This window comes from Wyeomyia smithii, chromosome 3 (genome assembly GCF_029784165.1).
Source record: "Wyeomyia smithii strain HCP4-BCI-WySm-NY-G18 chromosome 3, ASM2978416v1, whole genome shotgun sequence".
Taxonomy (NCBI): domain Eukaryota; kingdom Metazoa; phylum Arthropoda; class Insecta; order Diptera; family Culicidae; genus Wyeomyia; species Wyeomyia smithii.
The window spans coordinates 272,451,643-272,523,731 of NC_073696.1; the positions used below are offsets into that span (position 1 = coordinate 272,451,643).

Sequence of the window (72,089 nt, forward strand, 5' to 3'; positions counted from 1 at the left end):
ATAAGCTCTCTTTATAGCCAATAAGTTAGCAATTAAGTTAGTTGTAAGTTTACTTCCCCTTTTCTGACAAGTAGGTTTAAATCCCTACGAATGATAAGTCCTAATTGCGAAAGCAAACAAATCCTAACAATTAAAATTACAAATTTCTAACAGTGTTGAGAAGTCACCATTTGTGATTGGACACACATACTCATTATTTACTAATATTTATCATAAATACTTAAGCTACTAACAAATCCCCCCTTAAAAAAAAAAAAAATCTCTCAAGTGTGTATTTATTGAGTCTCAATGGCTTTCCAACAGTAAGTTAAACTTAATCTTAACGTATAGTAAAGTCAATCAATGGAATTTTGTTAATCATATTTTTTTAAAGTTGTATGATCCATGCATTTTCATTAGAGTCAAAATGTGGAACCATATTTGACTTTTATATTTCAACCGGTTGGATCGATTGAACCTACAAAATGGTGCCGGTTTTTAACTCTATTTTCTTCATCCAACTCACTCACCAATACAACAATAGATTATTATCTGTCAAATTTGTTTTGCTTGCATTTATTTTGTCGCTGGGACGCGCGAAATGCGGACAGCTGTTGTTTACTAAAAGTTCGGAAAAGCGACTTTTAAATCTCTCCTACACAATGGAACGCGAAACGTTGAAACCGAAAGATATCATCATGCTCACAGCTACCGCATACCAACTGTTGGAGTCATCTTCTTCGTCCGATTCGGATTCAGGGCTGGAAGAGCTGGCTTTGATGATGTGTGAACAGAAAATCCTGCGAAAAAGGCGACGGCGTAAGAAGAGCTATGGAGGGTTTATTGATAAATACACAGAGCAGAAGGTAGGTTAGCTGTAGTATCGTGGGACTCATTTGATTCATTAGTCACTACTGTTGTTTAGTTTCGTGAAGAATTCCATGTCAGTAAAAAAACTGCGGTAACGATAATAACGCATTTCAAAGCATCCAAGTACAGCCACGTGAACATGGGTCCCGGACGGAGAACTATACCGCCGAAACAACAGATGCTTGCATTTTTGTGGTAACTGTTCATTCAAACTGTGCCAATACAAATATGATATAAAAACATCTGATTCATGTTTCCTCTCACTATTTTCAGGTTTTGTGCAAACAAAAGCTGCTACCGAGATGTTTACAATTTATTCCATTTATCTGGCGCGTCGTTTTTCAAATGTTTGACGAATGTTTTGAACTTTTTCCATGATTTTTCGAAAACAGTGATAAAGTTCCCCGCATCGGAAACCTCACTAGCTCATAATGCTGCTGACTTCGAAAAGGTTGTTTATAAAAGCAATAATATTTTAGTGTTTTCATGCGGTGTTTTGGTCTTGCAGATAGCAGGAATTGATAAAGTACTAGGTTGCATTAATGCATCCTACTTTCGTGTTTGCCAGTCTGTAAATAAGGACGCTCAGGGTAATAATCTTCTAATACCAGTTCAGGGGGTTTGCGACTCGAAAGGACGGTTTATGGATGTTAGCGTCGGATCACCAAGCCGCATCTCTAAATCCAAAGTTTTTGCACTGTCGCCACTTAGCGAGCAGTTGGCCGAGATTTGCAAAGGAGAATATCATTTGCTGGGAGATGACGCTTATCCGCTGCAGGAACACTTAATAACACCTTACCCGAACCACGGTGATATGACCACCGAGCAGAAGGCTTTTAATCAAGCACACAATCAAACCCGAACTACGATCGATCGTGCCTTTGCCACTATTAACCAACGCTTTAACAAATTGGCAAAAATACAGTTTCGTCGGACGGAACGGATGTGTAAATTTATTGTGGCATGTTGCACTTTACACAACCTGTGCATCGATCATAATGATGAGTGGGAACTGGACGAAAAAGAACTGCACAAACATCGTATCAAATTAGCGGAGGAAAAGTCGGGAAGGCGAAGAACACTCGATAATGAGTCTCATAGTATTGGAGCAGCGAAACGAAATGCTATTTTCAGGGACCCATTAGAGGGCAAGTGAAATTTAAAAGTTGAACCATAACAATAATTTGAATGTTCGGCAGTTTTAATTCTTAAAATAGACGATCTTCCGATCATCAAAGCTTCACTTGATCGACTGAACTGGAAACTTTTTTTCCTAGTTTTTTTTTGTCAACTAAATTTGTTTTCTGTAAAATTGAAAACTTCCACTCCAATAGCAGTGCAAATTTGTACAAAAGAATTTCCAAGCACGAAGAGTGTGAATAATACCCAAATAAAAACGGGTCTACTACGAAAGGCTGAAACTCAAAAGGCTGAAACACGGAAGGCTGAAATCCGAAAGGCTGAAATCACGAAAGGCTGAAAGCTACATAAGGCTGAAAACACGAAAGGCTGAATCACGAAAAGCTGAAAAAGCATAAGGCTGAAATTCACAAAGTTCATTTCTAAAAAAACACTCGCGGCCTACGGCCGACTCGATTGTCCGAGATGTATGCTGTCCTTACTCGCTATCGCTCGTTCGGACTAAACTAGGGGATCACCCCTACGAGTCAGTAGACCTAGGAAAACGAACGCACCTATACAGAGGTGATTTCTGCGGGGGGGCTGCCCCCCGCAGTGGCCGGCGCTTCCGACGGCGGGTCGCCGGCGCACACTCGCGGCCTTTGGCCGTCTCGCCCTGAATCATCTAGGAAACGTGTACAAGAGTCAAGTATGTATAGATTCAAATGTTGCCGAAAATTGATTTTCCATTGCACAAACCAATTAATACTCAAACATTGAACTCCGTCACCTTATAAAGGTTTGTTATCCATGTGTCCGAATTTTTCAACGATTATGATTAAAGTTACAAAAGTTTCAGCCTTTCATGTTTCAGCCTTTCGTTCATTCAGCCTTTTGTGGTTTCAGCCTTTTGTGCATTCAGCCTTTCGTTATGAAACATACTTTTCAGCCTTTCGAGTTTCAGCCTTTCGGGTTTCAGCCTTTTGAGTTTCAGCCTTTCGTTACTAACCCATAAAAACATGATTTACTGCTTTTTTAAACGATTTAGCCTGTGTTAATAGTTATACAAATTATTAAAAGAACAATAGATATATTCAACAAAGCCTATTTGATTAGCTTTCTAAACTAGCGAAGCTTTTCCATTAAATTTATTGGATTCCATCTTGCGATTCAACTTTGGCGTTATTCACATTTTTAAACGTTCAAAAAGTTACTAAAATAATAGCAAATAACTTTCGGTTATTCGTTTATTTTTTTATGTAACTGTTTTATTAATTGTTTGGAACAAAGATTTTACTTTGTTGTCCAATACTGCGTGAAATTAGCATTTTATAATTGCACGTTGCTTCGAAAATTTGCGTTCAAATTAAAAGCAGCGTGATTGGCAATTTTTGAACAAATCCATCACAATTAAAGAAAGATTGAGCTCTTATTTTGAAACTGTGCTAATTCAATTGGCTACATTTTTTTTCTCGCTTACGTATATTTTTTCTATAGAGTGTTTGGTTTGACTGTACAGTTGAAGCGTAAACTAAAACTATTAGTGTTCAATCTATATTGTTTATATCGGATGTTTATACGTTAATTTTAATCTCTCTTATAAATTCGCCAAGCTGCTTAATACTATCAAATTTATTTTCAGTTAATATAGGTATTAGTTCGGTTCCATTCGTGAGTATTGGGTATTTTATTCGTGGTCTGTTGTGTTTAGTGCAATCATATAAAATGTTTTGTAGATTTTCTGGTTAATTATAAGATTCACAGTTCTCGTTTGTTATTAATCCCCATTTGAAAAGCCTATCTTTTGTAGCTAAGTGCCCTGAGGCTACCTTTTTATTTCAATTAGCTAAAATCCCAAAAACATCAACAGTTTTTTTGACAATCAAGGGGTATGTGATTTGTTCCTTGAAATCTGAAAACATTTACTTGATTTTGGTGTCTAACACAGCTTGGAATAAACGTGAAAATTTCGAAATCAACGTTTATTTCGAAACTCTTCTAAGTACCGTACTTTGACTTTGATCACTGTACCTCTTTTTGAAAATGTGGTAAAAAAGCGCTCGTAGTGCTTGGGACTTGCCGTAATCTTCACTGAATGCGTGGATATATGTTCGCATTGCTACTATTCATGCATTTCCTGCTATTTAAAGAGTGTTTTTCATGCCAAAATATTAATTGAAAATGAAGTGTATTTTTGGCGATTTTTGTTGCATACAAACAATCGGTTCAAGCAGACTCAAAACAACAAGTTGCAATACGTAAAGTTTTTTTATTTTGTTCCCAGATTAGTTCCTAAGATGAAAAAATATTAAAACAATACATTTTATTGTTATTTTTGCAAGTTTTTCCTCAAAGGCAATGTTGAGTCCCAATATTCTCCACAGCGTATTACATATTTCTTCTTAACAAAAACCCAAGCCGTGAAGTAACATGCAAATTTGGCCGATTTCATAAGTCATATTCCCCGTGGACTAGTTTTTGATGATTTTAGACCACCTTCTCTCTCAGTGGATAACAATTCATATATATTCTAAAAATTTTGTATGAATCTTGTACATTCGCCATTATAAACTGTTTACGTAGAATGTGAATGGCCCCCAAATTGCTTTCCATATTTATAAACTCGTTTAAGCCGTTTAAGGCTGTCCAATTTTGTGAAAGTAGCAAAGTGTTACATCAAACTCATCAAAACAATGAAGTGATCAAAGTCACCCCGGAATGATGATTGGTGTAAAATTTTTAGAGCATATTTAAAAACAGCAAAAATGTTTCTAAACTTCTGAAGTAGTGACTAAATCTTTTTCAATTCATGCTAGTACTTATTTAAAAAATATCGAATAATATTGTTTTCAGTATATTCTGAAAATATTTGAGATACAATCGAAAAAGTGATCAAAGTCACCCCAGTTTACGGTACTTTCAAAAGCGGTCTATTGTTCAGAGGTAACTCCACCAATGGAGTGAGCGAAGTCAAATTAAAATCAAAACAAAATAATGAAAAATCAGTTAATATCTATTCAAAAATTTGATTCAGGAAACCTTACCGAAATTCACATAATTACAATAATTAGTGTAAAGCTCAGAGATGCCAGATGTTTTTGAAAAATGCTGCAGCTGCTCGAAAAACCGGAAAAATCTGTTTGAAATCTGAGCAAATCTATCCGTGACTGGAAAAAATTTCGCTCGCGCAGGCAAAAATCTGCACACATTTTTAGAAAATCTTCAGAAATATATGGAGACTTTGAGAAAAATCTCCAGAAACTACGGAAAATCTGCAAATATCTGCGAATCAATAAAAATCTGTACACAGCCTCTAAAAATCTGAGTTTAAAAAACACGCTAAAACCCTTGAGAAGATGACGGACACGTACACCAGACTGAAGGCTGTAGCCGGACGAATTGGGCTGGCCATAAACGCATCGAAAACTAAGTACATGAGAGGAAGAGGTTCCAGAGAAGACAGTATAAATCTCCCGCCTCGAATTTATATTAGCGGTGATGAAATCGAGGCGGTAGACGAATTCGTGTACCTGGGCTCATTGTTGACAGCTGACAACAACACCAGCAGAGAAATTCGTCGAAGCATTATGGCAGGAAATCGTGCCTACTATAGATTCCGGAGGATGCTCTGCACGAATAAAATCCGCCGCCGCACGAAGTTAAACATCTACAAAACATTGATCAGACCAGTAGTCCTCTACGGCCACGAAACCTGGACGCCCTTGGGGTTTTCGAACGGAAGGTGCTGCGTACTATCTGTGGTGGAGTGCAGATGGAAGATGGATCATGGCGGAGGCGGATGAACCACGAGTTGCATCGACTGCTGGAGGAACCACTCATCGTACAAACGGAGAAAATCGGGAGACTACGGTGGGCTGGGCATGTCGTTAGGATGTCGGACGACAACGACCCGACTGGAACGAGGCGACGGGGCGCGCAACGAGTACGGCGAGCTCCAGCCATGGACCGAATTGGAGACGAATTCTTCGTACAGCAAGGGGCACTTCAGCCTAAGGCAATATGAGCTCCTACTTTTAAACAGTATATATAACAACTGGATATGATCTCTTATTTACCTAATATGAGCTCCTATTTTAATGTAACTTTTCCTTAATAAAAGGCGGAAGCCTGGCAAAACCTGGAATATCAGGGAATTTATATTTCGATTAGGAAAATGAGGGGACAACGTTTGCATTTAAAAAACCGACCGTTTTTTTATGGGTTTACCTTAGCACGCACTGACGAAACGATCCATGTAGCATCAATCATAATAACCCATGAGTCAACAGAAAAAAATTGACAGCTTTGTCAGTTGAACTCTAACCGTGATGGCGAAAACAGCAAAACTACTTCGTTTAGACGTGTGTGCGTTCAAAGAATGGAATTTCGTCGCGTCAAACACCGACATCGTGCGCCACTTCGTGGACACAGGATACGCCTGGTCCGATATCTACAACATCTTGGCTCTATTGGATAATAATCAGAGCATCGGATTTATTTACCAATCGGATTTATATACCAAGTACCTGTTACGCCGTTCATCAAGAAATAATATAAGGGCGATGACATGGTGTTCTGGCTCGATCTGGCGTCGGCCCACTACTCGAAGCGATTGTTGGAGGAGACCAAACAGTCCCAAGCCGCGGTGTGTCTTTTGCTGAACGTAAGAGTCATCTCCATTCCACTTGGCCTATGGCTGCAGTCTGCTTAGGTCGTTTTCCAGTTGATCGATCAACCTTGCCCGCTGTGCACCCCTCCGCCTCGTCCCTGACGGATTGGTCCCAAGAACCATTTTCCCCGGGCTGTCGTCCGACATCCTTAGATGCACATCCCACCGCAACCTGCCATTCTTAGCGGTGTGGACGATAGATGCCACAAGCAGCTTCTGTAATTCGTCATTCGCCTTCTGCACGTTCCGTTCTCCATCTGCAGTCCACTGAAGATGGTACGCAACACCTTCCGCTCGAAGACCGCAAGGGCGCGTTGGTCCTCCACAAGCACAGTCCATGTCTCATGCCAGTAGAGGACTACCGGTCTAATCAGCGTCTTGTTGATGGTTAACTTGGTGTGGCGACGAATTCAGCGTTCTCCGGAGACCAAAGTATGCACGATTTCCTGCCATAATGCGTCAATGAGTTTCTCTTCTGGTATCGTTGTCGGCTGTTACCAGTAAGCCCAGACACAGAAACTCATCGACCACCTCGATTTCATCACCACCAACTTGAACTCGTGGTGGAAGGTTAGCACTGTCTTCTCGTCAACCCCTTCCTTTCATGTACTTTGTCTTCGATGCTTTGGTGACCAGTCCAATCCGTTGGGCTTCAAACTTTAGTCCGATGTACGTATCCGCCATCTTTACAAAGGTCCGAGCCACAATATCGATATCGTCGGCGGAGCCAAACAGTTGAACCGACTTTTGGAATGTCGTGCCACTCGCGGTAATCTTCACTGTTCTAATGACACCTTCCAGGGCAATGTTAAACAGTAGACACGAGAGACCATCACCTTTCCTTAAACCTCTTCGGGTTTCGAAGGGACTGGAGAGTGCCCCTGATTCTCGACCTGCACACATCATCGTCGCTTTGACCAACCGCGTTAGTTTCTTCGGAAATCCGTATTCGTTCATAATTTGCCATAGCTGGCATCGATCGATTGTGTCGTATGCCGATTTGAAATCGATGAACAAGTGGTGTGTGGGCACGTTGTATTAGCGGCATATCTGCATAACCTGCCGAACCGCGAATATCTGATCCGTGGTGGAGCGGGCATTCATGAATCCCGCCTGGTAGTGCCCCACGAACTGCTCCACAAATGGTGATAGTCGACGGCAGAGTATTTGGAAGAGTACCTTGTAAGCGGCGTTGTGTTTGTCCGGTAATTGCAGCACTCCAGCTTGTCGCTCTTTTTGTAGATGGGGCACACAATACCCTCCATCCACTCCTCCGGTACTAGTTCTTCCTCCCACACCTTGACAATGACCCAGTGCACAGCTCTAACCAGTGTTTTTCCATCATATTTCAACAACTCGCTGGGAAGTTGGTCAACTTCAGCAGCTTTATTGTTTTTCAGCCGGCCAATCTCCTCCGCCACCTCGGGGGCTGGATTCCTGTCTGCTCGTGCACCAAGATCAGTTGCCATACCGTCCTCGCACTCTACTTGCGTTCAGATGCTCATCAAAGTGCTGCTTCCACCCTTCGATCACCTCACACTCGTCCGTTAGGAGGTGGTCGTCCAAGCTCCTGGACATATTAGCTCGCGGCATGTAGTCTTTACGAGAGCTGTTCAGCTTCTCGTAGAACTTCCGAGTGTCGTTAGCTCTTCCATCGCTTCGCGATTTCGGTCCTCGTGCTGGCGCTTCTTCCTTGTTGCAGCATTCTTGCCCGTGCACATAGGCGTAGCCAGGGGGGGTTGCCCCCCCCCCCTAATCGCTGGCATTGGTGCAGAATTTTTTTTCAATAACTCTAATAACGTTTGCGCTAAAAAATTGACGAAAACTACCAATTTTTCATGCGTTTACCTTTACACACACTGACGAAACTACGCATGCTGCATCAATCATATTGACCGATGACCGATGAGACAGACATCGTGCGGCAGTTCGTGGACACCGGATACGCCCGTTCCGGCATCTACAACATCTTGGCACTATTGGACAACAATCAGAGCATTGAAAGAAAGCCCAGTTCCGGACGGCCGACGACCCTGAGCGACAAGAAGTTCCAAAGAATGCTGAAGAGGAAGACCGAGGGAAAAGTGGCTACATCGCTGCGAGCGCTTGGCCATACATGTTAGGAAGCAGTCCCGTTCACTAGTCTCGGAGCTGCAAGCAATGACGCAGCGGCAGCGCCTGAATAAGATGGTCAAACAGATTTTCCCGGCAATTCATGGTGGTGATGGACGACGAGACCTGTCTCACTCTGGATGGCAACGACTGGTAGGGCACTTTGTATTTTACTTCCCACACGAAAGAAGTAAGCACTAAGGTGAAATTTCTTTTACACACCAAGATCCCCAAGACGGTGCTGCTGTGCTGTGGCAGCGTGAAGGGGATGTCAAAGCTGCTCTTCTTTTGCTCCGGACTGGCCGAGAACGGGGGAATTTATAGTACGAAGTACCTGCCGGAAGTAGCGTCGTTCACCAAAAAATACCATAAGGCCGAAGACACGGTTTTTTGGTCGGATCTGGAGACGGCTCACTATTCGAGGCGATCTATTGAGGAGATGGAACGGCTAAATGTCGATGTGGTTCCCAAGTTGGTGAACCCGCCCAACGTCCCCAAGTTGCGTTTCGTCGAAGATTTCTGGCAAGCCTGAAGCGTAAGATCTACTCCAACAATTTTGTCGCGAAATTTGAGGAGGAATTGATAAATAAAATGAAAAGAGAATTTAAAAACATGCCTAAACGCATGTTTTTATCCGCCATGGCGAACATTCCGGTTAACTGCCGAAATTCCGCACGCAAGATCGTAGATTTTTTTCTGCACGTTAGCTAGCATAATTACCTTCCACAGGAAATTAATCAAACCTAATTATCTGTCTTAGTTATTTTTTTACTACCATCCGAAAAAAATCCCTTTTTTTAACGCATACGTTAGCACGAAACGACATGTTTAGCCCATTGAAACATCTGTGTAAAATATCAGCCAGATCAAAAAAACTTGATTGAAAGGCTTGCCCTATGTTGCGTGGAATTGCACAGGTTTTTCAGTTGATCCACTAAGGACATTGCAGCGGCAAAAGTACCGGGCAAACCCACCTGCATCAACTAGCTTAGTATTGGAATCGAGCATTGACAATTTCTGACCTTAATTCTCTAATAACCTCACAGGAAACACGGTTCATGGAAGATAGTGCATTTGCCTACGCGTTGTCCTCGCTGCATCCTGCTAACGTAATACGCTTGTCGTTAGAAGATTTAAAGTGCAAAACCGGAGCTTTCGTATTTTTTTATGACGTTAATAGTTTTGTTGGAGAGGTGGAAGTCTGGTATCGACATTGCAGCATGAGTCATGCATGAGAGCAGACGGTAAGAATTAGGAAGAACGGCATCTTATAGACTTGCTTGCTGAAGCCCGTTCGTTCTTACCTGCGACTGAGAAAGCAATTAAAATTGAACTTGCTTCACCATGTAAAACAAGCACGATTGAGCTCTCGTTCAGCACATTACGTCGGGTGAAAACCTGGCTGAGGTCAACAATGGTTGAGTGCTCTCTGCTTGCTGAGTGTTCATCGGCAGATGGTTAACAACAATCGTAGAAAATTTACTGAATTAGCGCTGGAGCGATTTGCGGAGGATAAAAGGAAGATGTTTTTAGTTAACGACGTTGTTATTGTTATCTTTCTACGGTAGATTTAGTGAAAATTAAATTACAGTTTAGTTTAATTTAGTGTTAGTCTAGTCGAGTCTGGTCTACACTAACACAGCCAGTACTTGAAAACTTTTACCACTGACCAATAACGACGCCGGCCACGACCAAAAGGCGGTACTACTTGGGAAGGAAAGGGATGGTGATACTCGTTTTGTTTAGAGACCGCGGGTACCACTGCATCTCTACGAGTATTACAGGATAGGAATTGTTTTAATAAGGTACAGCTCTGGTAACTTTATGATAACTGATGCATATTACGCGAAATACAAATTTGAAAGTTCAGAAGCCTATTGCGCGATCAAAACCGTTATTTGTTGTAGTGAGATGGGGTGAGACAAATTCAGGATTTGCTATGGTGAGCAATGGGGAACGAGAACGTATGCTGAATCTGAATCCGTTGTTTGAATATATGTACTAGCAAACCGATGAATTTTTATCGGGTTAGTTTGATTTGTACTTTTAATAAGTTCTACCAACAACGCGATACAGATCTGCAGAAATCCACCTGCCGTACTGCCCTAATATTAAACATAATTATAGAAAAATACTAAGCTAGAAAAAGAACGCTCTCACCATCTACAATTCGATCCAGATCCTATTCAGTCAATCCTTATTTTGTGTCCTTAATCGATCATACTCATCTGTCGAGTATCACTCAGCTTGGATAAATTAAAGAGAAAAATTCTTAGGACATTCGTTGGCTCCTGTAGCGAAAACTTCTTCTTATGGCGGTTTCGATTACTTCCTTAGTTTTAAGAGGCATTTTAATCCGCTTGATCTTCATGCACTTTGACTAATACTGCGACCTGCGTGTTGACTAATATCGGCTGTTTCTTCAAATACGGAAGGCAACGTTGGCGGTTTTCGGTGAAAACTAACTTTATATAACACTGTTTCAACCAAAAACAATAAATTAAAATATTTAGCGAGAAAATTGTGACGCAGTAGAAAAATTGCGCCCGTCCGCGTTCGTGCTTTACTTCGATCTCCACAGTTTAGTTTATTTTAGTGTTAGTAAAAAAATTAAATTTTTTACTTCTAAAATTTTGAAGAACTTGCCCCCCCCCCCCTATTCGAAATTCTGGCTACGCCCATGCCCGTGCAGCATTCTTCTCCTCGACTAACTGTTTGCCTTTACCGTCAAACCAGTCATTTCTCTGATTTGGAGGCCTTGTACCTAGTAGATCTACAGCAGTGCTACCTATGGTGGATCGGATGCTTCTCCAGCCATCTTCAAGAGTGGCTGCGCTAATCTGCTCTTCCGTAGGCAACGCCGCCTTCAGCTACTGCGCGTATTCCTGTGCAACCCCGGCGTCCCGTAGTGGCTCAATATTCGGTCGCAGTGTTCGACTTCGGCGCGTGTTATACACCGTCGATAATTTTGAGCGCATGCACACAGCTACTAGGTAGTGTTCCGAATCCATAATTCGCACTGCGGTATGTGCGAACGTTGATAATGTCGGAGAAAAACCTGCCGTCGATTAGAACGTGGTCGATTTCATTCTCTGTCTGTTGGTTGGGTGATCTCCAGGTGGATTTGTGGATATCTTTGCGGGGGGAGCAGGTACTTCGGACAACCATACCGTGGGAGGCTGCAAAGTTTAAGCACCGATGGCTGTTATTATTAGACACGGCGTGCAGGCTTTCGACCCGATTACCGGTCTGTACATTGCCTCCCGTCGTATCTTAGCATTCATGGCCCCAATGACGACTTTTACGTCCCGTCGCGAGCAGATATCGTAGACCTGCTCCAGCTGCGCGTAGAACGCTGTCTTCCCGTCATCGGGTCTTCTCTCATGTGGGCAGTGCACGTTAATGATTCTGTAGTTGAAGAACCGGCGAGTTGTGTACGATGCACCTTTCTATTCCTGGTGCCGATAGGGTTGCTCGTGTCGTGTGCAACGGGGTTCTTTCCAAACAGCGCGTGCCATGCGTCTTCGCCATTCTCCATCGTCCATCTGAACTCCTGTCATCAATGACCGCAAAGACACGAAATAGTCGATCACCTCTAGCTCATCGCAATGTATTTCGTTTTCGACGCATTTATTCGCAGTCCGAATCGTCTGGCTTGGACTTTCAGTCGGGCGTAGGCTTCCTCCTCCGTCGCAAAGCTGAATTGACCTTGGGAAGTCGTGCCTTTCGTGACAGCTAACAACCCAAGAAACATTTTTTGGCTAAATAAGCGCTTCTTTAACTAATCTTTTTCAGCTGACGGCTGAACATAGGTCGAATAATGTATTTCTAAGTGTTTAATCAGCTTTTAATCAGTCGGTTTTGGAGAACTAAATCAGCTACCTGTTACATTCAGCTTCCTAAATAGCCGAACACGGGCTTAACAAGAAATAACTCAGCCATTTGAACAACTTTTATACATCCTGATCGATTCTGTAGAAGCGATTATTCATTCTTTGTAAAGCTTGTAGAAAAACTCTTTAACAGCCAACAGTAGCTGGCTTATAGTCTATATAAGTACTTATTCAGCTTTATTACAGCTATGATTCAAAATATATAATAGTCTTAATTAGACAATTTTTTTTTGCTTAGGCGATTCGAACACATCTAAATCTTTCGATGTTTTGCACGTTTGTGTGTATTTTTCATCACTTATTTTTATATTATTGTTAGTGAAAATTACCTTTTTAGTATCCAATTAATTTACTGCCAGTCTCGAATCTCGAACTCATGCTCATGAGGTTCATGGTAGAACGCGGTACCGATTCGTCTATCTTGACATACATGCATCAGTATCGATTTAACCCGTATATATATTTCCAGTTTAATTCATGAACAATTTTACATTGGCTGTACATAAACTGAATTGTAGCTGAACATGCGCTTCAGCATTTGTATCATATCCCTTGAACACGATAGAACACGTTCTGTCAAAGTGACTGTCCTCAGTAATTGGTCGATTTAGTACAAGGCACTGTAGAATTTTTATATTAGTGGGTACGGCTAGCCGTGCTGCAAAAACTATCATTATTTTTCGTTTGCACTGTTTGTTTCTGTTTACGAAGTGGATACACTAGCAATGAATTTTACAATTTCTACAATTAGGGATACAAATGCTAAAGCGCTTGTTCAGCTACAATTCAGTATATATACAACCAATGTAAAACTGTTTATGAAATGAACTGGAAATATATGTACGGGTTAAATCGATACCTATGCATGTATGTCAAGATAGACGAATCGGCAACGTGTTCTACCAGGAACCTCATGAGCATGAGTTCGAGATTCTAGAGTTTTTTTTTTGAGTTGGAATTGGAGAATTGGATACTAAAAAGGTAATTTTCACTAACAATAATAGAAAAATAAGCGATGAAAAATACACACCGAAGTGCAAAAAACGAAAGATTTAGATGTGTTCGAATCGCCTATACAATAAAAAGAATTGTTTAATTTAGACGATTAATATAATCGTAGCTGTAATAAAGCTAAAAAACCACTTTTTCAGAAAAACAGAATGTACAATTTTAGCCATGGAATTGTGTCATATAGGCGCTTATTTATACTATAAGCCAGCTGCTGTTGGCTGTAAAAGAGTTTTCCTACAAGCTGTACAAAGAATAAATAATCGCTTCTACAGAATCGATCAGCATGTATAAAAGTTGTTAAAATTGCTGAGTTATTTCTTATTAAGCCCGTGTTCGGCTAGCCGAATGTAACAGGTAGCTGATTTAGTTCTCCAAAACCGACTGATTAAAAGCTGATTAAACACTTAGAAATACATTATTCGACCTATGTTAAGCCGTCAGCTGAATAAGATTAGTTATAAAAGCGCTTATTTAGCCAAAAAATGTTACTTGGCAAGTATCAAGAAGCGTTTATTCAACCAGTTTGTTTTGTGTTTGATTAATGTTGTCTAATAGCTATTTTTTAAATCGAAATAGCGCTTAACCAGCCAACAATTAAATAATGGCGTGGAGTATTTCACAAGTTTTTTAAACCTGAATTTATTGCTTGTTCAGCTGATAAATCAACCTGAGCGTTGTGGCAATCCGTTTCACATGTATGCAGACTTTATTCAGCTATTTTAAAATTATTAGCTGTTTTATTCAGCCCAAATGTTTGTTGGGAAGAACGTCTATCACCTTGTCTTAACCCTCTGCGTGATTCAAAGGGACTCGAGAGTATTCTCGAAACCCGCACGTAGCACATGATGTTCTTGATCAATAGCGTCAGTTTATCGCTCCCTCTAGGGGGTAACACCCATGAGGAAAATTTTCATACGTGTCATACGTGGGTGTGAGAGTTAGCACGCTCGTTTTCAATTGCACTAAATCTACCCATTTTCGGAAAATTTATATAATTTTTGAGGGTTTCCATATATTTGATAATTTTTCTCACGGATGTCACCCTTTTGAAGGTGACACATATGAAAATTTTTTTCTGGGTGTCACCCCCTAGAGCAGCGGTTCTCAACCTTTTTTTTTGTCCGCGTACCCCTTGACGATATTTTCCATATCGATTGTACCACCTGGCTTGGAATGTTCCCGCAGAGTAAGAGAGAGTAGAGGTAGATCATGTTGTGGTAGTCTATTAAGGTTTTAAATTGAACTATGGTTTGTTTGATTGCTACAGTCATGTTTTAAGAGCAAGATTGAACAATAAATGAAGTATTATAAAGAAAATTTGCTTAGACCGCCATTACTGGATTTTCTTTCGCGTACCCCCTGAAGGCTTTCGAGTTCCCCCAGGTTGAGAACCGCTGCCCTAGAGGATGACAGCCGGGGTGGATATGTCCACGCTACGCCAGTGATCCGTGAGATTAATTATCGAGCTGCAACGCTCGAAAATTGTATAATTTTATCGAAAATGGGTAGATTTAGTGCAATTGAAAACGAGCGTGCTAACTCTCACAATTTTTGATAACAAGATAATTTCACTACAACCTAGTGGGGGTGACGCTACGCCGCGCAGCTATTAAAAGAAAGATTAACTAGTGGAATTAAATTTTATAAAATGTTACTGACGAGGAATATTTTTTGACTTATTTTTACATATTTTAAACTGAACTGATTTAACGCGTCTCAGGCCTTCGAAGGTTTCTTAACTTAATAGAGATAAAAAACTGAGAGACTTTTCATTAGCATTTTTGCATCAAACTTTAAGCTACAGAGAGCTTCAAATTTTTTTAAATACATTTCAAAATAATCATCTAGTTTTCACTGAATTTGTTTTTTCTTCGGTCGTATTTAATAAGGAAGTACGGTAGGTCTGGGATGCGTTCCAAATTTGTATGGGATCGCGTAAAAAAAATCGCGTTGAGTTGCAAATATAACGAAGGAAAGCGTTTTAAAATGTTTCAACCTCGTTTGAATATGATAGTGGTCAATCTAGAGGCCAAAATTCAACTTCTTAATTTTTTCAGTATTTACACCAAAAACTGTGTTTTGTTTTGAAAACGGATATATGATTACCTTTGTCCTTAAATGGAAAACGTGATTGAAATGAGGTCGATTTCTTGTTTAGTTTTTGAGTTATTAAGAAAAGCAACCCGCAAAAAAACGTGTAAAAAAGACCTTACTGTATTTTGTTCACGCTATGAAAGGGCTAAATCTGACAGTCCCTATAAGCATGAGAATAAATTGTTTACTCCAAAAGCACACCGCGAGTGCGATGAAGTCGAAATTTCTAAAAAAGTATTTCTCAACAAATTTATCAGAGCTTGGGAAAATTGAAAAAACTTTTCATGGCCTTACCAGTTTATGGAACATAGTTTGAGTTTACCTTAAAAAATGAGGCCTTCTAGGCGGCACAGTTTCATATCGAGTTTCACGTTAAATTCTCTACAACCTTTCCTCCGACGTCATTTCAAACGTTGTACATTACAAAAACCAAATGTTCACGGCAAACATCTGTTCTATACGAAACCAAAACGGATTTGTGACTGTTTTCCTAGATATAAAAAAAATAATTCGGACCTATTTCACACATATAAAATTTCAGTAACCTTGTGCCAGTTAAACCCCCTTTAGCGTACATATAAAAAAGCCATAAGCCGGCAGCGCTTCTCTAATTAGCGATTGGTTTTTATGACTGTTCACTAAACTTCCGGCACAGCAAATCACCGCAAATACTTTTTTCCCACACAACCAGCTGTCGCTTATCAAAGCTCTGTTTTTTGTTGTTGTTGCTTCCATGGCCAATTCGCGGTTCCGCGAAGTTTAGCCTTATTACACTTACTTATTATACACCCTATGTGTCCTTCGTGGTTATTTGGATCGGAAATAGTTGATGGCTGCATGCGGTAAATTAAGTTGATAAACACATGCCCAGCAATAACCCCTTTACCGCGAACAGATAAAGATATCAGCCGTATAATAAAGCGAAACAAACTGGAATTGGAATTGACACATTGATTTTTTTTCGACTTTATTGTGTTGATTAATCAGAACTGGGTCAATGCACAAAATAGTACTCCAAGTGTTTGCAAAGCCTCGTTTAAAAAGTTCGATCATGCAAAACTCTTATCAAAAAAGTTACATAGCCTAATACTTGACGCGATTACAGTTGCACGGCTCATGCATCGGCTTTACAGTCAGCGAAAATTCCGCTATCACAGGTTTGTCAATAGCGGTAGTTGGTTTTTCTGTTTTTTTTTATTCCGCAGGTAGATAGGAAAGTAGATGTTTTATAGTAGTGAAACCAAGGCAAAAAGTGCCTGTCATGGTTTGCGCATTGGTCTGCGATAATCTCGGTGCACTGATAAATGCTGGCCAGAATCTATTAACTATTGTTTGCTTGGTCCGGCTGTTTCCGGTGCTGGTGATTCTTTTGTCGTCAAATCTGTAACGAACTAAGTGAGACTCGTAGCAGCAAAATAAGCCGTGACTTGGTGGTTGCACTGGGGAAGGAGGATACTTAATTCAGTTTCAAAAATGAAAGATATGTTTTATCTGCTGTGAAAAAATGTTGATCTTATACAATCAATTTATTAGATCAGAAAAAAATGTTTTTTTTTTGTGTGGTTAGCACTTTCCCTAGTTCACTAGTGCTGTTAACCGCAGCACGGTAGCGCATGTATGCGTTATCACTTAAGTCTTATCATCAAGGCATGTTGCTGCTGTTTCTGCTACGGTAAAAGGGCTGAGCAAGAAATATTTAGCTGACTGTCGATTAGGTTGCAGCGGTTTAAAGCCCGAGAGAACGGAGAGAGAATGAAGAGTACATAGTATAAATAATTTCTGCTGCGCGAACAGAAGAGTTGCCATTTATGCTGAAAGTGGCGATCACTAGCAAAATAGCAATGTTTATAAAATCAAACTATGAGAAATGCTTACTATGAAGATGTGAGAGAAATAAGAAACATAATTGACTAATGGAATGCTAAATAGTTTCACAAAAATAGTAAATATCATGCATGTCCCAAAATACAGAGGTTATGACATTGCTGTCTGACATAAGCATTGTTTCTCGAAGCCATTTGCAATGATGATTTTGAACATCTTTGTATATTTCAAGAATGTGACCTATCTCTTGCAACATTGTTTTATTGTTAGACAAAATGAACGATCGATATATTTGGGTGTAGCTTTTTCGCATGAACTAGTAGAAAATTCTTTAACTGGTCGAAATAAAAACTCAAAGGAATTATCAGAAAGATTTAACTTAACTTCTGTGGTCATATAATATATAGATTAGAATTTTTCTTTGATTTCAAATGAAAATTGTACTAGAAGTAGAAGTTATGTATATAGTTTCGGAAGTTATCCAAATTCTGAAAGGTTATTGTACATCATACTAGGATGCTAGTTCCGTTCCGGTTGCATCATCCGGCGCGATGCATCATCCCGATTACATAAATACACTTATTGGGTGGTATTCGGTCAAATGAAACGGACGAATAAAACCTATCGCGTTTATTTACCTTCTCTTCCAGCTGTCGGTAGTGTTGGTAGCACTCCGGAGTCGTCTGGAGCGGCTTTCCAGCTGCTTCTGCAGCTCATGGTGTTCACCAGCTGCTGCGACAATCCTCGGCGGATGGTGTTTTCAGCTCCTTAACACCTAGCCGGGGGTAGCCAATAGCAGGGCCGGCGTTTCATGTGGGTAGTATGGGTAGTATTACCCACTCGGAAAATATCCATGTAGCTACTTACCCACACGGAACTATCGGACAAAACCAAAAAAAAGTAATGTTGCGAGCGACAGATTTTTCGATGGCTATTGTTGAGCGAGAGGTAATAAATCTACAGATTTATGTACAGTTGTAAAGTTTTTTAGGAAAAAGCATTATATTTTCAATTTTTTCATTTACGATAGAGTTCTAAATTTCATTTACGATAGAGTTCTAAAGATTAACAATGTTTTTTCGTAAAAATTTCCCATGCCAAATTTGAGCTCAATCGGACTCTGGGAAGTAGAGCCTCAAAGCGGTCAAAGTCACATTTTTTTGATCTCTTGTGTGTTCTGTTGTAGCTCGAGTCTCTCAACGCAAAAGTTTCCATGTCCCTGATTTTTTTTATTTTCAAATAAATTTTTATGAAATAACATCTGATCTCATGCATCATGCATTTCTAAGAGATTTGCGCTAAAAAAATCCAATTTCGGAAACTTCAAGAACTACTCTTGTGCAATTTTAGGATGGTCAAAAATGTAAGACTTTCACGACTGGAAGTGAAACCTCATCAGTCCGATTAAGCTCAAATTTCGGATGGAGACTTTTTTCGAGAAGACAAAATTGTTGAGCCCTAACGTTTGCATTAAAAAAATGCTCCAAAAATTCCGATTTTTCATGGGTTTACCTTTAAACGCACTGCCGAAACTACCCATGCAGCTTAAATCATAGTAACCCATGAGTCAGCAGAAAAAAAATGACTCGAACTCTAACCGTAATGGTAAAAACAGTGAAGCTACTCCGTTGAGAAGTGTGCGCGATCAAAGAACCCGCCGCGTCGAAAATGGACATCGTACGGAAAAGGGACATCGGTTATGCTTGTTCCGGTATCTACAACATCTTGGCACTGTTGGACTACAATCAGAGCATCGAAAGAAAGACCGGTTCCGTACGGCCGATGACCCTGAGCGACAAGAAACTCTAAAGAATGCTGAAGAGGAAGACCGAGGGAAAATTGGCTACATCGCAGCGTACGCTTGATCGGGAGGTCGGTGCAACCGACCAAACAGGGAAAAAGTACTTGGCGAACATGGACATCAGAAAGCGGCGAACATGGACATCAGAAAGTCCCGTCCATTGGTCTCGGAGCTGCAGGCATTGCACATATCAGCGGCTGAATGAGATGGTCGAGTCGATTTCTCCGGTGAATCGCGACGTGATGGTAGTGGTGGATGCCGAGACCTATTTCACCCTGGATGGCAACGACTGGCAGGGCACTCCGTATTTTACTTTACCCACGAAGGAAGTGAGCTCTGAGATGAAATTCATTTCACACACCTGTGCTGTTGTTGCTGACAATCAGCGAGAAGCTCCGTACTGGCCGTTATAGTACGAAGTGCCTGTCGGAAGCTACGTCGTACATAAAAAAATGCCATAGGGGCGAAAACGCGGTGCTCTGGCCGGATCTGGAGTCGGCCCACTACTCAATGCAATCGTTGGAGGAGATGAAGCGGCTGAAAATCGATGCGGTACACAGGTCGGCCAATCCACCCAACGCTCCTCAGCTGCGTTCCATTTCGACGCAAAAATTGAGGAGGAATTGATAAATAAAACGAAGAAAGAATTCAAAAACATGCCTACACGCATGTTTTCGTCCACCTTGGCGAATGTTCCGGTAAACTCCCGGAAAACCACTCACAAGGGCGTGGAGTTGCTTTTGCGAGTGAGCCTATATAATTACCTTTCAAATTCATTAAAATCAATTATCTGGCTACACCTTTGTCACCAATGAACCTTCCCTATTCCTTTTTACCCACTCGGGGAAATAAGGTGACGCCGGCCCTGGCCAATAGCGGTGCTAATCCTCTCCGGCGAGCAAACACAAAACCTTATCACTCGATACAGGCCAGCGACACTATATTTGTTGGACTCACACTTAGCAACGGAACAACCTGCGCTGCACAACAAGCAAGACACGAACTGCAAAATAAAACAGTTAAACCCGCACACAAAATGAACAAAACAAATCGACGAGTGTGTCCTGTACCGACACCGAGGCTAAACTAAAATTCTTGCGATAGCTGCCTCCGCTGCCGACCAAAACAAACCCGCCAAGACATCGAAGTCATTTCTCAGCACACCACTTCTTAACAGCTAGAGAAAAATTCACGATGCATTTAATCCTGACAATTTATTCACAAACATGACAAACAAATTATCGAACTCAACTTACGTGACAATATCATTCACAAACGAAAATACGAACGAATTTAAACTAATTTACATGAATAATATTCAGCGCAAGTGGTGAGAGTTATCATGTTGGGTACACGCTCTTACGGAAGTACCCAAACAGGGCTGTTTTTACATATACACGCTCTTGCAGTGGTTCCCTAAATTAGGAAATTTTTCCACTTGATTCTAAAATTGCAATCGCACAGATTACACCTCATGGAAACGTTTCTTGTTCACTAAAATTCTCACTTTCTAAATTTGGCTCCATTTGCTCGATCAATTCTTGAAATATATAGAAATTTACGTTTCATTTGCATGGTAGTCGTTCCTTTCGGATGAGGAAGGGCTGTCGAGCCACTATAAAAACATTTCTTGCCCCCAAAAACCTCTACATGTCAATTTTTGTTCCATTTCCTTGATTAGTTCTCGGCGAAAATTTGTGTTTTATTTGGGTAAGAACCCTCCCAGGGAGGGGGAGCAAGGGGAATCGAATCACCATAGAAATATTCCTTGCTCTCAAAAATCTCCACTTGTCAAATTAGGTTCCATTTGCTGGGTTAGTCCTCGAGTTATGCAGAAATTTGTATGGAACTGTGCCCCCTTCTGAAGAAGGAAGGGGTGTCATAGAAACATTTCTTGTCCTCAAAAACATCACGTGCTGAATTTACTTCATTAGTTCCCGAGTTAGGCAGGAATTTGAGTCTCATTTGTATGGGAGCCTTCTTTTTCAGAAGATTGAAAAAAAATATCTGATGCCCCCGCTAACCACCACATGCCAAATTTGGTTCCATTTGTTTGAATAGTCAGGAGTTATGCAGAGAGTTGTGTTTCATTTGTATTGGAGCCCTCCCTTTCATCGGAGGGAGGGGTCTGAAACTATCATGAGAACCTTCCCCGGCCCCAAAAACTCCTACATACAAATTTTCTTGTTGATCGGTTGAGTCATTTCCAAGTCTATATGGATCAGACTGCATTAAAAAATGGACGTTTTTGAATTTGAAAAAAGAACCTAAGAAATTAAGACAGATAGTTGAGTTTGATCAATTTCCCATGGAAGGTAATTATAATAGCTCACCTGTAAAAAATCGTACGTCCTTCCGGCAGTTAACCGGACGAAGCTGGGTGACATTGGGCGTATTCGCCGACTTGAGTATCACATCGATATGCAGCCGCTCCATCTCTTTTTTTTTTGTGTGGACTCCACTGCGACCAGTAGTTGTTTGATCTATTGTGGCATTGTCCGGATGTTTTTGCTGTTTGCACATCTTTTTTTTTATCATTTTGCAGTGCTACTTATTGAGAAGTAACCTGCTCCGTGTTATAGTGCTTTTTTGTCTCCTCCTACAGACTTAGTAACCTACTACCATCCTTATAGACCTTATAATATCTTCCTGCAAGCTATCACGCTAACAGCGTAGACGTGCTATAGTCTATGATATTATCGAAGCTTTGGACGAGAGGTTTTTAAATCTGGAGAGAAGATTTTGTGTAGAAGAGCCTGAGAATAAACCCATACTTAAATTCCCTTTTGCGAACGAATGGTTTGGTTCTACTAAGATTCGAACCTATCACCATTCGCTTGTCAAAGCGGACTCTGAAACCTTGCGGCTACGAAGCTCATCTAAAATCTCCATCTCTTAAACGATCGCTTCGAGTAGAGGGCCGACGCCAGATCCGGCCAGAATACCGCGCCTTCACTATTATGGTATTTCTAGATGAACGATGCATTTTTCGGCAGGTACTTCTTACTATAATTTTTTCAGTTAACGGCCAATCTGTGGCGAAAGAAAATAACTTTGACATCTCTTTCTCGTTGATTGTCAGCTACAGCAGCACCTTAGCGGGAAATTTGGTGTGTAAAATGAACTTCACCTCGAAACTCATTTTCGTCGTAAGTAAAATACGAAGTGCCCTGCCAGTCGTTGTCATCCTGAGTGAGATAAGCCTCGTCGTCCATCACTAGGTCGCGATTTAACCAGAAAATCGACATGACCATCTTATTCAGCGGTTGCCGCTGCGTCATTACCTGCAGCTCCGAAACCAGTGGACGGGATTGCCGCTTTCTGACATGTAGGTCCATGTTCGCCAGGTACTTTTTTACAGTACGCAGCAATGTAGCCATATTTTCCTTGGTCTTCCCCTTCAGCATCCTTTGAAGCTTCTTGTAGGATCGTCGACTGTCCGGAAGCGTGATTTTTTTCAATGCTCTGATTGTTGTCCAATAGTACCAAGATGTTGTAGATTAGATACCGGAACGGGCGTATCCGGCGTCCACTAAGTGCCGAACGATGTCGGTTTTTGACGCGGTACCGTTCTTTGAACGCGCACACGTCTGAACGGAGTAGCTTCATTTTTTTCGCCATCACGGTCAGAGTTCGACTGAAAGAGCTGTCAAATTTTATCTGCTAACTCATGGGTTGCTATGATTGATGCTGCATGGGTAGCTTCCTCAGTGCGTGTGAAGTAAAACCCATAAAAAATCGGCAATTTTTGTCCTTTTTTTCACCGCACACATTAGTATAATTTTGAGTTATAACGCGGACCTGTTTTAATTAATCTTTTTTTTTACAAAAAAAAAAAACTAGTAATTCATACTTTTTGATGCTTGGGCTTGGTTTAAAATGTTTATCGAGAAGTCGACAGCAAAAAATCGCAATTTTATATTGATTTTTACACTTTGTACTTAAATTATTTATTCACGAGAAAACCGTTGTCATCGAGTTGGTCTCGAGGTACAAAGTTTGTTCATCGAGTAAGTCATCGGATACTCGAATCTCGACTGAAACAACGTTTTTGATATTTTTAGTTAATTTTGGGTTACCATCGAACGTCATTTTAATTTCACATATGCCAATGATTTTCTGTCGAATTGTTGTTCTATTTTAAAGGTCTGCAATTTTTCGTTCATCTCGCATTCATGATCTGATCACTGTTAATAAAGCCCAATGTAAGTTACTGAAGGTTTGTGGTATAATCCGCGAATATTATTGCTTATATCTTGCATGCAAAGATGACTAGAACAAGATGCCTGACTCTTGCAGAATTCATCGGACATGATTGTCGCTGCGAGTGAGCAAAAGTCGAACTAATTTATACACTTGTTACCACTGGCAACTCTTCCCATGGTACACCAACCCGAGGGATACTGTGGTAAAATTAACCGTCAAGCTACTGTAGACGTCAGATAATTTTAGATAGAATATTAGAAAAATAGGAATTCTTAGGAGAAGAAAAAGGAAGTAAGGGATAAAATTCATTCTTTGGTGGTAGGAGCATTTTGCAACGTGTGTGCGAAATTAATTACAAAATTCCATGTATTAAACTTAATCTTTGTTCCCTACTAGATAAAAGGTAAAACTTTATAAAATTATAATATCTAGTAACTAAAAAATATACTATACTTACAGAACTAATCTTAAATTAGAAGGTAATCGCTAAACCCAACCTAAAGTTAACCTTGTTCGCGGGATAAGTAAACCGTAATCCACTGAATTTTTACGTATATTCCTAAAATATCCATTCAATCAAATTAATAAACTAATATTTGCAGCTTAAAGCATTACGCTAAACAGAAATAGTGCGTTTCACCTATTCGTCCCGCAACAATAATATGGTGTAAACTTAACTTCAAAATCAACTGACGACAAGTCCAAGACATGAGTGCTGAAAGGTAATGTGTACAAATGTTAAGTTATCTTTCCGGAAACTTTCCGGAAGAATCAAGAATTATCGGCGCATCATTTAAAATTAAGCTTACCATCCGAACTTCCAGATACCCGCTATGAGCAGACTCTACAGCCAAGTTTTTTACTCTTGCCGAGGTTAATAAAGCAAAAATCGAGTGCCCCGGTGAACCTGACCATATGCAAAATGGTTCTGAAACCTGGCTTGCGACATGAAAAACTTTAAGTGTTGGTAGAATGGGACCCAAAAATAAATATAACCACTCAATATAAACCCCCACTCTGACAGTCAATTTCACGCTTTTATTTCGTACTTCGAAGTGCAAAAAATATGGCAATAGCGTTAAGTGCAAAAAATGACAATATCATTAATCTGCATGTTACCTTTAAGCGTCGAGCTGACCAAACTGCTACACCTTTTTCATATTCAATCTTGAGCAGCTTAACGATCGATGACGGACTATGCACGATAAATCGGTTTTGCTCATCGTGACAAAATTTTTCGAAAATTTAAGTCATCAGATGGCAGCACTAACCGTCTGAAACCGTTCGTGTTCAAAATGTATGAAAAATATGGAAGCTAGGTATCTTGTTCTAGTTATCTTTGTTGCATGTTAACGTGTCAGAAAACACTCAGCGTTGTAAGTGTTTACTCCACTAGAAAAAAATGAAATTATCGTTATCCATGAGATCTTTTTGTATTGAAAATGAATAGATAGAATTGAAATTGGTTGTGAATTATTCTAATGCAAATGATGTTTTATTGGGACTCATTCTAAATCATAACACAAATGATTTTTTATTGGGATTCATGAAGAGCCTAGTTCCATGATACCATGTTTCAGTTTCTTTTATAGCTCAGTAAATCAGGTTGAACAGATAGATAGTCATCAGCGAAGTCATAAGAAGTAAAGTTTTGTTATTAAGTCTTAGTATCAGTTCGTCTACTACAAGATTTCATAGCAGAGGTGACCAAACAATGTAATGCTTTTTTCATAAACGCATGATTTAACAATTGCTTAGTATCACATGTATTCACGTAACGATAACTAGGAGTGTCTCATGAAAAAGTGCCGCTCAAAATATAGCATTGAATGGAACATTATCAAAAGCTTCCTCAATATCTAAGAGAGCTCCTAGACTGGGTTGTTTCAGTGAAAAGGCTTTCACTCTATCATGGACAATACGGTGTAAAAAAGTAGTCGTTTGGAGCTGCGGAGCCGCAAGGTTATAGAGCATGGGTTTATTCTCAAGTTCCCTACCAGTTACCCTTCCCTTACGCTGAAATCTACAATGCCTTTGCGCGACTTCCTCCTAACAAAAATAAGTCCCTCTTATCAATAAAACTGGCCAGAAGGACGCACGGCGAAAATTCTCCAGGGAATTATAATTGGTGTTATTTGGCAAGAGGAACGAGGCTCGGTATAGGAGAACACTAGGTGTGCAAAAGGAAGGGTGGCACATTACACGCAAGCACTGATAAAAAACAATAATAATAATAAGCATGCCACTTCTCAATAGCGATATAATACAGCAGACACCAGGGCATATCTCACAATAGATCCACGATTCTGGTCGCAGTGAAAATACGCATACAAGAAAAAAGGGTACCTACTTGTGGATTTTCCTTTTTAGTATTCATGCTGCATTTCACGAAGAGATCTTCTCTACAAAGTTTCATTACGAATGTTATGATCGATGAAACTCTTTCTCCCCAAAACATTTCAGGAGAAATCAGCTCAGGCTGTGCGCTGAATTAATCGATGTTGAGTTCTCGGCAATTAAATTTAAGTGTGTATGTAGAAGCGATTTCGTGCGAAGACAAATTCTAAAATCTTGCAAATTTGAATATGCTGTATTTCTTGAACGCTATATTTGTTTTTCTGATGAGAGATTCCTATGTAAAATCGTCTGCTGAAAACATTGGCGTGGTCAAAATTATGAAAAAAGGGGAATTAAATAATTACAAATCGGAAAAGAAGACAATGTTGTCAACACTTCAGAAAAAAATTGACTACGTAGTTCGATTCTACATCTAAAACTCTTGAACTTTTTCACAAATTTTGGCCCAAAAAAAACTCACGAATTTTGGTGGAAAATTGAGATGGTCGATGCATTTACTTGGACACTTCTTTTGCAATGAACCATTGATAAGTTTCCTAAACAATTATTGTTGGTTTTAGGGAATGAGGCGAAATGGTCATCGTTCGATGGTGCATTATAATGTCCAACAAAATAAAAATTATGTAGGTATTGCTCAATAGTTGAAATGACTTAAAATAAATTGAAACTTGAACAAATTTCGGCATCGAATTCGGGAAGATGCCTAGAGGACGGTAGTTTCTAGGTTTTATACGAATGAGTATTTTAAATTTTTAACATTTTTGGAAAATCAAGTGTCAATAGTCAATAGTCAATAGTAGAACAGTTAGTGTCATAAAACTACACATCCCTGCATTAGAGCGCAAGTGTAGCTAATTTGAATGTATACAATCTGTTGAACCCGACCGAAATATTTGGTTGCATCTTCCGTTCTAGAGTTATTATATTACACCTCTATAGCAGAACTTCTAGAAACGTAGACCTATGTCGAAAATCGTGACCATTGTTTGATAAGAGGAAGCGACACACAATAATGATGTTGCACTAGAAATGTTATTAATTGATAACACCAGCACGGATCGAGATTATTGCCAACGCTGAATGTGTGGCGCATGTAGATTCTCCTAGTGGTCATTTCTCTCCCCTGCTCAGGCTTCGCTTTGATCCACAGCGTTTGTGGTAACTTTATTTACACTCTCTCTTCGCTTAAAACCATTAACTAAGTTTTCAATAACTTTTCTACGTACTGAATTTACGCTCACTCGAGTTCGAGCAGCCAGCCGCAGCATGGTAAGAAATAGCAAGTGGAGCGTCTTGACGCCGGCAGCGTCGAAGCGGTGACAAGGGAACCGGTTTTTTATTTTTCTTCAAATGTACATTCGTTCGTACGTACGTACGTACGTACACATGATGATGAGGTACGGTGGCGTGTGTGTCGCTTATAGTCGGAGTTACATATGAGCAAACCTCACTTGTCCCTCCTGTTATGTGTTGGGGAGAAAGAGAGCAATTGTTGACAACGTTCAGTTCAGTTCAGCAGCTCAGCCGGTTGTCGGTCAGGCGGATGGTGGATGTTGTTGATGAGTAGCAGTGGAATCGCTGGCGCGGATGGACGTGTTTCTTCTTTCAAATTCCTCCACCGAAACGCATGGTTTGCTGTCGAGTTCTAGCGGCGCGGTGCAGAGCGAAGGAGTTTATTGCGCGTGAACGACGGGTGTGTGTGCGCCCCGAACTGTCCCTTCGCCAACGTCGTCCTCATCCTCGTCGTCGTCGCCGTCGTCGTCGTCGTTGGGTTCTACGTGATTGAAACCGATCACTTCAAGACCAATATTCTGGTGACTTTGGAATGATTTTTCATTAGATCAAATAAGTGGAGTATGGAATGAAATTGACTTCAGTGGTAGAGAAGGACAACTCGGCTCGACGGTAGGAAAGTGAGAGCTGAATCAATTCTGGTGGAGCCAGAAAACCGTGGTGGCGAACGGGAATGTTTATAAATTAATATTAATTCAATCAACAACAAGCAACAACGGGTGTGACAAAAAAACGCTATAGGGAACATCGCACAGCCGGGTTCCGTTCTGAACGCTGCGGCAAAATTGGAACTGTATGCGGGCCGTCCACTCGTACAGGCCTGTTGGTTTACTTGTTTGTTTGCTTTGGCGCTGGGCTGGGACAGTTCGGCGGTCAACGAAACGATAACTTTCGAGAGTGCGAGCTCGAGAAGTGCTCCGTAATAGTGAAAATCGCCGCGAGTGATTCTAATTGAGGCGTTTGCGCAAACGCATCAGTCACTAGTGGTGCGCACTGCAGAACGCACAGATTACAGCCTCAAGCCGGTGTTTCACCGAGAATGTCACCGATCATTTTTCGTCGGATCGAAAACTTCTGCCTGTAATTACAGTTGGGTGTTTGAATGTTTTGAATATTAGTGCAATTGCAGTGAATCAAATCTTCCTGACTAGGAGAGTGACAGTAGTGAAAGACCTTGATTCAAACGTGATCAGCGAACATTGAACCACCGTCGCTGGCTGCCTGTAGGTTCAAAATCAGACATCAGACGAAAGTGCGCGAGCAAATTTTCTGTACTTTTTCATTAAGCTGCGCTTCTGTTCGCGGCCGCGTAGGATTGGGAACGGATGCTGTGGGAGTAGGGTAAGTTCGCAAACCGATAGATAGAGACCGAATGTGCTCTGCCTAGTGCATAGATCGCGCGTCAGGGTTATCTAAGGAAGGTTTTCTTCTACTTACCACGCACACCCAGAGCGTATATGAGTACTGACATTATAATGTTTCGGGGATCTCCGCCGGGGGGAAGCGATACGACAAGAGCGGGATGACCTGTGCTATGAGGTTGTGGACGAATAGAAGGCATTGTAGACATTGAGGATTGTAGGAAAAAAACGTTATACACACTTTCTTCATATGGAATCTAGCTTATATGGCCACTGCACATACAAAGTAGAACTTTTGCGGGGTTACACCCATGAATGTGCATGAGTTGGCGGCTAATGTGTAATTGCCTGGAAAATAAATCTCTCAATCTGGACAAAGTATGATTCATGATAATTCGTGACAATTAATTACTAACTATAACTGGTGGTCGAAAATTTTCGTATTGAGTCATTCATTTTAAACCGTAATAAATTGTTATAGTAAACTTAGTTAATTTCTGAATCAACCACCTAAAGTCTCAGGAGATTTTGACGAAATCACAAGGTCTCCTTTACTTTCGAGCCTTTGACGTTTTGTTATGTTGAGGCATGTTCTGCAGGCAAAATAAAGAGTTCAAATGGGAAACTTCTTTTGGTTTGCCTCTGTTAGCTTTTGGAAAAATTGTCATTAAAATTTTTATATAATTTTTTTTTCAATTTTCTGCTTTAGTCTTTATATCTTTTTCATTTGTAAGCTTGTTTTCACATATGATTTTTTCATGATTTATTTTGTTTTGTTCTACTGTTTATTTGGAGATTTTTACTAGGTATTTACCGAGTTGCTGTGAGTGTTGAGATATACAATTTACTGATTTACCTAGAATGCTGCAATTGATGATACTTGAAAACATGTAATTCTTGAGCCAATTTTATAAAAATGTTTGAAGAAATTTCTTTTATATTCAAAGCCATATAATTGTGAAGCAAAATTTTTCAGATGAATACGAAATAAAATCTCCAGGATATTTTCTATAATACCTAAATAAATTTTATTCACACTGCTCGATGTTGAGCCTGTCGTGGTCGTTAAATAGGCATCAGAATTTCACCTGCCCGAAAACTAAAAACGAGCAGATACAGTGGAACAGTGTAGTTCTCGTGTAGTTGCACAAAAACACGATTAGGGCACAAATAAAAATTTTACGGTTTCATGTTATAAATGGCAAAAGTGGCTCAAGGTTGTTCAGTTTCATTCCATAACTTTTACACAAAATTTTAAGTTACAAGTATCTTAATGATTTTGAGTCGGCTGTGCTAACACTGCGGAATGACTATTGCACTATTCACAGTGTTTAAACTAGCTAACGAAAATCGGCACAAAACAAACAAACAATGTCGCAGACCCGCTCCACGCTTCTTGCAATCGAAGAAAACGTAGAAAAAATATATTCGCTGTGTGGTGCTGTTTTTTATTAATTGCGTGCCGATCCGAAGACGAGTATCAAGCCTCGAGTGCATCAGGGAGAAAGATATTTGTCAGAGTCTTCTCATAAATGCGTAGACTTTCACAAAATGTGTGCAAATTTTTGTAGACTTTTGCCTGCTCGAACTAATCATATCTTAACAGGTTGCAAGACATGCACAAATCAAAATTTTGCAGTTTTACCTTTGTTATACTAAACAAAGGTTATAAAATCGGTCCAAAAACGCAAAATAGATCCATGATCCGGATGGCTGAATCGTATATACCATTCGACTCAACTCGACGAACTGAGCAATGTCTGTTCGTGTGTATGTGTGTATGTGTGTGTGTGTATGTATGTTGTCTGTATGTATGTGCCGCAAAATACTAACGCACCTTACTTACAGACCGCAATATCCGATTTTAATGATCTTATACGCAAACGAAAGCTACTGTGCTCCCCCAGAATGCTACCGAGTGGATTTTTGATTAGTGGCTTAGATTTTAAAATATTGATCAAAGAGTATTTTTTATGAAAGAAATTTAACTTTAAAGGCAAAATTAATGGCACGGAGAGCCATTTCCTGTATACCAATTTACTCAGAGCGACGAATTGAACAATTTATGTATGTTTGTGTATGTGTGCCTGTACGTATGTATGTGTTAAAATGTTGTTTATATATGTATACCAAAAAAGAAAAATAACAAAAAAAAAAATTCTCTTTACATAACGCTTATTCCGATTTTTTTTTTTTATTCTCGCTTATTTTCCGTCGGTCTAGTTCCGCCACTGTTGTGGCCAATCACCGACGCCCAGGGAGGCGACTCCACACCCAGGACCCTAACTCACGGCCCGTTTATTAACGGACCGGCGCCAACGGCTTTACTTCCTTATGCGATGGAAGGCGTGATCCCAGAGATTTTTCGCCTCAGAAAATCTCCCGATGTCGGCTAGGATTGAATCTAGACCAGTTTGGTTGGTTGTGAGTGGATCACGCCACCTCACAACCATCGACACCTATGTCGGCGGTGGGATTCGAACCCAGGCGTCGAGCGTGGTTGGCGGAGACGTTACCAACCACGCCAGGCCCCCGCTCTATTATTCCGATTTTGATGTTCGCATGTTCAAATGAAAGCCCCGGAGATCTTTGAAAATCATACTGACTGCGATCTTTTATTGGTTGCTTGAACTGTAGAGTTTTGACTAAAGTATATTTTAGACATGGGATATTTTACTTTCTGGATAATTTTTCTCTCTCACTACTCTTTCCTCTTCTCTATCCCTGTTTTTTCGTATCGCTATTTATTTCTCAAAGGAAATCAACAATCATGGACAACTTTTCATAATCTTTACACTCTTCGTAGTGCGTCTTAACTGGTGTAAATAAATTACCCTTAAGCTTCTTCTTGGAAATTTGAACCAGATTCTAGTAGAAACTGTAATGCTTACTTAGCTTCTTTTTCTTCTGAAGCTTCCGTCCTCACATCTTATAAAATATATACTAAATTGTACGTTGAACCTAGATTTGCGAAGAGTAAGAAACATTTGCAGCTTTCGGGAGCCAAGCATTGTAGCAGAATCTGATCCCACAATTTGCACATGTAACACAATTAGCGATGCAGATATTTTGAAAAGCTTTACCAAAGATGTATAGACCTATTAACGTACGAATGTGTTAGTGCCACCCGTTGAGAAAAAAAAAAACAGGAGGGTTGTGTGCAAAGTCACGACCGCAAGGTTGAAGTAGAATACTTTTATAAGAAAGATAACCCGGCTGCTTGCGTGTCAGTCATTTTTTCTAGTGAATAAACGTTGACTAATCAGATCAATCGAATTTTGCGCTTCAACAAGGATTGACCATTTTCAATAATATAGTAAGTTGCTTATAATGGTTGGGGCTTGACAATTTTTAAATTTTGAGATGAAATTTTTTCGGATGCCGTGCTCATGAGTGAATGAAAAGATAATTCAGTACGTTCTGAGACACGGAAATAAAGTTAAATTTATAACGTTTGCAAATTTAAAAATGTAAATTAACTCAAGAGAAAACATTAACGCTTTAATCATCAGTTTTTTTTTCATCCTGAAAAGGATAATTTGTTGTTCAATTTAGTATCGGATGAGATGCCGATTACATCTTTGCGTTATCACTGACAGTGCGAACAAAGTATTCGTTGCGATAATGTAAACAGTGAAATGCTGATATAACACTCAAAACTCACGTGTTGTCAAATGAAGTCAACTTTTCATTGAATGCATTCACTAAAGCTCACTATCGCACAGAGACTGCATTTCACTGAAGTGCCTCACTGCATCAGCCGCTATCGATGCTGAGATCCGCTGCAACTAGTGCGCTATCCATAGCCATGCCACAGTTGTGGCCGCTATACGCTGCCATTGGTATCCGCTGTCCCTGCATCAGCTGGCCCAGCTGCTATCGTTGATGGGATCCGCTGCAAATAGTGCCCTATCCATTGCTACGCCACAGCTGTGGCCGCTATCCGCCATCGCTGGTATCCACTGCACTCCTAGTGCTGCTGCTAAGGAACGACGATTGCTGTTGTCGCTGTCTAGAACTATTATGAGCGGCTTCGACTGAAACAGGCTCTTATATAGGCCAAATAGCATGTTTTAAATTGCAAGGTATATGATTCTGTCGACCGTGCTTGGGATGCAATCATATAACGACCAATCAGAGTTCGAATTTTTCGTTTTGACAAGGCTTGACTATCCTCAATAGTACAATAGTGTGAATAATAAAATTACAATTATCTTCTTTTGGGAAGAATCTTAGAAGATTTTCCAATCTATTGCTGCAAGAACGAAGGAAATCCATCGTATACTAACCGATATATTAGCATTTGAAATTTAACAAATTTTTTCACTTTTTTTGGTTTTAGATTTTCATTTTACATCCCTATGTAGCCGAACTTCCTAAGAGAAGTATTCTACTTCAAAACACAAATAAATCACTGTTTTATTTGCAATGCTACGTTATGAACAGCTGGAAAATTTTTCAGTTGAATACTTATTTTATGTATTAAATTTGTGACCAGGAATCTAAAGTAGCTGGTGAACGTAATCGGCAAAATTAGGAAAAAGTGTTGAAGTCCAAGTCCAAGTCCAAGTCCAAGTCCAAGTTCAAGTCCAAGTCCAAGTCCAAGTCCAAGTCCAAGTCCAAGTCCAAGTCCAAGTCCAAGTCCAAGTCCAAGTCCAAGTCCAAGTCCAAGTCCAAGTCCAAGTCCAAGTCCAAGTCCAAGTCCAAGTCCAAGTCCAAGTCCAAGTCCAAGTCCAAGTCCAAGTCCAAATCCAAGTCCAAGTCCAAGTCCAAGTCCAAGTCCAAGTCCAAGTCCAAGTCCAAGTCCAAGTCCAAGTCCAAGTCATGCTCGACAGTTTTGAACCTCCAAAATCTTTGAAAAGTTTCGAGTTGGGAATCTGATTAATTCTAACTGTTGGAAAAATTAGCGGTCATAGTTGGAAACTTAAATTCGTTTGTCAAACAAGAAAGTCCGGCATCATAGCGGAGCCTCTAATTTGGTTTCGTTTTTACAGCGTGACCAACTGTATAGAACACCACATTTGCGGGTTGCATTCTGACTGACTTTGCTAAAAGCAGAGCCGTAAAGATCAAGCATTTTAAACGGACTGACATGCACATTAGGTACACTTCCATCGTTTTTTTTTGCTGTCTTCCATTTGTTCTATTTTATCGATGTGTCTCTTCTAGTCACGGTGCTGCCCGGCAGCAATCGAAGTGCAGTTCAGATGTCACAACGCCGTTTGCTGCCAGTGCTGACGTAGGTTGCCTTTCGAATGATAGCTTACACGTTTACCGGATTGTTCCGCTCAGAAGTTGCGCACACCGGGCGAGGAAATTATACACATACAGAAGAGTGCACACGGTCGATAGTAATTGAAACTGATAGGCGATGCCGCTGCACAGGGCAAGTCTGGAAGCGATTATTTTTGTAGTGAAAAATGACCCCACACAGAAAATGCAACGGGAACATTTTTTGGGAAATAAAAGCCGGCACAATAAGTGTCGACAATCATGAATAACTAGTTAATAAATAAAAACACATAACGGTAAAATTTAAATATTATGGAATACAATTTAACCCAAAGTTATAGCTCCTTGTACTGTATATAAACAGTTGCAGTTCCAGTATTAAATAAATTACATTTTTGTTCTCACTTCAACTATTTTAAAACTTCTGTTTATAGTCTCAATAACGCCGGTAGTTCTCCTTTTTTTTAATCCAAAGTCAGCTCTATGTCTGAGACCAAGTTCATAATAACAGAAGCTTAATAATTTATAAAAGCTTAATTTAAGACCATGTTAAAAAACATTTTTTTAATGTATTCAGAAGTTAACGTAAATCACCTACATCAAAATTCAAATATTTTATTGACAAAGACAACGCTTTGCACTATGCATTCTGCGGCATTTCCGGTTTGAGCATAAATTTCACAAAAACACAAATAGGTAGCAATGAACCAAGAAAAAAAATCTCTGTTGACCTTTAATGGTACGATACCATCAAATCGATGGCTCAAAAACATGATCTAACCGACGTTTGTATTTTTTTTCTGTGTGTTCGCTTGATCCACCCAGATATTTCGCCGTTTTCAGTTAACGATTTTTCCACTAACGCCTTTGCAACTTCGTTCTTCATCTTTTCAGATTGCACCGCGCTGAAGCGTCGATAGATCCGCTCCGTCTCCGGTCTGAGTTGGCGATAACGCCGCAGTGAAGAGCCGCCGGTTTCGCCGCGGTTGACGTTGACGATTGCAGCAGCAGCACCAGCAGTAGTGAAGGTGGCGGGGTGTTTACTGTAAACAATAGTAAAAAGCTAATAATTTTTCAAATAAACAAATGAAAAATATTCACAGACCACAACAAAGTCGCGACTGAGCGTTCGCATCTGGTTTTACGGTTCGGAGTTTTGAATATTCGCGCGAGAGCGGTGCATCAGACTATCGATCTGGCGAATGTTGTAAGCGTCGCTGGCTGTATTCACGCCTGCAGTCGATCGCGGAAAGTGCTCGAAAGATCCCACTGACGGAATATTTTGTCATAGTAGTAGTAGTAGAACTCCAACTTTTAGTAGTTGGGTGCGAGAGTGTCACCAGAAAGAAAAGAAGCAAACAAAAAGTAAGTGAAGGAAGGACAAGGAATGATAATAATAACAGACCAGCAAGACGCGTTAAGAAGTGGCGAACTGCATCTCGCGAAGTGTGGCACATGCAAGATCATTGATCTATCGCGGGGCTAATTTATTGCTCTGTTTACCGATTCCGCGAGGAGGTGCGCGAGTTTGGCGCGACGGTTGTGGCAGAAGGTGTCCGCGCGGTGCTTATGTGCGGTGACCGGTTTTCGCGCCGTTGTCCGTTAATCGCCATCGTAGAATGTGAGTTATGGTGGATGCTGGTGAAGATCTAGAATTTGTGTGCCATCAGTAGTGGATCACAGGAAGAACCGCAGACGTTCAACGTGCGTGTGTGTCTGTATTTCTGTGTGTGGTGCGAATTGTCGGCAGATTGGCAACAGCTGGAGCCATAAACAGGTGCGTTTTTGGTAAGGAATTATATTCAACCTCTCTCCACCTAGATTCGATAACGTGTTGGTGCGGTTTGCGGTGGTTTAACTTTGACCTTCTGTTTGGGATTTTGAAATATCTCACGTTATTTTTTTTGGGGGATTTTCTTCAGCGTCTATCGCATTCTGATATATGTTTATTCGATTCTGTTCAAATTCTTCGATGCAGACTTTTATTTGACACATTTTGAGGAATTTGAGTAAAATTTTAATTAAAGTTTATTTTTATTACGCATGAATTTTGGCAATGCATTGAAATGTCACTAAAAATTAAAGATTTGATGATGCACTAATTTTTCCCCAAAATTTTCGATGAAATCAGAAGTTCTAGATAGAGAAAAAAGTTGTCCTGTTAATTTCAAGCAACTTTGTTAGAAAAAAGTTTTTTATTTGATATTCTATATTTGATAACTAATTTACATAAAAAACACACTTTTTGGTCTATTTTTTTATTTCAATTTTTATATTAAAACTGGATCTAAAGAACTTCAAGAGCTTTTTAAGACGAACATATCTCAATCCCGTTCAAAATGATTGATGTTTTTTTTATCAAAAAATGCCCTCTTCTGATTTGTTTGTCGTTATTTTTGAGGTAAACATAAAAAAAACATCATTTGGCTTTTTAGGGCCACACTTGTCTCTGAATGAGGATGTTATTTGAATTTTTATTTGAATAAATCAATGATCAAAATTATAATAATTTCATATTTGTTGTATTAAAAGGTACTCATATTTGATTGAATCTTCATATTGATACAAAAACATTGAAGATCGATGAACTGGTTCAAAAGCTATAAATTTTTCAAATTAAAATATATCGAATAAAGTCGTTTTTATTCTGGCCGCCCTATTTTGGAACTGGTCACCCATAGTGCTGCAGTTGGACTCTAAATTGCAGGGATGAATCTTCATTTCAAACAATCGTTCCCATGTTTTTTGTTGGGTCGTTAGAGTGGCTAGTTTTGAAATAGGGTGGCGAAAAAGCATAACTTTTGAACCAGTCCATCGATCTTCGATATTTTTTGATCAATTTGAAGTTAACTAAGCATTGTCACAAAAGATCAAAAAATTGGTCCCAGTGATAAAATACCCAACACGGAAAAAAAAGCATTTGTATTGATGCAACGATTAGGGTCATTTCAGTCCTCTTCATAGACACATATGTAGAGATCACGTAGCGTGGGAGATCACGTAGCGTCCCGCTTTAAATGGAAACATCACTGTTGTGTTTCCTAGCTCAATCCGCTGTTCACTTAGAAATAAAGGTGTCGTGCAATTCCACAAAAAACGGGCAACCAATTTAATCGACTATTTTTTATTGGACTAAAAACTTGGCATAGATGCGTCTATAAGCAGAAGAGGCTATTTTGTGCTAGTGGTTTTTGTTAACACGACTTATTCTTGAGAAGCTTTTTGAAAGATCTACGTTGGGAAGATATTGATGTTAACAAATATTTTTAGAGTCAAAGCGGTTTGTCTGATCGGTGTGACGTCTTCGGCAAAGTTGTAGATATTAATATTGTCTTTATGAAAAAAATATATTTATTTATTTATTTATTTGTTTACAAACATTGTAGTGTAAGGAAAAACCTTTTAATTTACTACAATTCGATATGTTATAGTGGAATAACTTAAGTTTCTGATGGTAACGAATATTTCTTAGGTATTATTTTATTAACTTCACCCATTATTGAACCATGCTGTACATTCACGACGGAATCCATTTAAGAACCGAATATTTTTGAGCTCAGAAGGTAGCAGATTCCAAAAAAACAATGCCCTGCACAAACGCGGTATTTTTATAATGTGATGTTCGAAATATAGGAAGTAAAAATCTTCTGGTACGACTGCTTTGTAAGGAATGATTTTTTTTCCTTAAGTATGGAGGTGATGAAGTGTTTATAATTTTAAATAACATTAAACATGATCGTAACTTAAAATAGTCATGAAATCTACAACCAATTAATTCCTGTTGGAGATGAGATACTCTAGAGAACCTCGACAATCCAAAAACAAAGCGAACACAACAATTTAGTGCAATACGCAACCTTTCCAACGCTGAAGCTGAAGCATTTAATAGAAAAACATCACCATACAAAAAGTGAGGCAAGATAAGAGCTTTAAATAGCTTCAGTTTTATAGCAGTTGACAGAGTACTTGAGGACAGTTTTAGAACCCATTAGTCCATTATAAATTTTAGCACACTGACTACTTATATGACTCTCCCAATTAAAATCATTTTGCACCATGAAACCAAGAATAGACACTTTAGGAAGATATTCTATGACATCGTTACCTAAGATAATTGCAGGAAAATTGCTAATATTACGATTTCGGGAGATTAGCATGACCTTAGTTTTTGAAGGATTTATTGGTAAAAGATTGCTATCGGACCATGCGAGAATTCGTGACAAATCATCATTAATGAGATCTGCCATCGAAGCCAAAGAAAGGTCACGTGAATAAAAATAAATTTGAACGTCATCGGCAAACATATGTACCTTACAGTTTTTCAAGATACTGGACAAATCATTGATAAACATAGAGAAAAGCAGTGGCCCAAGGATTGATCCTTGCGGCACACCTGACAAAATTTCAATTTGGTTTGAGAAACAACTATCCGTAGTAACTACCTGAGATCGTGATGTCAAATATGATTGTATAAGCTGAACAGCGGTTCTATTGAACATGAACTGGGTTGACAATTTCTTTAGAAGCTTAACGTGAGAAACCCTGTCAAAAGCCTTAGAAAAATCTACAAGCAGCAGGAATGCTATAGCTTTTTTGTCAATAGCAGCATGAATATCATCATGTACCTTAAGGAAGGCGGTTGTAGTACTATAGCCTCTGCGAAAACCGGATTGCTCAGTACACATCAACCTTAAGTCATGTATGAAATCATTAATTTGGAGCTTCAAAATTTTTTCTAAAACTTTGGAAAGCGCACACAGTATGCTTATTGGACGTAAGTTGTTAACTGGCATTTTTGTGTAAAGGAATAACTTTGGTTAACTTCCAGGCCCGGGGGAATTTTGAGGTGGATATAATCATATTAAAAATCTTAGTTACTCTTGGCAAAACTTGGGGCAAAATCAGGCGTATGAATTTAATCGGAACATCATCGAGACCAATAGCATCAGATTTGATTGAAGAAATAGCCAATATCACATCATTTTCGTCCACAGAAGAAAACTTAAAACCATTTTCGTTCAATGTAGGCACCGGAAAAACACTCCCATCACGTGTAAAGTTCGATGCAAAGTATTCGTTGATTTCGTCATTCGAGAGGTTTAATCGATTATCCAAAGCCGAAGTTGGTACAGCATTAGTAGCTTTCAACCTATTCCAAAACTGCTTGTTATTATTTGAAGAATCTATTCTAATGGAAACATAGTTAGATTTAGCCCCATTTATTAAATGAGTAACCTTATAACGTAATCTTCAATATTGAGCGTGATTCACACTGATATACACTCTATTTTTTTTAAATATAACTTTTTTTTATTTCTCCATGATCGGACGTCTCTTTTGTAGTTTTCATAGAAGAAATTAGACTGAAAAAAGGATTTTTTAGATAACTTATTTTAATTTTTTTTCAGAGTGTATATTTTTCCAGAAAGACAAAATTACTTTCTACAATCTTTCCGAGGACATCACAAACAAACCGGTCAAACAAACCGCTTGGACTCTAAAATTATTTGTTATCATCAATAACTTCCTAATGTTTTCAAATTGCTTCCCAAGAATGAGTCACGTTTCAGAAAAAAACGATAGCTCAAAATGGCATCTTCTACTCATAGAAACGTCTATGCAAAGTTTCAGCCAAATCAAAAAACAAAAATTAAAAAAAAATCAAAACTGTGTCAATTTTTATGGAACTGTTCTGTTGTCCAACCTTGTGTCTAGACCAGGGCCGGATTTAGGTGCTGGGGGCCCGGAGCAGATATTTTCTTGGGCCCTCTTTTCTTAACAAAATTTTTGAAATGACTTAACGCTTCGCTGGAAGGTGACGTCCAAAAAAAAGGGTTTCCAGTCTGTCTTCGCATCTGGCCCAGGACTAGGAGGCCCCTCATGTCGGAAGGTATGGGGTATGGGTCTAGATTTCAGAGTGCCGGTGATGCGAAAAAAGGTTTTTGTAAAAAAGAATTTTTGTAATGTCAAACAGGTCCAAATAAGTTTTTTTTACGGTTAACATTAAACTTCAGAAAACAATTTTAGAGAAGAAGAAAAATTTATTATATGCGGAGTTTTCAATCCATTTGGTTTCCATAAAGTGCGTGTTTTCAATATGGCTTGCATCCACTTGCAAGAACGCAAATGTTTGTGTTTCTCTGTAAAACAGTCTTGATGCGATTTTAAGAAGCATATGAAGTAAAATCATCAACTTCTGCATACTGTATGACGGAGAAAAAAAACCTGGCAGCTCTTACCATATTTGTCCTGTACTTTGGATACGTATAAGGAGCAAACTAATTCACCTACACCAAATGAGTTGGAGATTGAAGAAACTAGTAACATTTGCAAAATATACGACAGTAAAATTTAATGGAAAAAAGTCAAATCCCATTCAAGTTACTTCAAGTGTTTCCCAAGGCTCCCACTTAGGACCACTTCTTTTTATTTTGTACGTAAACGACATTTCCTTCATCCTCAAAAATATTAAAGTTCTAATGTATGCCGACGACATGAAGCTGTTTTTGGAAATAAAAAATCAAGAAGACATCAATGTATTTCAGAATGAAATCCACACATTTTACATCTGGTGTAAGAAAAGCCTACTTGAAGTGAATGTAAAAAAATGCAATGTAATATCCTTTAGCAGAAAATTAACAACGCCTAAAATTGTAATTGCATTAGGGGATCAGAATGTGAAGAAATGTGATAAAGTTAGGGATTTAGGAATAATCTTAGATTCTAAACTTAATTTCATCGACCACTATAACACTATCATACACAAGGCAAACAAAATGTTAGGGTTTATCAAACACTTCTGCTACAATTTTCAAGACCCGTACACTATCAAAACTTTGTATATTGCCTATGTGAGGTCGATACTGGAATACTGTAGCATTGTGTGGTCTCCTCGTCCTGGCGTACATGAAGAAAGAATAGAATCAGTACAAAAGCAATTTCTACTATATGCTCTTCGTAAGCTTGGTTGGACCGCACATCGTCTTCCGTCATATGAAGCACGCTGCATGTTGATTGACATTCAAACATTAAAAGAACGGCGAGAGTACGCGATGGCTTCATTTGTAAACGATATCGTTTCGCAGAACGTTGACTCAGCAGTACTACTTTCTAAATTGAACTTTTATGCACCCATTCGACAACTTCGACACCGTAGTTTATTTGCTCTTAACCATCATCGTACGGAATACGCAAAAAATGGACCTATAAATAGTATGATGAATTCTTATAATCAACACTGCGAAGCTCATTCTGTGCCGAACACGCATCAGTACTGGACGTGTTTGGTGATCGGTCCGATAGAGTATAAAACAAAAGACGTGTGAACAAGTGTTGGCATTGTTTGCCTGGTCGAGTGAAATAAATCCGGGTTCAAGGTCGTTCCTTTGTGCAACTGTTTCGCATCGTGACTGCCAGCTGGTGCGTAAGCCGATTTGGCTGCTGGCTGGATTGTGCTACAGCAGTGGACGAGACACAAACGAGGAAAAAGAAGAAGCCATCAGTGTCAGCGAGTCGTATCGCTGTGTGGAGTGATCTCACACCTGGCTCGCTGCTGGTGGCTGTTTGGTGCTGCTGTATTGGTGCTGCTGGCTGTAACGGCTGCTACTTCGAACGATCGGACAACCAACCTTACTGGAAGGGAGAAATAAAAAGGTACGTGTTCTTGTCAGCGCTAGTGCGCTAGACTTAAGATGGATGTAGATCCCTCGCCTCCCGCGCCACCATCCCCGAACCCCTCTGACCCTGACCCTTCTGTTACCCCCTCCCCTGTTCATTCTTCAGTCCCCCCTCGCCCCAGGCTTTACCCAGACGGAGCCCAGGGCAGCTATACTGTTTATTTTCGGCCAAAGGCAGGACCGAAATCGAAAAAGTTGAACCTCTTGCAGATTTCTAAAGACCTGACGAAGGAGTACAAGGGCGTGACCGAAATTTCCAAGGTCCGGCCTAACAAGCTCCGTGTCGTGGTCGGTAACCTGAAAGAGGCCAACGATATAGCTTGCTCTGAGCTCTTCACACGCGAGTATCGCGTTTACATACCCGCACGAGACGTGGAGATCGACGGTGTCATAACCGATTCGAGTCTGTCCGTCGAGTGTATACTGCAAAGTGCCAAAGGGTGCTTTAAGAACAAAACGTGTCCCGAAGTAAAGGTGCTCGACTGCAAGCAATTGCGGTCAGCATCGATCATCGGTGGCAAAACAGTATACACTCCGTCAGACTCGTTTCGAGTTACGTTCGCCGGGTCTGCACTACCAAGCCACGTCTCGATCCACCGGGTTCGTCTCCCTGTGAGGCTCTACGTGCCCCGCGTCATGAACTGCCTGAATTGCAAGCAGTTAGGCCATACAGCCGCCTACTGCTGCAATAAGGCACGTTGTGGCAAGTGTGGGGAGTCTCATGCGGAAGATTCTTGCAGTGTTAACGCTGAAAAGTGTATTCACTGCGGAGAAAATCTGCATGAGCTCTCGACATGTGCGGTGTACATGCAGCGCAGGGATAAAATAAAACGGTCTCTCAAAGAGCGTTCAAAGCGTTCCTACGCTGACATGCTGAAGAAGACCGTTACCACTTCTCCCGTTACTTCGAACCCCTTCGATCTGTTGCCCTCTGAGGAAACCGATTCTGACGATTCACCAGCGGGAGCATCTTACGCCAATCCTGGGGAGTCTAGAAAGAGGAAAAGTGTTTCCTCTCCTAAACTTCCCAGAAAAGGTCCTAAGATTTCTCAAAGTGAAATGAAGGTTACAAACAAACCAAACAGTGCTGCGGAAAAACCGAAGCAAACTCCTCCTGGGCTGGCAAATTTAAAGTCCCAGAAGGAGTTCCCAGCACTGCCAGGAACATCTAAAACCCCAGTTGCTCCTTTTACACTCCCAGTTGATGAAACAAACTCTGGATTAGTGAAATTTTCTGACATTGTGGACTGGATTTTTGAAACTTTCAATGTACCCGATCCAATTAAAATTTTTCTTACAGCATTCCTCCCAACAGTTAGATCATTTTTGAAGCAGTTGACTGCCCAATGGCCTCTCCTTGCAGCGATTGTATCCCTCGATGCCTAATTCAACTGCGTATATGAAGGATTCTATCTCTGTCTTACAGTGGAATTGTAGAAGTATTTTACCAAAAATTGATTCGTTTAAAGTTTTGATAAATAAAAACAAATGCGATGCATTTTCCCTTTGTGAAACTTGGCTTACTTCAAATATTGATCTCAACTTCCATGATTTTAATATTATTCGCCTTGATCGAGACACCCCATATGGAGGAGTACTTTTAGGGATTAAAAAGTGCTATTCTTTCTATCGTATTAACCTCCCCTCGATTCCAGGCATCGAAGTTGTCGCATGTCAAATGACAATACAAGGTAAAGAGCTTTGTATTGCCTCAATATATATTCCCCCCAGAGCACAGGTTGGGCAACGGCTGCTCTTTGATTTAATAGAACTTCTTCCCTCGCCACGTTTGATTTTGGGAGACTTCAACTCTCATGGCGTGGCTTGGGGTTCCCCATACAATGATAACCGCTCCTCTTTAATCTATAACCTTTGCGATGACTTCGACATGACTATTTTAAACAACGGTGAAATGACACGTATCCCGAAACCTCCAGCGCGCCCAAGCGCTTTGGATCTATCCTTATGTTCGACGTCGCTACGGTTGGATTGCACATGGAAGGTAATCCTCGATCCTCACGGTAGCGACCATCTGCCTATTCTTATTTCAATTACTAACGGGTCAACTCGCATGCGACCAATTGACATTCCGTATGACCTCACACGAAATGTCGATTGGAAGTTATACGAGGAAATGATTTCAAAAGCGGTCGAGTCGATTCAACATCATTCACCACTTGAAGAATACAACCTCCTCGCGGGCTTGATTCTCGACGCCGCGTTGCAAGCCCAAACGAAGAAATATCCCGGCGTAACGATCAAAGAACGGCCTCCCACTCCGTGGTGGGACCAAGAGTGCTCCGATGTCTACACGCAAAGATCCGACGCGTTTAAGGCCTACCAGACGGGAGGTATACCTGGCGACTATTTACGGTATTCGGAGCTTGATACCAAGCTTAAAAGCTTGGCTAAAGCAAAGAAACGTGGATATTGGCGTCGGTTCGTGAACGAGACGTCGAGGGAGACATCGATGAGCACTCTTTGGAACACAGCCCGAAGAATGCGGAATCGCGTAACGGTCAACGAAAGCGAGGAGTCTTCAAGTAGGTGGATATTTGATTTTGCCAGGAAAGTATGTCCGGACTCTGTTCCTGAGCAAAATATTGTTCGCGATGCGTCTCCGGGCCACGACGCGATAGAATCACCTTTTACGATGGCAGAACTTTCAGTTGCCCTCCTGTCCTGTAACAATAACGCGCCTGGATTAGATAGAATCAAATTCAACTTGTTGAAGAATCTACCCGGCAATGCCAAGAGGCGCTTGTTGAACTTGTTTAATAAGTTCCTGGAGCAAAACATTGTACCGCAGGATTGGAGGCAAGTGAAGGTGATCGCAATCCAAAAACCAGGGAAACCAGCTTCTAATCACAACTCTTATAGGCCGATTGCAATGCTATCCTGTATCCGGAAATTGATGGAAAAAATGATACTCCGTCGTTTAGACCACTGGGTCGAATCAAATGGTCTACTATCAGAAACTCAATTTGGCTTCCGCCGTGCCAAAGGGACGAATGATTGTCTTGCGTTGCTTTCAACAGATATTCAGCTGGCGTATGCTCGTAAAGAACAAATGGCGTCTGCGTTCTTGGACATTAAGGGGGCTTTTGATTCCGTTTCTATTGACATTCTTTCGGGTAAACTTCACCGACAAGGATTTTCTCCAATTTTGAACAATTTTTTGCACAACTTGTTGTCCGAAAAGCACATGCATTTTACGCATGGCGATTTGGCAACTTTTCGCATTAGCTACATGGGTCTTCCCCAGGGCTCATGTTTAAGCCCCCTTCTTTACAACTTTTATGTAAATGACATCGACGAATGTCTGGCAAATTCATGCACGATAAGACAACTTGCAGACGACAGTGTAATCTCTGTTACAGGAGCCAAAGCTGCCGATTTGCAAGGACCATTGCAAGATACCTTGGACAATTTGTCTGCTTGGGCTTTACAGCTAGGTATCGAATTCTCTCCGGAGAAGACTGAGATAGTAGTTTTTTCTAGGAAGCATGAACCTGCTCAGCTTCAAACACAATTAATGGGTAAAACGATTTCTCAGGTTTTGGTACACAAATATCTTGGTGTCTGGTTCGACTCTAAAGGCACCTGGGGTTGTCACGTGAGGTATCTGATGAAAAAATGTCAACAAAGAGTGAATTTTCTTCGTACAATAACCGGACAATGGTGGGGAGCCCATCCAGGAGACCTTATAAGGCTTTACCAAACAACGATATTGTCTGTTATTGAATACGGGTGTTTCTGCTTCCGCTCCGCAGCAAACACACATTTGATCAAACTGGAGCGAATACAATATCGTTGTTTGCGTATCGCCTTAGGTTGCATGCAGTCGACCCATACGATGAGTTTGGAGGTTTTAGCTGGAGTACTACCATTGAAAAACCGCTTCTGGAGCCTGTCTTCTCGTATTCTAATCAAATGTGAGGTCTTGAACCGTCCCGTGATTGAAAATTTTGAAAGGTTAATCGAACTTAATTCTCAAACCCGTTTTATGACATTGTATTTCAATCACATGTCCCAAAATATTAACCCTTCTTCGAATATTCCAAATCGTGTCGACTTATCAAATACTTCTGATTCTACTGTGTTTTTCGATACATCCATGATAGAAGAAACTCGTGGAATCCCGGATCATTTACGCGTGCAGCAGATCCCTAAAATTTTTTCCAATAAATATCGAAACATCAACTGCGACAATATGTACTACACTGACGGATCACTTCTTGATGGGTCCACTGGCTTCGGTATCTTCAATAACAATTTAACCGTCTCCCATAAGCTCGATAATCCTGCTTCTGTTTACGTCGCAGAATTAGCTGCAATTCAGTACACCCTAGGGATTATCGAAAAAATGCCCACGGACCATTATTTCATCTTTACGGACAGTCTCAGTTCCATTGAGGCTCTCCGATCGATGAAAGATGTTAAGCACTCTCCGTATTTCCTGGGGAAAATACGGGAACATCTGAGTGCTTTATCCGAAAAATCTACTCAGATTACCTTAGCGTGGGTCCCTTCTCACTGCTCGATACCGGGTAATGAGAAAGCGGACTCTTTGGCTAAGGTGGGCGCAACAAACGGTGATATTTATGAAAGACCAATTGCCTTTAATGAATTTTTCGCACTTGTACGTCAGAATACGATCATCAGTTGGCAAAATGCTTGGACCAGAGGGGAATTGGGAAGGTGGTTACATTCCATAATCCCCAAAGTATCGACGAACCCGTGGTTCAAGGGGTTGGATGTAGGTCGGGATTTCATTTGCGTGATGTCCCGGCTTATGTCCAATCACTATAGATTTGACGCGCTCCTCCGTCGTGTTGGGCTCGGGGAAAGTGGTATCTGTGCCTGTGGTGAAGGTTATCACGACATAGAGCATGTGGTTTGGTCATGCCCTGTACACCGTGACGCCAGGTCTAAATTAATAGCTTCCCTGCAGGCCGAGGGTAGACAGCCGGCTGTTCCTGTTCGTGATGTCTTGGCGAGCCGTGACCTATCCTACATGTCCCTTATATACGTTTTCCTGAAATCCATCCACGGCCCAGTCTAGTCCCGTTCCCTCCGTCTACACCCAACAAAACGACAAGAACACGTTTGAACCTTAAGCACAAAACCAGCAACCAGACCCCGCACAACAGAACCAGGACCCAAGGACTACGAGCCTCTGTCCCAACTCACGACATCGTGGCTCAGCAGAACGAATCCATACATGCCATTCGACGATTATCAGACGACCATTGAACAACAAAACACTGATTGGAAATCCCATGCTAGTTTTAAGTTAGACTTAATTTCAGCTCGTAGTCGGCAGCGAGGATAAAAAATTTGCTTTAGTTTTTAAGTCATCAGATATAATTGGCGCCGTTAAACATTAAATTGTATTTGTGCCGTGTCAAATAAATGTTATGTGAAGAAAAAAAAAACACTGCGAAGCCATTGACTTTACGATGTCCCGGTATAAACTGAAACAGTATTTCAAGTCCTTGAGGCTGAGGACACAAAATTAATTTGTTTTATGTTCGTGTCTAGTTTAGAAATTAATGTAACCAGTCTACATACATGATTGACGAAATAAATAAATAAGTATGAGTTGTTAATCAACAGGAGATGAATTTTTTTACTTTTCAGGTAACAAATTTGTTACAAAAGGGAGAATTTTTCGTTATTGAACGAGTAAAAATAGCTGTAACGACTATTATTATTTTCAGTGTAGGTCAACGTTTCGAAGATTTATTTCCTCGTTATCAGAACAAGGGCTATTGGCGTTCAGAGCCTAGACTTAAGTGCTATGTTCATAGCGTGAGCCTCCGCAAAGAAAACGCTACAGTGTCGTGGTAGTGCTTCCGATTTGGAAACGCCTACCCCGAACAAGCCTGATCCAACTGTGTCGTCGTCTTAAGACCCGTCGGTATAGAGCAGTTGGCAAGCAGGTCAAAAGGCAGCACCTCAGGCTCGGGCATTATAACGAGTGTAGGGCTAATGGGTGTAGGTTGGTGCTGGTAGCTTCACGGTCGAGTCTCCTCTGCTAAGAAGCCCCGTTCCATAGAGTAAGCGTGATGTGATAATCACCGATCCTACTTCCGAAAGTAAGCGGCGGGTACCTCGAGGCAGTCTACGGTGAACTCTAAAGCTGAAAGTTCGATCCAAGGAGACTTCCAAGATTTTAGGCTGGTTTTCGGAACAGGGATGCGGTCAATAGTTATGACGATATTGCAAAGCCGACTGCAAAGTTGACTGCAGTTTGATTGTAGTTTCCGTCCTAGCCATTGATTTTTAGAGCTAGTCACAACAAACAAGATGCCATTGGTGTAGGGAAGAATCTGGACTCCGTTAGGAACAGCGTGAAAGGTTGCACTGACACGACGAATAGAGTGGCCGATAGAACAGAGCCTTGAGGGACTACGTCCTCCAGTGTATGCAACTGTGATAGTGGCTCTGCTAAGGCTACTTGAAACGTACGGTTCGATGAGCAGCTGGCCAGTATGTTGAATAACCGTCCTGATACACGCTATTTCTTTAACGTCCGTTGAATCCCATCCAGTTTCAGTTAAGTTTGGCTTTGGTATTAAAATGACGATACCATTTCGCCAACTGGTCGCGAGAACACCGCTGTGCCAGATACGGTTGAACAGCTCTAAAAGTGCAGTATTAGCTACAAAGGTAGCCGTCTTAGTATTGGATACCCGATTGAGTCGGGATCTGTGGAGAGACTTCCTCCTTCAAGCGCTCAAATGAGTTCATTAAGAGTACAATCCGTGTTGTATTTTTCATATACACCAGCCGCAGGGTTAGAGTAACTGTGCTCAGCTTTCTTAGTTGTTGGGTAGCTGGAGGTTGCTGACCTTTCGTTGTAGTAGTGAGTCAATATTTCAGCAACTTTTGCTTCTTACGGCGCTTGCCATCCTGTGTGTTGATGCACTGCCACAATTCCGTCGTCGAGCTTGTAGAAGAGATTTTGGTCACAAAGGTTTCCCATGCTAGAGCTTGTTGGAACGCAAGCAGAGCATCCCATTGAGTGGATGCGGTGTATTTCTCAAAGTCCGTATCATATTTTTCAGTTCGCTTATTTTTCGCTTCTCCTGCTGCTGTGATAGAAAAAAATCGCTACATGAGTTTAAGAATTTCTCTTTTTTTAAGTATAACGTATGGCTACGACCTTCCAGCTGATCTTGAGGTACGATGCTGGCCTAACGAGCCAGTCGTCGTAGGTAGAGATGGGAAATATCGACTAAAATAACGATAATTAACGACAATTTCCGAATACTATCGAGAACTGTCGATAATTATTGATAGTTTGACAGCTGGGTTTCGTGTGAGAGCGAACGAGCATCGAAGTATTGACATTATTGTGGAGTATGAGTGCCAATTCGCGACTGAGAAGTTGAAAGAGATTTTAAAGGCTGTTCGCACCTAGGCGAACTCTCATAAGCAATTGTCAAAATAAGTGTGATGATAAAGCCAAAATATTCCCCTCCTTCTTTTTCTCATGCAAAAACCAAACAAATATCAGCATCAGCAGTAGTCGCGATTGCGAGGAAAATATCAATAACTATCGATAGCACTGAAAGCGCAACGATTCTCCCGATAGCCGGCAACTATCGATAGGTTTTCCATCCCTAGTCGTAGGTTTGAGTCCCGGCTCGGAAGAGACTGTTGGTGTCAGTAGGATCGTAGCGCTAGCTCCGCAATTGTCCTGTACATTGAACAGCTGGTTGCGAAGTCTGTGTAAAATAATCAGAAGGTTAAGTTCCGATACGGGATGTATCAAGGCTTTGCTTTTTATAGCGTATGGTAAAACTGGTACAGATGGTGAAAGTAGCACAAATGGTGAAAATAGTAAAAATATTCAAGTGAAGTTACTATCATGACCAGTGATGGAAACGAAACGAATATGATGCAATCGTCGTTTATTCATCATATGTGCACTTCACGAAGTGTTCAGGCCGCGACTAAACTCGAATCCTCTCAACCATAATGAAATGATGATAGGGTGCATAGGTTTCTGGGAGAAAACAAACACATGACTAGACTACATCAGCTCTGAGAAGCGATTCGATCGTTGCGTTTGTCTCTCCATAGGCCGGTTGTTACGGGAAGAAAGGATAGCAACAGGAGAAAATCATGTCGCCTGAACAGCAGCAGAGGTGTGGTGCGGTGAGAGGCAATGTGTGGGGGAAGGAACTACATACTTCGGCAGCGGTTGAGTTTAAGCGAGAGCAGGAGAGCATACACTGTCCTTTTTTTTTCCTTTTCTGACAAAAAATCATATTCATGAGTCAAAAAAATAAGGATATAACAAGTTCTGATCGTTCTTTGTAACAGAGACGAATAACTTCATATACCGAGTTGTGCACATTGAGAATCACGTATTGTGGTGTACACTAATGAATAGAAATATATCGTAAAGAGGAAAGCAAAAAGAGTGCACCAGCACCGATACTTTGTTTTTCGCATACTGACGACGATGTCAACGCATCCTAGGCTTGTTTTATATGCATTCATTAATCGCTAGAGGTGATTTTTTTCCTTCGCTGATCATGACCTGACCTTAATAATGAAAATTTCAAATATAAGTGATTAATGATAACAATCGGGTAGAGGTGGTAAAAATGTTACAAATAGTAAAAAATTATGGTTAAAGTTATAATAAAATTGCTAGAAGTGACTTAAACGTAAAAAATGGTGAAAATAGTAAGAAAATATGAATTGTAAAAATGGAGAAATTGAAAAAAATGCAAATAATCGAATTGGTAAAAATGTCATACTGGTAAAAATGGTAAAAAGAATAAAAATGATGATTTGTGAATAAGTGGTAAAATGGTAGAAATAGCAAACATAGAAAAAATAAAAATACTGAAATTCTCAAACTGCAGAAAACCGTCGAATTAACAGAAAAAAAATTCATTTTTGAATCAAAATTCATTTTTGAAATCTGAGCGAGAGTTTATAACTTGAATAGGAATACAAACCTTAAAAAAAAAAAAACATTTTTATACCGACTCATTCGAGAGCATTTGTTGTCGAGAATCTTCTGATTTTTTCGCGATGTAGTTTCGTTTTTTTCGCATCTCAATTTTAATTTACTTGTGTTTTAACAGTTTAATTATGGTTAAATTATTTATATTGAAATACAATCTCATCTTTGAATATTAATTTGCATAAGCTTTCAATTGCATTTATTATTCTTTTAATAATTAATTGGCTCTAAATGGAACGAATTTTCTGTTGCCTTTGAACCATTGAGTTATTGTCGTTAAACTCATCCTTTTGCTATTTCCTAGTTTTAATTACTTAATTACTTTTTGTTTCATAGTTTCTATTAATTTTTTTGACGTAGGATTTCGTCTTAGTTTTTAAATCCGAAAACATCGGGCGCGTCACGAGAATTGTCCAGTTTCGAATGTTTAAAACTCAGTCAGTTTCAACCGATTTCCTTCATTGTCACAGAAATCGATTGGAAAATCATCTCTGCATCCGCCTAAATGCAGAAAAATGAAGTTTGATAGTTCGAACTATCGTACTATTGAAAACGATCAAGCCTTGTTGAAACGTTTTCAGCCGGATTCGACCTCTGATTGGTCGCTTAATGCTTGCTTCCACATACACGGTCGGCAAAATATCATACCTAATTAAACGGGAATGCACTATTTGGGTTATTCAAGAGCCTGTTTCTGCTCAACCCAATCAGTTTACTAGTGGATGGCAGTAGTAGCGGCGGCAAATAGCAGCAGCGACAGCGGATACCAGCAGCGGTGGCTGCAGCGAGTCTCAGCAGTGGTAGTGGAAGCAGCGTCAGCGGTAGGTACTCGCTATCCCTAACACGGTCTTCAGAATATTGTACTTAGTTAATAGGAAATGCTCTCTCTGGGCTATTTTTAAGCCTGCCAACATATAATAAATAGCTGCTGCAATGCCGCATAATAACACAAACCGTATTTTGCCGTATTTCTGAAGGTGCAAGACCTCATTGTTCAATGTTTTTGCTGTACAGTAGAGATGGTTTTCAAACCCGAAACCTGAACCCGACCCGTACCTGTCGGGTTCGGGTTTGAAAATTTTTGAAAGTGTCGGGTTCGGGTTTGAAAATTTTTGAAGGTGTCGGGTACGGGTCGGGTTCGGGTTTGGCAGGAAAAAAATTTCGGGTTCGGGTTTGAAAATGTCGGGTTTAGGTCTGTAAACCCAGAACCCGACTAAATAAAACAAGTATTTTTATAAGATAATGTTGTCTATTTCATGCAACAGTGAAAATCACTAACATTCCAATACCATTCGAAGCCTAAAGCTTCAGGGCAACCTCAAATTGGTACAAAAAATCAACCCCCCAAAAAAATCTCGGGTTCGACACAAATGAAATTTTCAGGCTCGGGTTCGGGTTTGACCGAAGAAAAAAGTTTCGGGCTCGGGTCGGGCTCGGGTTTCAACCGAAAAAAAAAAAAAACGGGTACGGGTCGGGTACGGGTTTGAAAAAAGCCAAACCCGACCACCTCTACTGTACAGTAACTTTTATCAATGGAGACGCATGGTGGTTATGGTGGACGTCAAAGATTAAAATAATTCTATCTCCAAAATAAATTCATATATCACCGCGAAGATTTCCTTTTTATGTTTCGTGAGGAATTCAAAAAACATTAACCGATAAAGTGTGCTGGGTGTTGAACCTTCCAAAATAAAAAAAAAAAAATTCGCACAGTTATTATATTATAAGTACAGTTCGATATTTTTCCTTAAAAGACCCACGATAGAAAAACGGTTACAAACCTCGAATTTTACAAAAAAGATTTGAAAATAAATAAATTTGTGGACAATCCTATGGCAGAAAGTGGTGCACTGAAGGCCAAACAAAAGATACCTGTATAAAATTTTACGATATAGAACAACTTTTTTTATATCACACGCTAGCCTGGAGGGCTCATAGCGGTCTCGATCAACTAGATTAGTTGAGAAAATTCGATATTTATCGATATTGTTTTGGCACATTTTGCAACGATACACCGTGCCCCAGTGCTGAATCGAGAAAATTTCTAGCTCGATTTGATCGGGAATCGAACCCGACATCACAACCTTGTGGGAGAGCTAGCCGACCGACATCGCTAACCACAGTACCACGGGGACCACGTATAGAACAAGTATATAACGTTTTTGATTATTATTTTTTTTTATTCTCGCTTATTTTCCGTCGGTCTAGTTCCGCCACTGTTGTGGCCAATCACCGACGCCCAGGGAGGCGACTCCACACCCAGGACCCTAACTCACGACCCGTTTATTAACGGACCGGCGCCAACGGCTTTACTTCCTCATGCGATGGAAGGCGCGATCCCAGAGATTTTTCGCCTCAGAAAATCTCCCGGTGTCGGCTAGGATTGAATCTAGACCAGTTGGGTTGGTTGTGAGTGGATCACGCCACCTCACAACCATCGACACCTATGTCGGCGGTGGGATTCGAACCCAGGCGTCGAGCGTGGTTGGCGGAGACGTTACCAACCACACTAGGCGTTTTTGATTATGATTGTAGGAAAAAATCGAATAGGCCTCTTTTGCGTGGAATTGCTTCATTTATATCTCTCTAATTACCATTTTTAAGCAGCAGCAGAATGTTTACAATTCTTAAATAAATAAAAAAAAATCAGTTAAAAAAAGTGATATAGAATAACGATACAGTAAAACCACAAGAAAAGAGATTTCTTGTTACAATTCAATTTAAGTTTTACATTCAGTTTCAAGCGACATGTTTCTCAATCCCAGCATTTATCTTGTACACTTTTTTTCTGAAGTAAGGATTTAATTTAAAATTCTCGATATGTTGAAACTGTGGTATTGATGTTTAAGATCCGTTCAATTACCTTAAGAATCTTTGGTGCTTCCTATATTTTAAATCGTTGAAATGGATGTTTAAGTTATGTGAGGCAATCCACACAACTTCAAAGATCGATGCAGATCGATCGTTTCCGATTTCGCTGAAACTTTTCACAGTTGTTTCTTTTTGATAAAAAGAAGTCAAAATCTAAAATTTATTTCTTAATTCTAATATTTTTACATATTGAAGATGAGAATATGTACTACTATCTGTCAAAATTTGGTGATGGCAAAAAAGTTATGAACGTTCGAGTATTTTGACATCTTCACTCTGAACTTTCTTTTGAGTATTTTTTCTAGTTGTACATTACAATGTTAAACATTTATTACTAAGAGCATGATACCAATCCAACGCTTGTACCATAATCGATCATTTTTATACTGGCCCTGTTGAAACTGAATATGCATAACAGCAGTCGCGAGTATAATAAAATGACCTTTTTATCAAAAAGTAACAACTGTGAAAATTTTTAGCGAAATCGGGAATGACATGCTAGAAATGTTTTTTTCATCTATTTTTCATGGAATGCCTCATGTTCAAAACACTTTTAAATACTCGAAAAGTGAATATTACTGGTACATCGAATGAAGCACAACGAAATTGGTACTTGTGATTAATTCGCTCGACATGACCCGCCTCTAGCCGGGGTTAGTGTCTTCTGATTTGTAGCAAAAAAAAAAAATATTTTCGACCCTCGATTTCAACTTCCTGGCAAAAGATTGGCCCAAGCTTTCCGTACCCTACCACAGCCTAACAGTGTGAAGGCCGTGTAAACGACCTTGTTGCTCCGGTTGCTAGCACACGATCCTGTAACCCGTTTTGGTTGCTATTTCTTACTCGTTTTGATACATCCTCCGCAACCACAGACGGCCAGGTGAATTCCTCACGCGCGCGCACACACATACACACGTCCAATAGCCAAAGGTGGGCCCTGGGGAAGAGGTACGCTGCAGCACGCGACTTGCCTTCTTCCGAAACTCGTCTGCTTCTTCCTACAGGCTGTACACGGGACCAGCAGACCAGAAAGACCGGATTTTTGCACGCTGCATGAGACTGCCTGCCCATTTTTTTCTCCCACTGCTCTGTACGCCTGTTGCGTACAGGCGCAGGGTCGAAGCCGGTAAGGTGGTGGAATCTGGAATCAGCGTAAAGGATGGATTGCCATGTCTATGGGAGGGTAATGAGCGTCAAATACCGACCGGCGCGGCGACGGCCACGGTGGCGACGACTTTGCCGAAGATGACGGTGCTCTGGCATGGCCTAATGATTGCATTGATACTAATAACGATGATGATGGGATTGCTGCGAAATTCCTGCAGTTTTTTTTTTCGAATCTGTTTTGCTGCTCGTGGTTAGAATAGGGACGTTCAAGTATTTGCGGCCAAGGTCGCTCGGTAATGAGTTGCAAAAGTTATGCAGAACTACCGCCCTGAAACTTTGTGATAATCTTTTGATTTAACGTTAATGGCTTGATAACCATTTTTCTTTTAGTTTTGCTTCAAGTCTCAATCGTAAACGGCTTCCTCGATCGAATCGTTTTATAATAGTCCATATAAACCGCCGGTGGTAGTTCTTTAGCCTTTAAATCGTTCCGTATAATACTAATCGAAAGGCACGCACATTTATGCTGCTAATTTGAAATGGAAAACAACAGAAGCTCATCATCAGGCACGGTTCGGTGATCGCGTCGTAAATCAAACCAAAATGATCATCTCTAAGTAAAACAGCGACGACGACGACGACGACGACGACACTGGCGACAGTCTTGGAGCGAACATGGGAACTTCAGACCACCAATCGGCCGGTGCTACTCAGCAGTATCACGAAATAGGAAATAATAACTTTCTATAATCACTGCTATCAGTTAATCTTGGCGACGGCTGCCATCGAGCTACCGTTTTGCACCGTTATGGCGAATTGTCTAGCGTACATAGCCACAACAAGCCGTCAAGTGTGTAGAGGTATGTGGGGGCAAAATTTGCCCTTGAGTAAGTTCCAGTCCGACGGCTGGCTGCCAGGTTCGCCAGTTCTTGCCAGTAATCTCGGTTGACAGTAAAATTTGAATAAATAAATGTTGAAGTTAGCGATTCAAAATGAACTTGAGAATTATATGTTGTATAATGTTGCTCGAGATTTTTTGCAGCAATTGGAATTAATTAATTGATCAATTAAACTAGAAAGAGATAAAATCACAGGAGGGTTGTGTGCAAAGCCACTACCGCAAGGTTGAAGTAGAATACTTTTACAAGAAAGAACCCGGTTGCTTGCGTGTCAGTCTTTTTTTTTCTAGTAAATAAACGAACGTAAATTTTTCGAACGTTGTGAAATGATATAACTGGAAAAATAGGTGTGACTTAATTATTTCCAGTTATACCATTCTACAACGTTCGAAAAAAATTTATTTCGTCTGTCATAATACTAATGTACGAAAAATACATCTCATTCATTCTGGCCCCCTTTATCTTCAGTTCCTACAGGTTTTCTCAGTTTCGAAACACGGATGTACAAAAACGATTTCTTGTGGACATTCTGTCGAGCCGGACCGATAGGGCTCTCATTGAGGCAACATAATAGCATGTATTGTGTCGTGTTGCGCGGCCTGGAAGAAGAAAATGTTCCCGTCCCCGTGTCGCATGGATGCAGATTGTTGCGTGTTTGATGGTTACCAATGAAAAAGGCCGATTGCTGCAATTGCAATTTTCATTCAATTATTGCATAAATGCTTCATGGTCAGATGTACCCGCTGCAACTGCTACGCTATCCATAGCCATACCACAGTTGTGGCCGCTATACGCTGCCATTGGTATCCGCTGCCTCTGCATCAGCTGGCCCAGCTGCTATCGATACTGAGATCCGCTGCAACTAGTGCGCCATCCATTGCTATGCCACATCTGTGGCCGCTATCCGTTATCGCTGGTATCCACTGCACTGCTACTGCTGCTGCTAAGGGATGACTGTTGTTGTCGCTGTTTTGAACTATTATGAGCGGCTTCGGCTGAAACAGGCTCTTAGATAGGCCAAATAGCATATTTAAAATTGCAAACTATATGATCTGTCGACCGTGCTTGGGAAGCAATCATATAACGACCAATCAGAGGTCGAATTTTTCGTTTTGACAAGGCTTGACTATTTTCAATAGTACAAGAGTTTGAATAATAAAATCACAATTATCTTCATTTGGGAAGAATCTTAGAAGATTTTCCAATCTATTGCTGCAAGACCGAAGGAAATCCATCGAATAATAACCGATTCATTAGCATTTGAAATTGGACATATTTTTCACTTTTTTCGGTTTTAGATTTTCATTTCACATCCCTATGTAGCCGAACTTCCCGAGAGAAGTATTCTACTTCAAAAAAAAAAAAATAGTTGTTCAATTAAACTAGAAAAAGAACCGAGAGAAATATTTCTCTTCCGGTTTTCGCAATTAGGAAACCATCAAAAACTAATCAATTTGTATGTGATTGCTTCCACTGGTAATGTTTTCAAATGAAGATAGTTTTCCGTGGTTGAGGTCGGAGCCACAACACGACCTTGTAGTCAACCCGCACCATTTTATCAGATCAGCAGTACATATTGCTAATGAATTATCCATGCACAAATATTTATGATACACGAATGGCCGCTACATCTTGCTTCGATCGTGTTTTCCGGTATCGGTGTAGGAACGGTATGTAATTTCCTAGAGGTGCACAATAAACAAGCTAAACTGTACTGTACTGAGCGTATGGATGCTTGTTACGACTGAAATACTCCTGAAATATGGCGCTGAAAATGAAGGCTGATGGTTAGTTTCCAGGACACCAAACTATTGTGGTGGCAATGTTGAACAGCAGTATTAAGCAGTCTGGCTGCAGCAGAAGCCAAACCAGTCGACACGGAGAGAAAGAGAGAGAAAACGAAATGGTTTGGTTGCAGAAACTAATGTGAAACCTTTGCGCTTCAACCACTATTGCCTACGGGATCTGACGGTTAACAAGTTCACCCTCCTCCACCTCGACAGACGTAGTTACTGCTGGAATAAATAATTCTCCTTAAGTAGTTTTCCAGCCGTAGAAAACGCCTTCGAGTGTGTTTTATTCTTGCTGCTGGACTGGGGATGGAAATTTGCTATATTAGTTCATTTTATTATCTTTTATGGGAAAATTGTGCCCAGCATCAGTAGACTAGGATGCAGACGAAGCATCCTTAGCCAGGGGTGGAGCCAGTAGTGGGTGTCTAACTGACTGCAGTGCGAGAATTGCACTTGTGCGAGTACTTCGAAGTGCAACGCCGGATCCGGAAATGGAGGGTAAAGCCTGCAGAGGACGGAGAACAGTTTGCAATTTGTTTTCCAACTAGAAGATTAAGGCAGGCAAAGTTGGTTGATTTATGCAACTCTGCTCTGCGGTCTCGGATAGATGTGTTGTATCGCTGGAATGGATGGCTCGTTCTCTGGCATGATGGCAGAAATCTGTTTGTCTTCTGGCTCACTAAACGAATTGGAATTGCCTTCAAACGGAAACCTAGAAGGATGGCTTTATGGCATTAGAAAGATAACGTCTATTTATGCAAATTGAAAAGACAGTTTAATTGGTGCAGAATTTATACCCCTTGTGTGAAGACCCACAAGGCTGGTCGGTGATTGTGTCTTAATATTTGCAGACCTTCGAAGATTACCGGACTAATAGCGAAGACTTAAATTATAAATATAATGTGGCGCATATGGGACTAACAAATGGCATTTTGCAAAGGTGATTTCACTCAGATTACAGGCCGGTATCTTTCATCACATTATGGTGTGCAAATTAATTCGCCGCTCCTGAAACGTTAAGCTTCGGTTGCTCCTAATCGCCCGTATCGGACAAGCAGAGCTAAGAACGTCACTAGAGTTCAACGTTGTGCCAACTGCGACCGTTATGATATCGCGAAAATCATAGCATTACACAGTCATTCGGAAGGCAGAATCGGCTAATTCGTCACGTGCGACAGCTGCAGGATCTCCAAACGTTGGTTGGCGCTTGAAGAACTGCCAGATCTGCCGCCGTAGTGGTTAGTCTCCGGACCGCGAGGTGCAGCGCGGCAACTGCAAAATAAACAACTGACGTCCGCGGTAGCACACCTAAGTCGATTTATGACGGCCTTCGGCGTGCCTTTGGTTGTATCCAATCCAAGGTAAATAATCGTCACCTAGAAATAGTGTCGCACGTCACGGTCTCAGTGGTGGGGAAGGCGGGGGTGATTCGATGTTCGTTCAACTGAAAACCTTTTCGCTTACTCTGGTTCGGAATCGATTCCATTTGATAATTTCGTCTGTTTGAAGAGCATTATGCATTTTGCGTGAGTCAATATTAGTAGTTGGCCTTTCACCAGCAGTCCAGATTCTGCGTTTTGATCGTGAGAATGGCTAGTATAGTGAAATATTTTACCAAGTGCTCGAAACTTTGCATTTCGGGTGTAACACCAGAACGTTCGTGGGCTTCGGACGAAACTAAATATTTCTTTTTAGAAGGTATCGATGATGGTTACGATGTCTGTGGTGGACCTTTCTATGACAAAGGGTCTACCGTTTTATTTAAATTCAAACTCTGCAATAATTTTTTCGAGCAACAGGTTCGAGAGTCCGTTACTTAGCTTCTATCTTCGCTTCAAAGTCACGAACGGGTCCGAAACTTCGCCAGCAAACCATGGCAAACCATGCTCAAGCATATTCTGGCACAACTCGTTGCGTTTCACTGACTTGTACGTCGCCTTGAAGTCTAAAAACTGCTGATGTGTTTGCAAGTGCTGTTCTCGAAACTTGTCAAGGATTTGGCACAAGGTGAATGTTTGGTCCGTTGTAGATTCAAATATTGGAAGTCCAACGGTTTCCTCTTTGAAGTGCTCGATTTGTATACGGTGGCCAGCCGTGCGCAACTTGTTCCTACCATGAGATAGTGATTTGAGCTTTTCCAATCTGTCAGGCGTACCACAAGGAAGCAATCTTGGGCCAATTCTGTTTTCTTTTTGCCTTTCTCCTAGAAAGAATCACTGAAAAAACTAAAGGTATGAAAGTGCTCCAGAGGGCTGAATGTCGTATATCACTCGACTTAGTTCGACGAGCTGAGCATTTTCTGTATGTATGTATGTGTGTATGTGTGTGTGTGTGCGTGTGTGTGTGTATGTGCAACTTTTTTTTCTCACTCACTTTTCTCAGAGATGGCTGGACCGATTTCCGTGAAATTGATTGCAAATGAAAGGTGTAGTTACCCCATAGGTTGCTATTGAATTTCATTGTAATCGGATTTTTGATTTAGAGGTTGATACATAACCTCTAAAAAAAAATCACGAAACATCAATATCTCAAAAACTACACAACCGATTTTAACAAAGCTGATGTCAAATTAACGGGCTATCTTCAGAGCTTTTAACTTATAAATTTCATAAAGATTAAACATATGGTTCAGAAGTTATGTAAAGAAATGTATTCCAGAAACTGTTTAAACTCTCTCACTTTTCTCAGAGATGGCTGGATCGATTTTCACAAAATTAGTCTCGAATGAAAGGCCTAGTTGTCCCATAGGTTGCTATTGATTTTCATTGAATCGGTTCGTAACTTTGCCCGTTATTTATAAAATGTCAAATCACGTAATAAAAGCAAAGCATATACCAAAGACTGCTTAAACTCACTTACTTTTCTCAGAAATGGCTAGACCGGTTTTTACTGAATTAGTTGAAAATGAAAGGTCTAGTGGCCTCATAACACCCTATTGAACTTCATTGTAATCGAATTTTTAGTTTAGGCACCGTGTATCAAAATGTCAAAAATCACGAAATTTCATTATCTCAGAAACTTAACAACCAATTTGAACAAAACTGTTGCCAAATGAACGGCCTGTATTGAAAATTCTTAACTAATGATTAAACATGTGGTTTAAAATTGTTTATAAAAGACATGTGTAAAAGAAGGAAATCACGGTTTGAAAAGAAACATATTCTAAAGACTGTTTATGCTCACTCAATTTTTTCAGAATGGTTGGACCGATTTTCACTAAATTAGTCTCAAATAAAAGATCTAGTTGCGCAATAAAATCCTATTTAATTACACTATTATCGGACTTTAACTCCGTTATGTATAAAATTGTAAAAATCACAAAACTTAATTAGGTACCACAGAAACTACACAACCGATCTGAACATAGTTGGATTCAATGGACCAATTAAACTTGTCTTTAAAACCATCATAATGTTTAATCATGTGGTTTAAAAGTTGTGGAAAGAAAAGTGGCTAGGAGACTGTTTAAAATTATAGCAACGATCAAAATATGTGGCCTCAACATTTTTCAAATTTGATGTTGTACTATAACCAGATTAGGCAAAATTTGGCCATTTTAGGAAGTGTTCCGGCAACCAGTGAAGTGGTCAGGGAGACTGCGGGTTCAAGTCCCATCTGGATGCGGTATGTTTTTCCAATTTTGTATCATATTTTCAGTTCGCTTATTTGTCGCTTCCCCGGCTGCACACTGCCTTTAATGAAATTGAATGTTAACGGGTAAAAGCCGTTGTTAAAGATAGAAATTAATTCGAAAATAGTGGGAGGGTGGTATCCAAGATACGACCGCACGTAGGACTTCAATAATTCTATATTTTTATTTTGAAGCTATGTTTAATTTGAGCTCGTTTTACTTTTGTAGTTTGCTTGATTTATTTTAACCAATTTAAGCTCAACATCTTCCAAAAGAAAGGTATTTTGGTGGTTCGGGTGGTAATATCAAGTATCTAGATCGTCAGCCAATTCATCAAGCGACACCTCGAATGACTTGGAACTAAAACTAGTTCATTGGTGACCATTTCTACTGTTCAGGTCGTGTTAGACCATTGATAAAGTAAAAAAAGTCATGAAAAAATAAAACGTTCATTATTGACATGGTTCGATTTTGGCAACAGAAAAAAAAAATTTCAATTGAAAAATACAAATACTAATGTCGGAACGTTAATATCAAGATAAAATGAATTTGGTTTTCCTCTATACCGCCACCGCGGGATGCAACTAGTAAGTCAGAAGAAGAAGAAGACAATTCAAACTGCAAGTCGATTGTGTTCCACGCCCCACTGTGCGTTAACAGCGGCAATGTAGTTTTCACTTGGATTGACTGCACAAAAATGAATATCGAGTTTTTCTGCACTGATAGACGACGAGTAACCAGCACTCTGTTCATACATTGCTCGGTGCAGTACTGTTTCCTGTGCCATCATATTCTCCTTCAACACATCAGTTTTATTAACATTAACATATTTATTAACAGTAGAACGTAATGCTGTCTAATAGTGGAGGTGGTTACGAACTTTCCGAAAAAAATTTACCTTCAAGACATCAAAATAGTCTAGGCTCATGAAGGGGACGGGAAGATTCTGTCAAATTTTTTTTTTGCCACTGCTATACAAGATATCATAGCAGGCAGTTGGTGTCTATTCATGAAGTCTGTGCCAGGCGTGCTCGCATATGATTGGTACATTGTTGGTGAAAATTCGACCTTGAAACTTTTATTCAATTTTCACTGTTTAACAATGAAGTGATAATGAAAATTGAAGAATCACAAAATTGTCCATCATTTAATCAATCCAACGACATATTGATTATTGTCATCCATCATGTGGTTACATCAGTATAACCGCGTGAAATCTTTCATCCCGACGTTACATCTTGATTTTAGTTTTCGCGGAATGTATCTCGATATAGTCCGGTTAGACGTAGTCCTACGTCGAAATTTAGCCCTACGGAGCACTTCCCGGTGTTGCACTCGCAAGTATGACTCAGACTGGCTTTGGTCCCGATCACACAGGTCTTTAAGAGTTATCAGCGTCAGCCGACTCTCCTGTATGTGATGAGACATTCCTTTCAGTCGCATTAACAACGCCTGCACAGCAGTATGTGTAGCTAGGGGTGAGCAATAGAATAAGTCGGCAGTGGATTTTTCTCGTGATGTATTTGAAACAAACCTATCGCTTCGTTAATATCAAACATGCTAGTGTTGTACTCATTATTCCCACTAAACTCAAAAAAACAGTAGTGGCGTCTTATTTTTTTTTCTTCATCTATCATTTATTTGACACGGCACAAATAGTAGTGGCGTACTAGTTGCAGCATCAGGCGATTATAATATAACATGTGCATCCACTTGGTCTCAGTAGACAGGTTACTAAGTTGATCGCGAGGTGTACGTTGAATATTTTGAAACTCAGCTTGAAAAATAAGTTTAATTGTTGGGTTTACACTGATGCTCACCTAATTTTTTTCTTGCATCTTATAGAATTTTTTCTCAGCTTTCCAATGCTGGTCTCAGATCGGAAATTGGTAGTTGCGAACACGGTCAAAATTGCATTTTTCTGATGTAATCCAAGATGGTGACCGAATTCAAGATGGCGCCCTGAATGCTTTTTTCGCTATTACTAATAACTATGTGCATTTAAATTAAATTTGAAAGATCTTGTGTACCTAGTGGCCTAGTTTCAGGGAGAATTGCTCATGTGTAAGTGTTAATGTATGCTCATATGTGTGTGAATGTTCGTTATAGTTGTACTGTTGGCTACTAGAAATTCGTTATTTCAAGTGGAAAATAAATCCAGCAGAAATTTTCAAGGTGTTTTTTTTTTAAATGAGAGTGTCGTGTAATTCTATTTGAACAAAAAATAAGTTCGAATGAGAAAGGCTGGGTCTCACCACTAGGTGGATTAATTTGGTTTTTTTTATCAACGATCTGTCATTTCCTCTGCCATCAGGATGTTTGCTCTTCTACATGGAAGATGTTAAATAATACATAAATGTAGAAAACATCGAAGATTGTCGTGCACTCCAACAATGGATCAATACTTTCGAAGAATGTAAACTGTCCAACGAATTTCCTTTCCCCAACTTGCGGTCATTGTACTGTGCCTAAGTGCGCTCGATTTCATAGTCCAATACAGTCTTGTGGTGCCCATATCAGCCAACCTGGAAAAACAGATTTGAATCCGTACAGTTGGTATCTGCTTCCGTCCCACATAAAAAAGTGTAATCGTCTTCCTTCAAAACTCGCAACACAATACAGCGTGTTATTTTGTTGCGTGTAGTTCCACTGTTTGTCGATACCAAATGAGATTCATGTTTCGTAAATTCGTATTACATACGAAATACAATCTCTTGCGAAACTGGGAAAACGGGAGAATTTGAAGAACAGCGGAGCCACTTAGGGGCCATACCACGTGGACAGATTTTTAACGATTATTACTCCCCCGTGGACAAATGCCCATATAAATTCTTTTTTTTTTTTGTAAGGACCGTGGACATTTCACCCCCCCCCCCCCCAAGCTGTCCACGTGGTATGTGGATGGCCCCTTACAAGTGGGTCTAAAATAAATATTGAACAGAAGGTGAGCTCGTGATTAGATAGCCACTGCTTTTTCCAATTAATTTTTAGTTAATTTTTGCACTGTTTTAATCATACTAAAAGTGCGGGGAGAATTTCACTTCTGTTGAGTGAAAGTAAAAATGCAGGCATTCAAAACGGCACATGACATGTATAATGTTTCGCTATACCTGTTGTCTGCTATGGAAGCGAGCTGGTGATTGGTTGAAAGCTGCAAAACTAAACCAAAAAATATTGATTTTCAATTTACCTATGAATCAATTTACTATGGAAAACCCGAGATACAAATAACATATTTTGATACAATTTTGTATTTTTCCATAAAATTTTGATAACAAAATTGAATCTGAATGAGTTATAATAACAAAACCTGAAATGAAGTAGTTCTGAAACAAGTCTAACTAATTTTTCGTTTTTATCAAAACCTGTTGTTTCTAACAATGTTCGTTATTAAATTGTTCTCTATAATATCTTATTTTGTTAGAAAGCTGATACATTAGTAACAAATTTTGATATGTGTTTGATACTAGTAGAATCATTTCTGTTACAATTTCTGTTATTTTAACACCTAACAAACTAACAGCTTCTGTTACATTTTTGTTTTTTCTTTTTGATCGGGAAGACGTGCCAACGTGCATACTATCAAAAATAAGTCCCTCTTATAATAAAACTGGTTTGAGTAACTTACGATCTCTTTAGGGAATTGTGATTATGGCACGATCTTGGCTAGAGGAACGAGGTTTCGAGAAGACTCCTTCCTCTTGATAAAAAGTTCTACTCAAAATAAAACTGACCAGAGGTAAAGCAGCAAGTGTTCTTTAGGGAATTGTAATTGTGTCGCGGTGTTGGTAGGAGGAACGAGGTTTCGATAAGACTCCTTCCTCTTGCCAAATTAAGTTCTTCTTATAATAAAACTGATAATAGGATTAGTTAACCTCTCCAGGGAATTGTGATTGGCGATATTGGCACGGGGAACGAGGTTTCGATAAGATTCCTTCCTCCTGACATAATAAGTCCCTCTCAGTGTTGCGAAATTTCGACACAGAAAAATGAAAGTGATCCAACAGCAGTTTCACTCTCACTCATTTCAAACTGATATTGAGTGTCACCCAAGTCAACTATCAGTCAATAATCATGTCAGTCATATAAATGATATATCTTAATTAATATCGAAATTATTTTATCTGAACCAATCTATTGCATGAAGTCAATGGAGTAGGTAGACACCTTCATCCTACACCGCATAAACATCCTACACCGCATAAACATAGCGTGTGCGAAATCACAGTAATGCTACTAGTCAGCATTACCACTGTCAACTGATTGGTGCTGCAAGCAATTATCACTGTCAGCTCGTTCGTGTTGATACTGATATTCGTAGTATTCAGTTTCAACTGAGAATCTATCACTGGCAGTGAAAATTTGCAACCCTGGTCCCTCTTAGAATAAACCTTGCCAGAGAGGAACGGTAGGTGAAGTCTCACTCCAGTGAATTATAATTTGGCGATATTAATAGGATAGAAAGAAGCTCGGTATTGTAGAGTAGTAAGCTTGAATCGTAAGAGTAAAGTCTCACACACAAGCACGGATAAAAATGAAGCATTTACTTTAATAGTGATACTGGCCAAGAATATGGAATACAGAAAACACCTGGGCAATATCAAGTTAGATCAAATGTCTCTGGTCGCAGTGATGAGTCCATACAAAGAAAATAAAATACATTGGCATATAAAATCCGTCTTGTGGTAGTAATATAATTGTTCTTTTTTTTAGGAGGGCACATTTTTGTTACACTTCGCACAGTATGCCATTCTACTGAACACGCAGAAGTTGGATGGTGTAAAACAAGTACAAAATTGTTCGTTTTAGCGCAATTTTTGATGTGATTTGAATTTGGGCATAACGCAATTAATGCTCTAGCGTTTTTTCAATGAATTTGGCAGCCCCAAACTACTACACTTAAACAATTTCAACTGGTATCAAGCAGCATTGCAAAGCGAGCGAAAAGCAAAACCTTTCTCCATCTTTCTGCTTGAGAACGAGACATATGCTACATTTCTCCAGTCTTCTGCACACACGCTTTCAAGATACTCTTTCTTCTTCATGCATTGCCCTGAGTAGCAGCAAGCACGCACCGACAGCATGAGAGAGACTAACAACGCTGCACAGTGGTCCAATAAGGCAAAAAGTGGAACTTAATTCCATAGCGCCTTTCAACTTCATCCTAGCTTGATAGTGTCTTTGGGCAATTGTTTCTATGAATGACCCGCATGATCGCAATTTGTTAAAAAATATGAAAAAAATTATTATACTAAAAATAAAAAAAATTACTTTTTTGTGTTAAGAGATAGAAGAATAGTTTATTCAGCAAAGTTGTAGAAGATTTAAAAATATGAAACTTTGTTGAACAAATGAAAATTCTATCTTTTTTCGGTACAAAGTTATAAAGTATATTACATGGAACTTATTTAAAAGTTAGTTTTTTGTACTTAACTTTTGTTAGTTGCATTTTACACGAAATTAAGTTCAGTGGAATTGTTAGGGCACACAAAACACACATTTTTGCCAAAGACCATATATCTCCAGGACTTTTCCTTACAAAGTTATATCACATTTTAGCTTATTTTATTCGATAACTTCAAGAACATATAGGTTAAAAAGGGACAAGTGGAGTCATGATGCCAATACTTTTCTTTGAAGTTAAGCTGAAGTACTATAAACTTCTTTAGGTTCTATTTGTCCCAACCCACCCATATTAGAGTACGGCGAGCATATATTACAGTAGGTTTTCATATATCAAAACTACGAACTTTTTTGTGTTAAGAAATAGAGGAATGGTTTATTCGGCAAAGTTTTAGAACGTGCAAAAATATGAAACTTTGCTGAACAAACAAAATTCCTATCTTCAATGGGAACCAAGTTATAGAGTATTTTATGTGAAGGTTACTTAAAAGTTAGTTTTTTGTGCTCAACTTTTATTAGTTACATTTTACAAGTAAACTTTGTTCTAAAGAAGCATTTGGGCATACAAAACACATGTTTTTGTTAAAGGCCACACATCTCCAGGACTTTTCCTTACAAAGTTATAGCATATTTTAGCTTATTTTTTCGAAAACTTTGAGAATGTATAAAGTAAAAAGGGGCAAGTGGAATCATGATGTCAATACTTTTTCTCGGAGTTTAGATGGGGTGCTCCAAACTGTTATAGATTTCATCCGTCCCAATCTACCTAATCTTTATTCTCTATGTTGTTGAAGTTATCGAGAAATATGCTGAAATGTGCAATAACTTTGTAAGGAAAAGTCCTGAAGATGTGTGGCCTTCAACAAAAACATGTTTTTTGTATGCCCAAATGCTTCTTTAGAACAACGTTTACTTGTAAAATGATACTAACAAAAGTTAAGTACAAAAAACTTACTTTTAATTAACTTTTACAAGAAATACTCTGTAACTCTGTTTCCAATGAAGATAGAAATTTTGTCTGTTCAGCAAAGTTTCATATTTTTGCACGTTCTAAAACTTTGTCGAATAAACCATTCCTCTATCTCCTAACATAAAAAAGTTAGTATTTTCGATATATGAAAACCTACTGTAATATATGCTCGCCGTACTCTAATATGGGTGGGTTGGGACAGATGGAATCTAAAGAAGTTTATAGTACTTCAGCTTAACTTCAAAGAAAAGTATTGGCATCATGACTCCACTTGCCCCTTTTTAACCTATATGTTCTTGAAGTTATCGAAAAAATAAGCTAAAATATGATATAACTTTGTAAGGAAAAGTCCTGGAGATATATTATCTGTGGCAAAAATGTGTGTTTTGTGTGCCCTAACAATTCCTCCGAACTACACTTTCGTGTTAAATGCAACTAACAAAAGTTAAGTACAAAAAACTAACTTTTAAATAAGTTCCATGTAATATACTTTATAACTTTGTACCGAAAAAAGATAGAATTTTTCATTTGTTCAACAAAGTTTCATATTTTTGAATCTTCTATAACTTTGCTGAATAATCTATTCTTCTATCTCTTAACACAAAAAGTTATTTTTTTTTATTTTTAGTATAGTTAACTTTTCATATTTATTGACAAGTTGCGATTATGCAGGTCATTTATACAAACAATTGCTAAGAAGACACTATCAAGCTAGGATGAAGTTGAAGGGCGCTATGGAATTAAGTTCCACTTTTTGCTTTATTGAACCACTGTGCGCTGGTATCAAGTATGTACTGCACTGGTGTCTCGCTCATTTCGTAAAGCGACGTGACATCGCCTTGCGCGTCGCAATCCGAACCTGCAAATTGTATGTGATGTGTCTAGTCTCGTCGCACGTACATGTAAATCATACGAGCGAGAGAGAAATTTCTCCGTCGCTTGGAAAAAAAGCGCGTGCCCAGGATGACAAATAATAATTATTCACAATTAACAAGTGTTGCCATAAAAAATCGGCAACGCTTTTGTGGCTTTGTGGAATGAAGGGTTTTGCTAGTTTTGCGGTGAAGCTAGCGTTGATTACAAAATGTTGTGAACAGAATTTTGTTTCGTTTTTTTATGCAAATCATTCAATGGTACTTTTTAATGACCGAATCCATCGAGATAAATCGATCTAGTATTATAACTATTTAAATCTAGTGAGTTCACAAGTTGTTGTTTGCTGCTTGCACTGCTCCATGAGTAGCGGTCACTAATTTTTTTTTCCGTGTTGGGTATTTTCGACACTGCGACCAATTTTTTGATATTTTGTGACATATTGCCCCTTTTTAATTTTGCCAAGTCAGGATAACGTATCACTATTGAAAGTGGTCGTTACAGTCTGGCCAATAGCATTAGTCCAGTCCGGTATTATACTTCGTATGAAGCGCACAACCGTACTGGGATTTGTTCTCCAGATTTCAGAGGGTTCCAGAAGACCTCTCTCGAAGAATTTTTATCTTTTGATAAAAATTGCCGGACATCGGCATAACAGATGTTCCGAGTCTTCTTTTTCCATGCCACATACTCGACATGTATCATCTTGAAGTTTTTTTATAACCTTCAAATGATAACGGCTCGGACAATGCCCTGTTAATAAACCAGTATACGTGCTTAGATCTTTTTTTGAAAGATCCAGTATTTTACGAGTCATAGAAACGTTCGGAGTGATGAAACGTTTCGACTGCCCACCGATGAAGGTGTTTGTCCAGTTGGATTCCACTTTCAGAGTTTCCCATGCTTTTAGTTCCATTCTAAGGGAACAAGCGGATAGACCACAGAAGGGTTCTGGTCCTATGAACTGATGAGACGATCCAAGTCTTGCCAGTTCATCGGCTCTTTCGTTCCCATCTATTCCACAGTGACCAGGAACCCAGTATAAGTCTACTTGATTATTACAACCCAGTGTTTGGAGTGATTGAACACACTCCCAAAAGCAGTCACTAATACACTCGACGTGAGAAATAGAGTGTCGGTAGATGATACATATTCTGATTTCATTCCATGTCAAAGTATTCGCAGTACAACTGTTGCGTTATGCGTTTCACACATTTATTGTGCGATTTCTGTGCAACATTTGTGCGAAACGGGAAGACACAATGATTGTACAAGACTTCAACTTTTGCGTGAAGTAAGGCGTAGTCCAATGTCAAAAATCATAAGATACGCTCTTTGACACCATACGAACACCGGTGCAACCTACTGTGTCTGAAGAAACTGGAGCATAGGAGATTCGTTACTCAGGCTCGTCGTTTTTTTTTGTTTCATGGAACTGGGAAAACCCGCGAACAGGTATTTTCAAAAAAAAAAAAAACTCCCAGACTCGATTTGATTCAGGTTTTTGCCTTGAGCCGGAAGTCATCGTTTTAAGCTTAAATACAGGATTATATGATGCATAAAAAGTCTTGACTCAATATCAAAACTACTTTTTCTTAGGGGTAACGGAGGTTTTCACGAACTCCATTAATGCACAACAGATCTTGACTTCTTCATCAATCAAAACTCCGTTGTTTTCAGAGGTTAATCATCCCATTTCTAGAACATCCCTGACAACCTCCTGTGTACAACTACATATGCCAAGTTTGGTGGAAATCGGTTTGCCACACATTCTCGATCAAACATACAGATAACTCTTGATTTCAATAGAAATACAGGGTATCACCGTGAAAGTGATACACTTCATAAAATTAAACAGATGATAATGTCTTCTCTGGCTCTTTTTTATTATCATGGTAGAGTAGTAGAATTACAGTTGAAGTTCACTTCAAATCTTTCATCTTTACATTTAATTACGGCCCGCAAACGTTTCTCAAAATTATCATAAGCCGCACGTGCGACTTCGATCGGCATTTCATCCCAGATTTTCACTGAACGATTCTTTCAATTATCCAAAGTCATGTGTTTTACTTCACCCATGTTTTCTAGTATGTGCCCCATATTCTTAAAGTCCGATAGATTCAAATCGGAAGAGGATGCAGGCCTGCTGATAAAACACGGTAAATTTTCATTGTACCACTTCTGAACAACCAATGCCTCATGCACTGGCGCTGAATCCTGCTAAAAACAGAAACTTATATCAATAGATCAATGTACTCTTTATCCCCTGTCGATGAATAGTAGTGACAACTTTCCTCTGTTGGAGGTTGCTCCCCAAACCATCACAGCTGAAGAATTCTGGAATCGTTACACTCCTCTTTTTTCGGCTGGAACATTACAAAGACATGCTCCATATACACGATCATTCTGCTTGTTCAAAACAGTCTAGAACGTGAACGGTTCGATTTGTTATGAGCAGGGTGCGTCTTCAATAATCGAGTTCTGGCAACCCTGTCAGCAATATTTCTGCAAGATGATTCGTGAATTTTTTGTTTCTTGATTATTTTATGCACAGTGTTATGGCTCATGTTTAATTCACGAGCCAATTTTTTTACCGATCGGGCTGGATTTCAACAGATACGTTCTTTAACCGCTTTGATCACCGCTGCAGTCTGCACATTTTTACCCGGACTCTGCTTGAGTACAACCGTGCCAGTTTCCTCGAATCGTTTGATGGTCCTGTACACGAATAATCTGCTCTAATTAAGATGTGACAGCTTTCTTCTGATCGGTAAGTTGCTCATTCCAGCAAGATACAAAATCTTTATTTGTTTTCTAATTGAATTTATTGCATATTTTCTCTGAAAAAAGTGCCACAGGATTAACAGCTGATTAACAGGAGGCAGGCCTTCCGATGCGAAAAGAGGCACTCCAATGTTTGTATCACTTCCACGATGATACCCTCAATATCTATTTGATTTATTTAGATGTTTTATTTAAAGCTTAATTTTATTCCAGTTTTTCTTTCCGCAGCTAAGTGTTCGTTAGTGAACCAATGAAATTCATACGAACAAACCTTTGCCACTACGCGGAAACTCCAACGGCTCAAAACACAAATCTAGTCCTACAGACATTCAATAAAGTTTCACTAACACCGGCAGGCGACTCGGAATTATTATTCTATCAGCTGTACGATTCCAATCGAAAACATCCTGATAACACAGTTTGATCATTGATAGGGCAGCTCTGTTCCGCTAACGAGCGCCGGTTATTTGCTTCTCAGTGTACTCAACAATGGTGAGCTTATGTGAACAAGGCTAACACAGGAACTGCTTGCTATCTCTCCCGAAAAAAAAAAACAACAACAAACAACACAAATTCAAAATTGGCGCACCGCCTGACGACGGACGGCCAGGCCAAATGTTCGCAATGCTGAGTCGGCCCGACTGTGTGCTGCTCCCGGAAAGGGTTGATGAAGATAACTATCTCTCGGCAGCGTGATTGTAAAGTTCATCAAATAAACAATTACGGAGCAATTAGGGCAAACCAATCGGCGGTTGTGTGGTTTTGAGTACATGACGTGCATCCTAACTAGCGACTAACAAACCATAAAATTTCTCATTCGATCCCCATCGATCGGACTGAGCGTTCCGTCAACGGACTTGCAAATGATGAATTTTCCGAAAGTTCAGATTGAAGTAAAAAAAAAAACTACGAAGCTTTACACATCCGAAACAATTTCCGCAACATTCGTTCTTTTTTGTGTGTCTCTAACGTGCAGTTCCGCATGCATGCATGCACAAGCTGAAAATTCCGTTTACCAATAGCTGGTGAAAAGCGGGAGCAACGAAGTTGTCTCGAAAGTTATCAATTTTTCAGGCAAAAAATGTTTTTTTTTGACTTTTTCAACAGTAAGATTTTTGCAGCTAGTCTTAATTATTTCTACTCAATTTTTCAAAGCGAATGATGCCTCAGCTGGATGAAAACTAACAAATCAAATTAACGACTTATTTATCCCGTCATTCCACATTAAATTCAACCGAATTGGGTTCGACACTTTCAACGTTTGGTAA

At 39.9% G+C, this 72,089-nt stretch overlaps 3 protein-coding genes across 4 annotated transcripts in view; all 3 read left to right on the top strand.

The window, feature by feature from the left end:
- Positions 1-548: 548 nt before the first annotated feature.
- On the top strand, positions 549-3,689 carry LOC129732387 (putative nuclease HARBI1). Its single transcript, XM_055693231.1, has 4 exons — positions 549-845; positions 905-1,044; positions 1,123-1,300; positions 1,358-3,689. Exons 1-4 carry the CDS (start codon positions 642-644, stop codon positions 2,003-2,005), a joined length of 1,170 nt encoding a protein of 389 aa, XP_055549206.1. The 5' UTR covers positions 549-641; the 3' UTR covers positions 2,006-3,689.
- A 4,801-nt stretch (positions 3,690-8,490) lies between these two features.
- Positions 8,491-9,358, top strand: LOC129732388 (uncharacterized). Its single transcript, XM_055693232.1, has 2 exons — positions 8,491-8,902; positions 8,976-9,358. Exons 1-2 carry the CDS (start codon positions 8,798-8,800, stop codon positions 9,279-9,281), a joined length of 411 nt encoding a protein of 136 aa, XP_055549207.1. The 5' UTR covers positions 8,491-8,797; the 3' UTR covers positions 9,282-9,358.
- A 26,103-nt stretch (positions 9,359-35,461) lies between these two features.
- LOC129732389 (high affinity cGMP-specific 3',5'-cyclic phosphodiesterase 9A) overlaps positions 35,462-72,089 on the top strand; it is a 446,233-nt gene continuing 409,605 nt past the window's right edge. The window contains exon 1 of one of the 2 annotated variants that reach the window (XM_055693235.1): positions 35,462-35,599. The gene's annotated coding sequence lies outside the window, so the exon portion shown is untranslated. Of the gene's footprint in view, positions 35,611-72,089 lie in introns of both variants that reach the window. The other variant, XM_055693234.1, reaches the window with a different exon arrangement.

Bases quoted from the DNA above. Each gene is read 5' to 3' on its own strand.
- LOC129732388 (XM_055693232.1), top strand. From the start codon at position 8,798: ATGACGCAGCGGCAGCGCCTGAATAAGATGGTCAAACAGATTTTCCCG. The intron at 8,903-8,975 runs GTAGGGCACTTT...TTACACACCAAG, and splicing joins ACTCTGGATGGCAACGACTG to ATCCCCAAGACGGTGCTGCT.
- LOC129732387 (XM_055693231.1), top strand. From the start codon at position 642: ATGGAACGCGAAACGTTGAAACCGAAAGATATCATCATGCTCACAGCT. The intron at 846-904 runs GTAGGTTAGCTG...ACTGTTGTTTAG, and splicing joins ATAAATACACAGAGCAGAAG to TTTCGTGAAGAATTCCATGT. The intron at 1,045-1,122 runs GTAACTGTTCAT...CACTATTTTCAG, and splicing joins CAGATGCTTGCATTTTTGTG to GTTTTGTGCAAACAAAAGCT.